This window comes from Miscanthus floridulus, chromosome 15, assembly GCF_019320115.1.
Source record: "Miscanthus floridulus cultivar M001 chromosome 15, ASM1932011v1, whole genome shotgun sequence".
Classification (NCBI taxonomy): domain Eukaryota; kingdom Viridiplantae; phylum Streptophyta; class Magnoliopsida; order Poales; family Poaceae; genus Miscanthus; species Miscanthus floridulus.
In genome coordinates, this window is record NC_089594.1 from 40,858,584 (window position 1) to 40,930,672 (window position 72,089).

Genomic DNA, 72,089 nt, shown 5'->3' on the forward strand with positions numbered 1-72,089 from the left:
TTTTCTTGATGAAGGCGCTTTGGCATTTGGATACCAAGGAGTCCAGCAGTGGCTCTAGTCTGTTTGCTAGGAGGTTGGAGAAGAGTTTGGCGGTGCTATGTATAAGAATGATTGGTCTATAATCCGTGATACGCTTGGCATCAGGCTTCTTTGGGAGGAGGATAATGTTTGCTGAATTTAGTAGTTCAAGTCCTTGGGAATTCATGTCAAAGAGGGTATTGATTGTGTGTTCCTCCTCTCATTGCTTAGGGTCTTGGTACACTTGAGTCTTAGGTGCTCTACTTTCACGTTGTTTTTGAGGGCCATGAGAATACAATACTTGGAGATGTTAGGGCTTAATAGGTAGTTTTCCATGGGCACGATCACTAGTGCTGTGAGGTAGGGTTTATGAGAGGGAGGAGTTTGGCAAAACAAGGATGTGACATAGATAATGCTCATTATTGATCCATTTTGTTGGATGGAGGTACAAATGAGTGTTTCTGGTGGCATGGTAATAGACACAGCACCAAGAAGAAAGGTGCACACATGTTGCTGGATGTGGCATGGGAAGAAAGAAGGGAGGGCAAAAGCATGCAGAATGGGTTGACAGTGCATAGGAGAGCAGACATTGTTGAAGATGATTCGTGGCAAGGCTGCACAAACGACTGGGAAGAACACACCTCGAGAAGAGGTGACGGTTAGAGTTGGGCTTGATGAGTATTTCCATGGCTACGTAGCTAAAGGAAGGTCTCAGGGAGCAAACCCTCGTGATACAATGATATGGTGACATGGAAAATACAATCAAAGGCTGAGATCCTAAAGGGATAAAAAAAATGGGAATCCTACTCCATTACAATCTCTCAAGCACAAATAGATGGTATATTATGTGAATTCATAGCAAAATAAGGAAAAAAAGGCCCTTGTGGATTTGGACAGGAACAATATCATCCCCAAATGAGCCCATCTCAACAGCACATTAAGTATTGCTCAACGGAAAACTGTAATGTCATCAAGAATGGAAATACATGTAAAACATTCCCACTTTTGGAATGGAAAATAAAATATGTGCTTACTGTTACAAAGCTAATCAAATTGTAACGATAGATATCCGGTGCCACATCACTAGAAAATTATGAACTTGCAAAATAAATAGCTCCGTTCAACCAAGCTAACAATATTTTTGGTGTTCCCTGATGAGATAATGTTGCATCAAGTATATAACAACTTAGGTATTATGAATGTAGGAAACTAAGGACAGAAATATATTTCCGAGGAGACAGAATTTCAAGTATTTGCACCTCTGTTCTCCTGAGAATAGTTGCTTGCTGCAATTTGCAGTTCAGTTTCATCTCCTTCATGTTCTGTATCTGGAACAATTTCCGGAACCTCTTCAAGAAGGCGTTTTCTTTCAGCATCTGTGCTTAGCAAATTCTTTTGGCGCAATAGTTTCACAAATGTATTAAAAGAATCAGTCAAGGAAGAAACCTTGTGGTAAGTTTCAAACATGGTCCCAAGAAAATTTAAAACTATAGTAAATCAGCAGCAAGGTGAAATATTAAGTTAAAACATTATAAGTTTTCTTATACGTGACCATCACAGTCAATCTGGAAAGGATATTCTGCATGCCATCCTTTTATATGTGCTATCTCGATCCGTCTTTCCAGTCTTGCAAGTTCAAATCCAATCCACTGGAAAATGGAAATTTGGTCAATCAGAGTGGACCAGGCAAAGACAAACATATGGAAAGCAAGATAATACTAAAGATGCAAAAAGGTATCGTTAAGGATGAACATGCCCACTATGGCATATATAGAACATCCAAAATTATGACTGCTTGCTAAATGACAGAGTTAAATTAAAGTGGACATATACACAGTTTCAAAGCAAAAGAGGAAGCTAATAAATTATATATGTTCATGCTTTAGAGCAAACTAAGCGGAATATCGACTTCTTCATGATCAAGAAAAACTGTGATTTTTTTGATGTATATGTATTTGGTCCACTATGTCCAGGATTTTTTTTGAACTTTCAAACGGGGGGTGGGGTGGGGGGGGGGGGGGGGGGGGGGGGGGCGGGGAGGACGAGGGGGATATCCCCACCAGATTTTATATTGCTGATAGCATGGGCTTAAAGCCTGAAACTTTTACAAAGTCTATGGATTGGTAGAAAAAAGGAACAAGGTGATAAGGATGTGGGCTATGCCATGGACACAGTTAAGCCCTCAAAGAGCTTACACCAATCATCAACAGAGTGCCTTTTCTTCCTCAGCATCCTATGCCGCTATTGACATGCTTCAGAGGCACAAGAGATTAGCAGCTGCCTTAAGGAGAGACTCATTGTGGAAGACATTTCCATTCCTCTGCTTCCACAACTGCCAATAGCACAGGGCAAAGAATGCTATATTGCGCTGTAGGAATGTTGGCAATCTTCTGTATCGTGTGCAGTTCTCTGGTAGTGTGCCCTATCGATTGGCGGAGACCAACAGTGTTCCAAAACATGATGGCAAATGAGCATTCCAAGATGATGTGAGTTGGGGTTTCTTCAGCAAACCCGCAGATCTCACATTTTGGATTTTCAACTATCCCTTTCTTGAATAGGTTCGTTCGGCATTGGATACTACCCTTCACTAACAACCACATGAAGAGCTGAACTCTAGTCTTGGAGGAGTTGCATTTTTCGCGAAGTGATTATAGATCAGTAGGTTGGGTTCCTTTTTGGTGGAACCTGCCCACCTAGGTTAAGTCCTCAACTTGGCATGGGTGCTCGTATTTTCCTAGATTTATTCCAGGATTTAACGGCGCTATATTTTCATTGGTAGGTGACGTCCCCGCGTCGGGGTAGGGTTTGCGTACATGTGTTCATAGGGGGTGAGTGTGCGTGCGTGTTGCGTGCATCTATGTTGCACTGTGAAATTCTCAAAAAATAAAAGGAGTTGCATTTTTTCAAATAAATTTTGAGGCTGGGTTAGAGGGTTGCCCTTTTGCTTTGAGAAGTCCATAAATTGCCGACGAGTCAAGTAGTAACCCGGGACCACAGCTGAATGGGAATTGACTTTGGTATTGCACGTCCGAGAGCGAAGTTTGTGCTATGATGGCCATAACCTGTTGTAAATAATCTCTAGCTTGGTCTGACAAACGGTTGACAAAGGCTCTCCTTAAATCCGAACTGAAGGCATGCTAAATTGTGGCCTCTTTCTGAATGCAGTGACTGAAGAGGGCCAGGAAGCAATCAGCAAGGGTCTCATCACCGGTCCAAACATCAGACCAGAACTGTTTCTTTTAAATAATAGGAGTTTCATTAATTGATTAATCAACTTCAGTGTTACAATCACTCAAAAGCAGGTCACGCAAAGCCAGCGGAAGATTATCATGCCACTCCGCCGCCACAAGATCCCGTGAGACCTGTCTAGCACTCATATGAGCTACCCTATTACAAGCTCTATTTGCATACACAAAGGTAAACTCATCAAAGATCCTACTTAAGACCGTGATATCACAGAGGATCAGGTTGACTGTGGATCATTGTTCATCCAGGGACTCCCACAGTTTCATCAGCCCCAAGCAGTCGGTCTCCAAGCGAATTTTAGCGACACCACGTTGCCTTGCCAGCAGCAAGCCTTCCTGGCATGCTAGTGCCTCCATCATCATAGCATCCGAGCTCCTCTCATGCCAAGCCACCCGTCCCGCAAGGAAGCGGCCATCATGATCACGCAAGATCACACCAACTGCTCCAGCGTTATCAGCTGCAGAGAACGCACCATCAACATTGCACTTGTGCCATCCCTCCATCGTCTTCTTCCAACGATGGTAGACTTCCTTTTGTTGGTCTTTCACAGGATGCAGTAGGTGCCATAGATCATAAGCTGTATAGCGAGCCCACTGCACCGCTCGCCGAACAGGAATGGGTGTCTCACCATGCCATCGCTTATTCCACGACATCCAAAGCGACCACATCCCACAAAGGATCAGCGCTGCATTCCTGATAGGGCAAATATATGTTTGATTGAATGAGGTCCCTTGCCCAGGTAGCTTCGTGTAGCCGCGGCAGTTTAACTCCAGTTAGCGATCGAACACTGTCCCAGAAACATTGCGCCATTGTACAGTTCAGGAGAACATGCTTGATCATCTCCTCCGGAGCTCCACAGATTTCGCAATTATTAGCAATCCGTTTGATGTGCTTCTTGTATAGCTTGTGGCGTGTCGGGACAAAACCATGGAGCTCTCTCCACCAGAAGACACGCACCTTGGAGGGACATCCAGTTTCCAAACAGCCTTCAAATTGTCAGATGAGGCATTCGGTACCCGTACACCCTCTTCCTGGCGTCAGCGTCGCTCAAGAAGCCGGTAGGCAGCGTATCACCGGCTCAGGTGAGTAAACCACTCACCAGTTTTGTTGAGCACACGCTAGTATTTTTGAGCACCCACTAGCCGTGTCGACCACGAACAAGCGTTGTCCGTCCCCACGCACTATGGCTAGAGCTAGAAGAAGAAGGGAGAACAGAGCATGCACACACAGTACAAGATACCAGCGTTGGTCGAAGCCCTGTATGGGAGATGACAAATCTGAACTCTCTTTACTGAGTTACCGTGGTAGTCTATTTATACAACTCTATCCATCTAGTCCCAGTACAATTGCCCTACTGCAACAGTGACTAGATAACATAAGGGCTGACTCTGCGCCGGCCTCTGCATGTGCCTACAGTGCTGCAGGTGAGCCGTGCGACGCCTGCACCTGCAGCGGCTACAGTATCACAGTAGGGGGCTTTTTTGGCACCGTCTTCCCTTGCTGGGTTCACACAAGGTAGCGGTAGATTATCAGTATCACGTTTTGCTCCCACGACCAGAAATCTTCATCGCGTCCATTGACATATTCGAACTCAGGATAGCATCCGCATCAAAACCACACAAGGACTCACGAATGAGTTCCTCATTCCATTGGCCACTCCCTGTCAGCAGTTGCGAAACAAAGGTAAGCTGGTCTCCTGCTGTTGGGGTGAACGGACAGCCAGCTGGATGGTTGGAAATCCACCAGCCATGTCAGATCCTAGTACTCTGTCCATCTCCAATTTGTCTGATAAGGCCATGGCACAAAGTATCTCGAACAGCCAGTATAGCGCGCCAAGTGTGGCTCGAGTGACGCTTCCTGGTTGCAGACAAGAAATCCCCATTATGATAATATATCTGCCATTTAGGACTCGAGAGCAGAGAGAGTCCGGTCTGGTGTTCAAGCGCCATCCTTGTTTACCCAACATTGCTTTATTAAACATGGGGAGATCATGGAAGCCCATGCCCCCAGACTCCTTCGAACGTGTTAAGCGATCCCACCGCATCCAATGAATACGCCTGTTATCTGCAGAGCTGCCCCACCAGCAATTAGCAATGGGGAACTTCATCTTCTTGCAAGTGTTCACTGGAAAGAGAAAACAGCTCCTGGGGTAGGTCACCACCGCCTGTGCTTTCGATTTCAGCAGGACCTCACGCCCTGCACAGCAAGCTTCATGGCCTGACCAGCAGCCCACAAGAGAGCCTTGACCTTCGTCGGCATGAACTCGAAGGCTCCTTTCAGAGACCACCCCAGCGCCATTGGGAGCCATAGATATTTCTCAGCCAGTTCTTCGGACTGAATTTGTAGAGCGCTAGCCACAACCTGCTTCACATTGTCCATGCAGTTTTTGCTGTAGAACATTGCTGATTTATCATAGTTCACGAACTGTCCCGAGCCCCGGTGATAGAGTTCCAAAATATTCCTCAGTCGGTCAGCCCCCCTTTGCGATGCTTCGGAGAAAATAATGCAATCTTCCGCAAAGAGCAAATGCGATATCAACAGAGAATGGATGCTGACGCGCACCCCCCTTGATAAATGCATTGGACCAACAGACTTCAGAAGCGAAGAAAGACCCTCTGCGCATAACAAAAATAGGTATGGGGAGATAGGACCCCCCTGTTGAATACCACTTGTTGGCCTGAAACAATCTGAAAGTATTCCATTAACTTTAACTGAAAAGGTCACTGAAGTCATGCACCTCATGACTTGAAGGACAAAATTCTCATGAAAGCCCAGCTTGAGTATGATGCACTCCACATAAGACCACTCCACTCGATCATAGGCCTTGGCCATATCCAATTTTACTACACACGCACCTGTTTTTTCCTTTCTTTCTTCTCAGATATAATGTGCGCATTCATAAGCCGTTAGCACATTGTCCGTGATGAGATGATCCAGAGCAAATGCACTTTGCTCATCCGAGACAATATCATCCAAAAACCTCTCAAACGATTTGCCAAAACCTTGGAGCATATTTTATAGATGACATTGCACAAGGATATGGGTCAGAAATTCTTCAAATCCTATGGGTTTGCTGCTTTTGGAATGAGAACAATGGTGGTATGGTTACTCCTTCCACCAAGGCTTCCCCATTTAGGAAATTCAAAACAGCCCCAGTGACACTTGAGCCCACCAAATCCCAGTGGGTTTGATAATAAAAACCTACTGTAAATCCATCTGGACCTGGCGCCTTGTTTGGGCCCATCATGAACACGGCCTTCTCAGTTTCCTCAGCTGAGAATGGTCTGTTAAGGCTCAAATTCATATCTTCTGTCACCTTGCTCGGCACAAACTGAAGCATAGCCTACGGGTCCAACTCCTCCTGAGTCGTGAACAGGTTTGATCTGGTAGAAGTTAACCGCATATTGCTCCAACTCAGCCTGCTACGTGATAGCCGAGCCATCCCCATGCCACCTTGATTCTATTGGATCATGCACGTTCCTTTGCTTTGGCTGAAACATTGCAGTATTGCAGTCACCGTCCCTAACTCAATCCAAATGAGATTGTTGTTTTTCCATGATCTCCTCCCTCGTCAAAAGTTCAGAGATTTTAGACATTAGTCATCTTTCCTTCCTCGAAGGTCCAGTACCAATGGATCGGCCTCGCACTTTCTCCAACTCCTTTCTAAGCTTGTCAAGAGTTCTTCTCGCCGAACCGAAGACATTATAGTCCCAGTCCTATAGAGATTCCTAAACTTTCACCGGTCTCGATTGTATTGTTTGCCGCTCCTTCATCATCACAAGCTGATCGGACACGCTCCATGTAAGATTCGTCCCTTCTCCACAAGTTCTCATAACAGAAGGTTTTGTTCTCCCTCCTCTGTAATTCAGCTATCTATTGGTAACATTCAGTTAATAAACACTAGTGGTCCGTAGTCTGCACGTGCCAAACAGTCCTATCAGGGAAAATATCTAGGAAGTCTTGATTAGCAAGACCCCTATCCAGCCGAACCTTAATATTATATATGCCATCCTGCCTGTTATCCCATGTCTATGATAAGCCTGAAAAGCCCAGGTCTTGAAACCCACACACCTGGACAGCTTTCTTGAAACCATCCATTTGGCATTCCGGCCAGACATTACTAACAAACTGCGCACCAGCCTCCAGCACGTCATTGAAATCCCCGGCGCAAAACCAAGGCAGATTACCACGACTATTGAGGAGTTTAAATAGATCCCAACTCCTAAATCCTAGGTCTCTGCAAGACTCATTGTAGAAACCTGTAAGATGCCATAGCTCCACGTTGGACTCTGGATCCAGAAGCACGGCATCAAAGTGAAGTTTATCACAACTCGCCAACTTCACCTTGAGTTCTCGGTTCCATTGAAGAGGTAGGCCTCCACCTCTCCCGTAGCTACCCACACCCATGCCAAAGGGTAGTCCAAGCGAGCAGAGAAGAACATCAACCTTGTCTCTAAAAATGAGGAACTCCAACAAGAAGACTGTTGATGGTAGTTAACAACCCTTATAAACCGTCAATAAAACATGTATAAGGGCATAATTGTGATCACCAACAAAAGTCTAGGGGTTTAAACTAATAAATTACACGAGTTTTGGTGAATTTATATTTTCTGCAGGGTTTATCCAGAAAACCATCAAGGGGCGGACCTACATGTCAGAATTAATCATGCTTATCCGCCGTGAAACGGGCACCAGAAGGTTCCAGAGGACTCCAAAGGACACCACACCGAAGCGGGAGCCGAGGGGCTGCCATGTGGGGCCGGTCGGCCCCACCTGGAGGCCGCCCGGCCCCTAGGGCCACATGTCAGCCTCTGCCTCGCTATGTCACTTCTCCACCGCCCCCTAGGTTGCATCTACGCCGTTCTTTGAGTCGGTTTGATCCAAGGGCTCACGATGGACGCTCCGGCCTATATATATCAGCCCCTGCCCCCTCCCTCAGCAGATCCCTGAAACCCCAATTCATATCTTCAGGATCAGAGCTAGCAATCAAGAGAATGTTAGTCCTCCATAGGATCTAGTCTTATAAATAGAATAGTGAGATAGAGAGTGAGGGAAGAGTTTGGAGGAGGTGTCAGCCTGTCGGTGCTCTCTCTACAGCTTGTATCTTGGTGAATCCAAGTTCTACTTGAGCTTGCTTTCGAGATCTCTCTGGTAATCAACTTCTGATTCAAGTAAGTAATTGTTTATATTGTTCATCAGGATCACGACTCTCTTTTAAGTGCTTTAATCTATAGATGCTCTAGGTTAAAATATTAATCATAAGTGTAAGCGTGGTGCATAGACTTGGGTTAATCGTGGAGGTACGGAAGGTGGTAGATTGCGTGTGTGACATAAGTTCTATATAGCCTGTACTATATAGCTTCGTTGATCCTTTGTAGTCCACCTCCCGTCTGTAGGCTCACGTAGGACGTGGTTGCGAAGGAAAGCATTCTTTGCTGGTGTCTTTCCCTAGTAATGTTTCTAGTTGAATAATAGAAGACATAGCTTACCCAAGTTAGAACTAGAGAACCTTAGTTATCCTCTCTACGCTCCTATTTATCCTAACATTGTTGCTACCCCTAGTTAAGTTAGACCGTAGCTACTTTCACATGTTTCCCTGTGGATACGATACTTGGAATTCCTCCGGATGAAAGCTACAGCGGTATCCGTGTGCTTACGGATTACGTTAAAATATACCAACAAAGACCAAACTCGGCCTATGAAGCATAATTTGCAAAGGACTTCTTGAACTGCCTCGGATTGACCTAAATCCTGATAGTTCACACAACATTTTCACTGCGCCTAGCGGGGGTTGCCATGTGTAGTCACTGCTAATCTTGCAACATCTTCATAGGGCAGGTCAAACGCTACTTCTTGAGTAGCTGAGCAGCAACACTACTGCCATGATCATGGTCACCGTCAAGTTTGGAGACCCGGTCCTTTACTAGGCTAGACGACACCATGGCCAGCGTATCAGTATGTCATATGTGGAGTAGCAGATGCCTTACCAGCACCCTTAGCCTTCCTCTTACGCTTTGGCGGTTGATCCGGCTTCTTCTCCTCCTAGAACAGTGGCCGGTATTCATGGCCCTGTCCCTTTGCTCTTTCCTGCCCCACTTTCGCACTAGTTTCCTTCAACGGCAAATTCACCTCCTCGTCATCCACCACAACTTTGCCAGAACCAGTATTAGATTGACTCTATTGGTTATCCCCCTTTTCCGAGGTTCGGAGGGAGAAAGCTGAGTTCCCGAATGAGCCACTTCCATAAGACTTCGCCGCCGCAATAGAGAAGCTTTTCACCTTCTTTTTCATGTCCTCTGAAGCTCTAAGCTTCACATCATACGGAAATTTTCCCAGTGCATTCCAAGCCGCTAGATTCTCATAGTCCAACTTAGAATGCCCCATAATACCACATGATTTACAGTAAAAAGGAAGTTTCTTGTACTGCAAGTCAAACCAGTCCTTTCTACCACTTCTGTCAGTCTGCAGAAGCACACCTCTATGCAGAGGTTTAATCATCTCGACAGCAACCCAGGCACATACAAAGGCTCCACTGGCTTTGCCCCCCTTGTCCACATGCATCTTGATCACATCACCAATAAGGTCCATAGCACGTTCAAAACGGTGAGCATTCATCTAGCCGAACCCACTCTCCATCTTTTTAATGACGATTTCAGAAGGCCTCAGAGTTTCATCATAGGCTTATAGGATTACATCATGTTTCCCCACCATCCATGGCGATCCCTCTACGGCACGAACCATGTCTTGATGGTGGCCAAACTCCACCACAAAGAGGTTCCTGCCCTCTTTCACCTATCAACCGTATCTCTAATCTCGAGGGGTTCCCCTAGGTCAGCTTCATTGCCCCTTTGATGGTATTCACATGTAGCGCCACTGGGGATAGAACCTTCCCTACTAGCGCATATTTGGTCACCATCATTTCATCTCCTTCCTCATCGTCATTGATTGCTGCCAGCTCCTCCTCCTCTGTAGTCAGATGGAGATTCTATAGCAGCTCTGCGATGTGAGGATCCTCTTCTCCCGATGGACGAACATTGCATAGTTGGCACAGACCTTCCACTACCCGACGTTGCCAAACTAGGCCGTGACGCTGGGGCTTAACCTGGCGCACACAAAAGATGATCTTGACCTAGGAACCTAAGTGTCGCTTACCCCTAGAGTGACATTTTGTGGTCGACAACACCGAAATGGCTAACCATCGATATGCGGTGGCTGCCGCTGACGGGGAGTTGGTGGGCTGGGCGTGGACGCCGACTCAGGAGTGGACACCAGCGGCGTAGATCTAATTCTACCGACGCGTGGTCTAGATCAGAGTCATGGATGAGATCGCCTTGCGAGTAGCCTGTCAGTGAATGGTTTTAGTGATGTGACTGGGATCGATGGAATGGATGGGAAGCATTTGTGGTTGGTTTGTTCCAACCCTGACATGGACCAGAACTGTGTTGTTTTGTAGTCTCCAAGACTGACCGTGGCGATGGCCTGGTAAAGAGGTAGAACTGTTCTCAACATATCCTAGTGGTTACCACATAGATCACCAGCAAGGGTTTCCAAGCTAGCATGCTGACGAATCCAGAGTGTCTAGGCTGAGGCATTAGCACAATGTAGTTGGCGAACTAGCTTAAGGAGAAGGCAAATATTCTGAGTGCCAAAGTCTTTGATGCCCAAGCAACCTAGGTGTTTAGTAGTGCATACATTCTACCATGCCACTAGGCATTTCACTTAGGACGTTTGACTGTCGCCAGCCCAAAGGAAGGCACATCTTCTCTTGCCAATTTTCTGAATAACTGTGGGTGGCACCTACAAAGCCAACATGACAGACTGTGTTTGTTTCCACATTTGGGGCGCCTATACACAAGATGCTAGAGGAAATCCCGCCGAACACCCTGTGATTTTCACACGTTGGTCGGTCGTGCATAATTGAATAAGCGGGAAAATGAACTACGGAGGCCAAAATCTCAATTGAAGGATTCGAGCCGCGTTTGGCTTATCGCGGTCGCGATTTTGCTGGTCGCCTGACTATCAAGAACCGAGTTAATCAGGACAACTCTACCCATTGTATTGAGCAAGGAGGCCTGCCAGGTTAATAGAAATTTATGGGTTCTATCAATGTAAGTATCAAAGGCTGCTGCTAGAAGCTTGGCCGATGACAAAGGTAGTCCCAAGTAATTTTGGGGGAAGGACTCTTGTTGGCAACCAAAGATGGTGAGACAGTGTGCTAATTGTTGTTTTGGGCAAGAGGTCGTTGCTCTTGTGATAGTTAATTTGGAGGCCAATTGTTGCTGTAAATGAGTCTAGTATATCTTTGAGCTTTCTTGCGGCATTGATTTCTCCTCTCAGAACAATCAAGGTGTCATCTGCATTTTGGAGCGTGACACAGTGTGCTGCCAGATCAATAGGATGTCGAAGGTCAGAAGGTGAACTTTTGAGCAAAGCTTAGAGGGTGTCAATGACCAGGAAAAGGTACGACGACAAGGGGTCGCCCTGGCCAGGGCCGCTTTTGCAAGAAATCGAGGGCCCTGAATAGCTGATCTCGACGTCATAAGGATGGTTTGTACCCAATCTCCCCACTTGGTGGGGAACCCTCGAGCTTGTAGAATGCAGTCCAAGTCTTCCCAATTCACAGTATCAAATGCCTTTGCAAAGTTGAACTTCAGGACCAGTGCAGGAATTTGTGCTTGTGGCAAGCTTGAACTACCTCAGCCACGAACACAAAAGTTTCAGATATGGAGCGGCCACTAAGGAAACCTGTTTGATTGAGATCAATCAATCTTCCAATTTCTTTGTTGATCATCAAAGTTTTGGCCAAGATTTTGATACTACAGTTTTGCAGGCAAATTGGTCGGAACACATCAACCATGGTAGCACCTGGCTTCTTCGGAATTAACACCATGAACGATCTGTTAATATGCTCCAATTGGATGCTGCCCTGATGAAAGCCCGACAGAAGATCCATTAGCTCAGGTTTGATGGTCGCCCAAGCAGCTGGATAGAAGGATGGTCCAAAACCATCAGGAACCAGAGCGCTTTGCTGGTTCATGGTTTGTAGGACAGCCTTGGCTTCTTATTCTGAGAAGTTTGCAATGAGACACTCTTTTGGCTGCAGCTGGCGAAGACAACGTTTATGTCAAAGGTCCAAGATGAGCTTCCTGTGTGACCGATGATGGAGGCGAAGTAGTCTGTCAGAGTAGCAATTTTTCAAGCATGGTTGATGATTTGCAATCCATTTTCATCAACTTGCCTGTGATACGGTTACACTACATACGAATCGTGGCTTGCGCATGGTGAAATGCAATGTTGGTGTCATCTTCCTCAATGGCACGCAACATGCTAAGTTGCTTCCATTATGCTGCGCACTCCTTGATTGCACGGCCAAGGTAGTCCTGAGTCCTGACAAATCCTGCGAGTCTACAACTTATCGTTGGAGAGATTTCGATCTTCTTTAGAGGTGTCTAATAAATGTATGAGGAATTTGAAGTTAGGAATAATTTGCGGTGGTGCCCTGTTATGCTGAGACCAGACCTTGGTGGCCTCTTGAGTCGACTTGTGGCACACGGTGAGCCGACCCGCAGCACCCGAGCAGAAGGTGGCATGCGTCCACTCTGGGAGAACAGAAGGAAGAAAGGAGGGGTGGTTGTGAAACCAAGAATTTTTGAAGCGGAAGATTGTGGACAAGGGCACAAAAGTGGACTTGGTGAGCAAAATTGGGATGTGATCAGAGGTCGGTTTAGGATGCGGAAGTAAGGAGGTGTTCGGTACGGTGACTGTGTGGTCTAAATTGACAAAGGCTCTATCAAGTTTCGCTAGAATGGGTAGGGGTTGTTGAATAGACCAAGTAAAATTGCAACCAAGAAGAGGGATTTCCATGATGCCAAGCTAAAGAATTGCATCATTGAAGGCGTTAATGTGAGAATAGGTGATGTTATTTGAATTTTTCTCATCAGGTGAGCTGATGAGGTTGAAGTCAAGGTGTTCAGATAGGACGAAATTCGTGTTTCTGTGATCAGGGGGCATAAACATTTGTGACTATAGTATTGAAGTCTGAAACAGTGGAGTTGAAAGAGGTGGTCAAAGAGTGTTGAAGGGGCAAGGTTGCATTCAGCGCCTAGAGGGCCAGGAGGCATCCTAGGCTATGATAGTTCGCCCTCTAGAACCATTAGCAGCATTGTAGACAAAGGTGCTTAATAGGTTTTCGGGTAGGAAGGTTTTGGCTTTGAAGATGCTTATTTCATTTTGATTCCTGTAGACAAACCATGGAGGGCGAGGCTATCTATAACGCGTCATGAACGATTTTGCATTTGTCGGAGTCGCTTAGACCGTGCTTATTCCATGACAGTGTTGAAGTGTATGTCTCTTACCAATGGCTTAAGCTTTTGGGTTCATCTGATTAGTGTAGTCCAGTCTAACATGGCATCAAAGCCAGAGGTCTCGAGTTCGAGTGTTGATAGAGGATACATTTCTTCCTCTGTCCCTTTATTTCCACATTTACACTTTTGTCTCTCGCTGCACGTGGCCTCACATTTGTGTCTTCATCTTTGGTTGCACGTGTGTGGGGGTGTTGAAGTGTATAAGTGGATTGCGTACCTCTTCCCAATGGCTTAAGCTTTTGGGTTCATCTGGTTAGTGCAGTCCATTACTCCATTGTAACAGACAGGACAGTAGTGAGAGAACAATTGATTGGCCTACTCATTTGAAAATGCACTGAAAAATCCTAAGGCACGAAATCAGGCATAAACCGAAAATGAAGCTAAGTGCTGAATAACAAGGATAGCTCGAGCACAGCAAGTTTGCTAAGAACTTAAACAAATACTAGATAGCATGGGAGCTTGGAACTCCTCCGAACAGACTACATTGAAGATCCAGGGCATCATTCAGCCACGTCAGTCGCCACACCAATTGCCCGACACTGGAGCAGTTGATCCCCACCGCCGACACAAGCTTCCGCAAGTCCGCGACTCCGGTCAGGAGCTTGTTGCTGGAGAGAATGTTACGTACTGTCATGTACTTCTTAAGCCCAGCGGAGCAGCCGGAGATGGAGTTGAGCAGGGCCTTGTGGCGGACTGCCATACTAGTCATGTCCATGAAGGATCCGTTAGCCTTGGCGGCAAGGCAGATGCTCCTGCGCTTTTGCACCAGAACGGCGAGGATGTGTCCACGGCTAGCGAGCACGTGGGCCACCAGAGGGGTGGAGGGGGCCGGAGGCATCGTTGGTGGTGGTGGCAAAGCTGTAATCCAAGGAGGGGGCGGTCGCTCAACGTCTCGGCTGAGGATGGCAACGAGGGGGTTTCAGCAAGGGCTGGGCCCAGCAGCATCAGCCTGGTGGGGACGACCGCTAGCCCAAGCACTTGGCTGAGCAGGTGTTCTTGGACATGGCCAACGCTGTCGTAGTGTCAATCGGTGCCTGCTAGTGAAGCTCAAAGTCTGACTCCATCGAGCTTGAAGAAGGGATCATGAACCTAGGATTGAAGGCATCGGAAGGTGCGAGATGGTCAGTTGGAGTTGGGGGAGGCAGAGAAGGGCGAGGGACCGGCGCATCCTCGCGGCGCAACTTGAAGGGGACAACATGTACCACGCGATGAGACACAGGGACCAGAACAGACGGTGGGGAGAGGCGTCCCTGTGAGAAGAGGCTAGCAAGTGGCATGGGGCAGGAGTCCTTTCGGTGACCAAATGTGTGGCAATTGTGGCAGCGCACAAGGTCATGACAGTCCCATTGGGAAAAATAATTTTTTGCCATCCTTGCCAGAGGCACTCGTCTAGTTGCCAACCTTAGTTTGGCAATTACAAATTTTCCATGTGAACAGTTCAAAGTGTCTCATTTTTACCACTTCTAGCGACGTGGCATGCTAGCTCACCATGCCAACGTGGAGAAGGTGTGTGAAATGACCTCTTGCCCCTATCTCCTCTCCCTCTCCCCCTCTCTGCTAGGTGGTCCCCACCTGCCTCTCTATCTCTGAGCTGCTGATAGGTGGACCCCACCTGTCGGGTCCATCCCCAACCTCCAGCCAGTCCCTAGATGCTCCTCTGCGATCGGAGTAGCATCATGTCATGAGCGCTGACCTGGGCTAGAGGCCATGCCCGAGCGGTGGCCTCTCCTGCCGCGATCGCAGACCTGTCATTCCCACCTTCCATCCATGGTGGCAGCGCACACGAGCGGATGTCCTCGAGGCGGTCCACCACAGCGTGGTCCGCGTGAAACTCGAGCATGAACTCGAGCGTGTGGCCACGTGCACACGTCGCATCCACGTTGTAGGGCATTCTTCATGAAGTCGAGATTGTAGAGAGGATAAAAAAGGAGGGTTATCCATATTAGTGTTGGCACCGTCAAAGGGAGCGACGAGGTTTGGGATGATGATAGTGTGGAAGTTGAAAAGAATCTTCTGTTGGAGAAGTTCTCCCAGCGTGGGAGGCAGCTGCCAAGCTCGGATATGGCGGGCAGCCTGGCCGGCAGCCCCAAGACGAGGTCGAGCAGTCCTAGCAGGCGGTTCGAACGACGCAGACAGGTGTTTGGTGGCTAGAGAGCTGGTGGTTGGTGGAGGGCAGCCCGGCAAGGCGACGTCGCCAGGGGCGCCTGGAGAGCACCGGAGAGCGAGAGGCTCCATCTTTCATAGGACAGATTCTTATTATGTCCACAGGAAATTGTAGGATAGCCAATTACTTAATAAGATTTTCTCATTTATATGTATGCATGTATTAAGCCAGTAGCATCCGCTGACTTCTGTGTGTACTTACATGATATACTATGTCTGTATGTAGAGTTGCCACCTTCTCCTTGAACATAGCCTATCAAAAATAGGGAACTCAGAGCATTAAAAGAGGAACTTAGCATATGCACATTAAAAGATCAAGTAAAACAAGAGGGAAAACTGTTTCTGTTTAATTCCTCCAATTCGAAATATATAAGTCTATCTAGCTTTGTCCTAAGTCAAACTGTTTTAACTTTGACCATCAATACTTAAAACACTATATTGATTAACAACACAGGATTGACTTTGCTAGATACATTGTGAATATATTATCAATAATTAATTCTATTTATTAATATCCAATGGAAAGAACAATAAAGAAATGGAAACTTCAATCTAGCTACAAAATTAGAGTATAAGGACCATAGATCCTGGGGAAGAGTGATTTCTTTAATTGACACAATGATACAGTCAGAAAGTTTATTAATTGGCCTTGTGGATACGATAGCATCTCTGAGCACAATAAATGGGTACTAGAACATTCAATCTATTGAAAGAAAATATCACTTATTTAACGACATGGTACATAAGTCTGCTAACCTTAGTATATCACATGGCAATGCACTGTATTAAGGAGAACAATGGTTCTAGAATGGAGTCTTACAATAGTAGGCCTTTTCAGAAGTCCTTTCTCAACCAAAGGAACAAGATCATTCCATTCCTGCTGTTACCAAGTGAAAAAGCACACTTATTTCACATCTTTAAAAAATGAAGCAATATAGTGAATTGATGAACCAAAAATGAACAAACTATTATTTGGTAATGATAGCTTACTCTAGTATCTAATGCAGTGGTAGCACTAACTCAATTTTCCATCAGTAAGAAATAGTCAACTATATAACACACTAGTACTAGTGCAGCTATATTACAAAAAACATATACCTGTGAAAGGTCATCATCCGAAAGCGTGGAGATCTTGACATCATCCCACATACCAGTAACACATAAGAGAATATTTGTACTTGTGTCGTCCTTTATCTTGTATTCTTGCGAAGATTTCCTAATGCCTGAATGACATTTTCTAACAACAAGTTAGAAAGATGTTTCATTTCTCAAGCATAGAGTGCAGGACTCAGTAGCTAGGTCTCATGTACAAAGTATGAATCGTACTATACCACTTTCAACATTGTGTCCATGGTCAACACAAATTAAAGAACTAGACCATCAGGGGTAAGAATGAATCCTTGCAAATTGCAATTGACCATTTACCTGTCACTAGCCCAAGCTGGTATTGTTTTTTGGTTGTTGCATAGATGTGACCCTTGAGGCTGTTCCTGATTCTAACAAAACAGCCAACAACTTTCTGTTCAAATGTGTCCAGGTGATTCAAAAGATCAGTAACTAAAGATCTTCTGAGATAAATAAGCTTTAGGTTGTTCTCATTAAGAGAGGCAAAACGGCTCTTGTCACTTTCTGAAACCCTCTTTGCAATATTCAGCTTCAGACAATTCTTAGGTTTCCTTGTCATGATTGGCGCACCATCACCATCATCTTGAGAACAATCAAAACTTTCATCCTCTGATACAGCATTTGCTGCTAGATGGACTGCTAGAAGACTAGGGATACTTTTGCATCTCACTTTTCTTCTTCTGAACAATGGTTGCAACTTATCATCACACAAGAAAGATTTTTTTCTTATTATCCTTGAATAGATTATTCTGTTTAATGTGTTCCATGTGTAAAATGATAAGGATCTTGTACTCACGGTATTGTGTGTTCTACACGGTACACATGATAGCTCTAGATATTTTCTGTTGTAGATCTCCTAGCTTGTAGCTCAAGTTAGTTGATAGGATAGATATGATCTCCAATCTGTTGTAACTGCATTCACCTTGATGTACATGCCACGATGGGGGTGATTCCCATCTTATATAACATGTAACCGAGACCCCTAATAGGGCAACTCGTTCCCTAATCTTTACATGGTACCAGAGCTATCAAAAGTCCACACGGGGAAATCTCATGGCGTTCCAACTTGCCTCATCATCGTCCGGTGCGTCGTCGGTCCCCTCCTTCGGCTTCTCCGTGACAGAGAAGCTAGATCGGAAAAACTTCCCGATGTGGAAGTTGCAAGTCTCATCAGCGCTCAAGGGAGCGCAGCTCTTCTCCTTCATCGGCCCCAACTCCAACCCACCGTCACCGTTCCTGGAGGCCAAGTCGGATGACAAGAAGGGCGACATGGAACCTAATCCTGACTATGAGTCATGGGTGGCTAAGGACCAGATGGTCCTGAGTTTTCTCCTGACATCTCTGTCAAAGGAGATCTCGGCGCAAGTTCCCACTATGGTGGTAACCGCCAAGCAAGCATGGGATGCAATCGAAGCAATGTTTGCATCTCAATCCCGTGCACGCATCATCAGCACGCGGATGGCCTTGGCCAATGCGTCCAAAGGGACGTCATCAATCAGTGAGTTCTTTGTCAAGATGAAAGGCTATGCGGATGAAATGGCTGCTGCTGGTCACAAGCTCGAAGATGAAGAACTGATCTCCTACATTCTCTCGGGTCTAGACCGTGAGTATGATGCGGTTGTCTCAGTAGTGGCAGCACGCGTCGAACCAATCTCGGTTGGGGAACTTTTTACCCAACTTACAAGCTTCGAGTCCAGAATGGAGATGAAGAATGGCGGTGGTGGCTATCAGTCATCAGCTAACATGGTGGCCAAGGGAGGTCGCGGCAACGGCAACAACTTCCGCGGTGGAAATCGCGGGGGTGGAGGAAGCCATGGTGGCTTCAATCGTGGAGGCACAGGGGGTCGCAACGGTGGCCACTCCTCCAACTTCCAAGCTGGCCTCATTTGCCAGGTATGTGGCAAGGAGGGCCATGGCGCGGCCAAGTGCTACAAGTGCTATGATGAAAGGTACCGGGGACCTCCACAGAAGTCGGCATCATCGGCAACCACTTCCTATGGCGTTGACACCAACTGGTACATGGATAGTGGAGCCACCGACAACATCACATCTGAGCTAGAGAAGCTCATGACCAGGGAGCGCTACAATGGTGGTGATCAAGTGCAAGCCGCCAACGGGAACGGTATGGAAATTACTCACATCAGTCATCGTACTTTGCATTCCCCATCTAGCTCCATTCATTTACGCAATATCCTTCATGTACCAAAGTCCCAAAAGAATCTAGTTTCAGTTCATCTTCTTACATGTGACAATAATATCTTCGTTGAATTTCATCCTACTCATTTTTTAATCAAGGAACAGGCGACGAAGAAAATTCTTCATCAAGGCAGATGTGAACGAGGCATGTACCCTTTGCTCCCTTTCCATAGCTAGTCATCATCAAAGAATAAAGAAGCCTATAGCGTCACCAAGTCGTCCGAGTCTGTGTGGCACAATAGGCTAGGTCATGCTTCTACACCAGTAGTTAGGCAGGTGCTTAGCCGCCACAATATTTCTTTTTCAAAAGAGTCAAATAAACATGTGTGTAATGGCTGTCAGCTTGGCAAAAGCCATCAGTTATCGTATCCAAAATCGACTAGCAAGTCAGCTAGCCCTCTCGATCTTGTTTTTTCAGACGTTTGGGGTCCTGCGCCAACTTCAGTTGGCCACCACAATTATTATGTGAGTTTCATTGATGATCATAGTAAGTTTGTTTGGTTATATCTCTTGCGTCATAAATAGGAGGTTTTCCAATGTTTCCAAGATTTCCAACACCTTGTTGAGCGTAGATTTAATCGAAAGATCAAGGCTATTCAAACCGATTGGGGTGGGGAGTATCAAGCTCTCAACTCATTCTTCAAACGTGTTGGCATCACTCATCTTGCTTCGTGCCCGCACGCACACCAGCAAAACGGAGTTGCCAAGAGAAAACATAGGCATATAGTTGATGTTGGACTCTCTGTTTGTGGCAGAACCGCCTAATTTAATGTCTCACAGGAGTGCTTGTCTTTCATTAGACACTAAGCACTCAGGGGAGAACACTAGATTACTCGGTTCCGTCGGACACACCCCAGGGGAGAACTCAAAAATCCACATTTTCGCCACCAGGATCACAAATGAGAGAATAAACCTTACATCATTCGTAACCATTTCTTACATCGCTTTTAATACAACAGCAGAGTATAATATTTATTAATATAACAGCAGAATGAAATCATATTATCAGAGTTATAAACAATTTAATTTAACAGCGGAATAGAAACATGTGAACAGAGTTACAGCGGAAATAAACATCTATTAACGACATGATAAATTATTGATCTATAGCAACTATGACAACAGATGGTAAAACTTTCATTTATAAAAGTATTTGGTGAGAGTCATAAATAACAACTATGGTCGCAGCGTAAAGGAAATCCTCTCTGAGCCCACTAGGAGGACTCCACACACAAAGGTCAGCTCAAGCGTCCACCCGTTACCTGCAACAGGGGGAAATAAAACCCTGAGTACTCAATTGTACTCAGCAAGACTTACCCGACAGGAGAAAAGAAAAGACTCCAAGGATATGTAAGGCTATCTGGTTTGTGGGTTGCATTTGCAGAAAGTATTACTAAGCGTGCGTCCTTATATTCGGTTCTTTATTAATGGCGGCATTGGTTCATTAACTAACCATTCTATGTAAGCACCTGTGCTACTTTCAAGCAGGTGGTAAGCAATCAGATTTCCTTTGTCCATCTTCCATCCTTCATCTTTCAGTTCTTACTACGATGCTAAACCGTAGACAAGCCGTACCGGATAGCCCAGCGATTCGCGAATCAATGCCCCCTAGCTGGGTACCCCGAAAACACATGCCCCGCTTGTACCCCGGGCACAAGCAGGACCAACCCATCACTCTCCTGTCCCGGGTGTCCAGGTCCCCGTCCAAATTGGGACTCCAAGCTCCCGCCCCTGAGTCCCGGACTCAGTGTGGTGCAAGGACCTCCTCCACCAAAAACAAACCCTAACAGTCGATCCAGAAAGAGCCGGATCCACGACAAGAGAGCAACAAGCCTTCCAAGCGCCCATACACAAGTATGTGCTCGGGATAAAAAGTCTATGACCTGCCTAGAGTCATATGCAACGATCGGTTCTTAACCGACCAGACAGGGAAAAACGGTGTAACCAAGCTATGACCCGCCTCCGCGGCGACACAACTTCTTACACCCACCAATACCCAAACCATATCCCTGCCCGGTCACCATTTTTCCTTTCCACCATTTTATATATTCCAGGTGATAATCATATAGTAACATATTTCCTATATCTCGCGAGTGACAGGCAATCACTCGACTTCTACCGGAGTCCTGTAGCATAGCAATCTACACGAAGTAAGACTCATAGGATAAAGATATATATGCAAGTGGGTTTCATTCAACTCCTTAAAACTTAATGCACAAATATAATTTAAACTACAGAAAGTAGGGGTTATACACCGGGGCTTGCCTGGGTAAAATATAATTAGAAGTTAGCTTTCCATCATGGCGACATGATCTCCAAAAGCATCATTTCTTCAGCAACTCCCGGTGACTCCGTGATCCATCGACGTCCCTATCATGATATGCAATGTAATGAAATGCAAGGGTATGATCAGCTGACTGCAATCGTGACTCGTATAAATATGCTCTACGTCTCTCAAGTGACCGAGCTAGTTCTAACGACGTCCGTACTTAGGCTACATATCTATGTTGTCGCACAAGGCGTTATTTCCCAATAATTATTTTGGTTATATAAACCAAAGTGTTTCTTTATTCGCAATAGGACATTATTATCTAATTAGCAGCTAGTTATTCCGGAGCTACAAAATTTATCATGAGTACCTAATATTGCCAAGAGCCTACTGTACGAATTTCAGATCCAACACTATTACCAATGTATCATGGAAATTCTTATAAGTTTATACTTTGCAATATCAAACGCCTTAAATTAATTATATAGATTTCAAGAATATTATCCAACTATATGAACAAATTAGACTAGCAGGTAGATCATGAATTTAGGAGACTGACAAAATTGGTTTCATAATTTTTGGATCACTACACAGATTTATATTGATTTTACAATTTTGCCTTATAAGCGAATTTAGAAATTGCTTAAGAAAAATAAAGAGGCCAGCAATCACCTACTCGGCCCAGCGGAACAGTCGGCGGCCCAGCGAGGCGCGGCCACAGCGCGGGCGGCCCAAGCGCGCGGCGCGGCCCACAGGGGCGTGCGGCCCAGCGCCCAGCATGACAATCCAGCCGCACAGCGCTCGCGGCCCAGTGCAGGCGGTGGCCCAACTGTGGCGAACAGCCCAGGCACAAGGACAGGGCGCGCGGCGAGCAGGCCAGCCCTCGCGGGCCAGACGGCGGCGTTAAATCGATTCGGATCCTTTCTCTGCCTAGAAACAGAGCACTAGGGGAGGGCATGGCGGCCGGCGGCTACAGCGGTCCGGCAGAAGGGCGACCGGAGTAACGGCTTGCGGAGGAGGCATGAGAAGGTGCGCGGACTGGCGGGGCTCTAGGGTATGGCGATTGCAGGCGCCCGGGAGGAGCAGCGCCCAGGCTCAGGTCTAGCACGGCAAAGGGCGCGGGTGCGCGATGCTGGCGAGACTGGACTCCCAGACCGACGAACATGGCTCGCGGGGCAGCGCAGCAGAACCGCCGGGTCACACACGTAGGCACGCGAGGGAAACAACGGTGTGGAGCTACGGTGGCTCCGGCGCGGGACTCGGGCTCGGTGACTACAGACGCTGCAGCTGTGGTCCATTGCGGAACCGTGGGCGGTGCTCCAGTTTCGGGTAGCTACGGCAGCAGCGCATGACCATGGGGCACGATAGCGCGGCCTAGGTGCACGCTGTGGGCAGCGGACCGGCGTGGGCCAGAGCGGGCGCGGCTATGGTGGCTGGCTAGCCTTGGTGAGAGCTCGGGCAAGGCAAGCAGAGGAGGGGGGCGCCGGTGCTGTGGTGGCGAGGAGCAGTAGGGCACGTGGCAGTTGCGGTGGTGGTGGGCTCGTGCTCGCGATGGACGGCAGGAGCGAACCGGCTCGGTGTGGTGGGAGCAGCGTAGGTCGCCCGGAGCAGCTTGGTTCACCGGGGCGCGCGGGGTGGAAGAGCCAGTGGAAAGGACGAGCAGGAACTGAGCTCCTCGGCTGCAGGAAAAGAAAGGGAGAGGGAGAAACAACGCTGCCGACACGGAGGTGACCCGGTTAGACTTTGTCCTGGCGCGACGTGGTCTAAAATTGATGCGACGTGGTGTGGTGCCCGTGTCTTCTACGGCAGCGCTGTTGAGTGCTGACTTGCGTGCACGCGCAGTGGGGGACACTTGGACTCCTCAACACGCCACGCCACGACACGGGACACATGCACATGGAATCTGACGGAACCCACTTCACGCACAGGTGCATCTCTACTGTCTTGTCCACGCTATTTCCTTCTGTTCATACGGAAGAGTGACGCATTCAGCATCACAGATGGGTTTAAGATATATATATATAACGGTTTACTAATTTACACAAATTGTAACGTCTAGGCACTGGAAAAATTTCCGCAAACTCGCATTTAAATTGATTCAAAAGCTATATGTATATATATATATATATATCGTTCTATTTATGAATGGGTTTTATTTTATTTATAAACGTTGTTTTTCATGCTTAATCTAATAGAACAAACTGTTTGCTATCAATTGGCTCGAATTGCCGTTCGACATTCCTAATTATTTCTACGTCCGGCGTGATTCAACTTGAGCGTTTACTTGAGTCCGCGAACTAAGTCACATAGGATTCGCGTATCGCGTCAAATACGTTTTAAATTAAAACCCGAGAAACTCGTTTCAAAAATTTGACTTAGGCCTAAATCGCGGTGCTAAGTAAGATCGTAACACCAGGGTGTTACAACCAAACCCCCTTAAAAAGAATCTCGTCTTGAGATTCGAAGCAAGAACCAGAAGGAGAAAACGCGATTACATTCCGTAGATCGGGGATTACACGAAAGATTACACGACTTCAAATACTACACCACACGAAGATCTAGGGATACATGATTAAGAGCAACTTGGCACAACTGAGACTTAATCCAGAAGTCGAGATAGACAAGGACAATAGAGAAACAACAAGATAATGATTATCCAAAACATGGCGTAGCACCAACAGATCCAAAAACAGTCGACTGAGAAGTAAAACATCGTGAACCCGAAGATTGACTACCCAAAATGGGAACTTGAACTTCTTCGACGAATCGGCTCCTTTCTTCTTCTCAGATCACACCATCACCTCAATCTGACGAACCTAGCTTCAAAATGATGACTGGATCTCATAGCTATGCGTCGGAACGCGAGGGGAATGGGGATGAAGAAGAAGAGCAAGGACCAAGGGTATCTTATAGAGGCCAACAGAGATGGGAAGCAACACACCGGAGGCGGATGCGGCGGGGATGGGATACACAGATGGTGCATGCTGTGGAGATAAGGTCAGAAACATGGCGTGCTTCCTGCGCGAGCGGCAGAGGGGGAAATAAAGGAGAGTGGAGGGGGTCCGCTCGACGAGGCAGGCGTGCGGGCGGTCGTGTCACCAAAAGAAGAAGGAAAAGAGGGGGGAGGGGGGGTCTGGTACGAGGGACGAGGCGTGAGAGTCAAGAGCCGACCGGATGGTAGGAAAAGGAGAAGCGCACAGTGCATAAAGACGACAAGCACTGCACGATGCCGCGGCCACGTGAAAACGGGACGATAATGGACCCGACACCGACGGCGTTCGCAGGGCACGCAGCGAAATGACCCAACATGCATAGCGCGGTCAGCTAAGCACAGGGCTTGGGACAAGACGTCCACTCAGGCTTTTCTATTACTCCTGGCTATCCACTGCTAACCTTCCTTTACTACTCTTCTTTTTCTTTCCTTTACTCGACCACATCCGTCTTTTCTGTAAACCTAGATCATGTCATACTTTCTTTCTCCAAACCATCTCTTGTTTACCTTGAGAGAACACTTCTGCATCACCCCGTTGTGGATTTCCTGTTTGAACACCTGAACAATTCCAAGGAGAAAATTTTTAAAACAAATGGTACGGCGGTGTAACTCGACAAGGTACTTGGTCAACAACCTCGATACCAGCGCGTGCCGAGCAGCATCACCATGTGACAGCTGTTCCACAGGGAGCCCTCGGTTTTGTCATGGCACCATAAGCTATTAACCAGGCAACTACTACCAACTTACACGCCATGAAGGCAGTGGGGTCATAGACCACAGAGTAAGGGGGTATCGCAAGGGAAAAATTCAACAACAAAGGTTTCCCTCCACAACAAGGGACAAGGAATTCAAATTCAACGACGGATTTGTTTTAAAAAAAGATTCAAGTGTTCTATTGGGACATCCACAATTAGCCGATACAGTGTCCTATATTATCCAATCATGACTGATCTGCTGGTATCTGAATGGCAACTTCTCTTGTAACCCACTTGATATCACCCATGAAACTCTTAAGCACACCTAACGAACTTAAGGTAGATGAACGCAATAAACACAGCGAATAAATAAAATGCATGTTCCAACAGTCTTATACGGGTACAACGTACAGGCATTTAGGATCACATTCATGGCATAGCATTCACCTATGGTCGAACGATCTCAACCACTACGGACGACCACAACGGCAAGAGTACAATACCGGAGGATAGTGACGAAAAACACTACTACTACGGGTACAACATCCCAAGGAAACTAATCTACATCCTCACGGGGCAACGGCTGAGCGAGAGGAATCAAGGGTTCTTCTTCTAACACTTCCGAGGGTGGAGGTGCTGGCGGTGCTGCAACATCGGTTCTTCTTCTCTCGGGCGGGTGGATATGGATCCCTTCCAAGATCGGGGCATCCTGCCTTTCAGCAGCCAGCGTCCTCCGCTCGGCCCTGGTGACAAGATAGGCCACCCGAAGCTAATGAACACGCTGATCTTCGTCCTCCTTTAGAACTTCCTCCATGGCAACCTCTCGTCTCTCAGCAGCTGCAGCGTCGGCATGCGCTTCGGCAAGCTGCACCTGGAGCATCCGGTTGAAGATCTCGGCTTCCTCGGCACGCCCTCATCTCCAAGGCTTGACGGTCGTACTGCTCATCCAGAGCGAGCAGGTACGTGGTCAAGTGTACCACGGTGGGACTGTCTTCATGCGTATCCCGCCCTTGCAAAGCCTCCATGCGAGCCCTCCATGCCCGCCGATTCTTGTCCAAAGGAGGAAAGAATCGCATGGGAGTGCGAGCAATGGGTTCCTCATAGATCTAATAGAGGTACCACAAGGTTTTGCGAGCCACAACCTGGTAGGTGTCGATGAAGCGAAACCCGGTTGCGATCACAATCCAGGCTTCAGTGAGGTCGGGGAACTCCTCACTCTTTCTGATGTAGACGGTAACCTCACACCGCTCAGTGCCATGCTCCTCATACTCACAGCCCTCATACTCAGGGTGATCATTGACTCCGAGCTTTTGCAGGGTGGCATGCAGGATTTTGGGAAAACCCTCAACGTTCAGGCAGTAGGTACTAACCCAGGCTCCTACCATCTCTGGCGGTGGTTGCGAAGAAGACTGAGTGAAAAGCTGGCTCAAAGGAAAAGCTAAGCGAGCTAAAGTGCGCCGAGTGGTGGTACCAACGGCTAAGCTAGGCTCTACTTATAAAGGCGGAGCGTTCAGTGGTCCTAGCGCGCTTCACCAGGGTTTCCATGTGAGATCACTACGACGGATCGACCAAATTCTGCGTGTTGGCGGCGAGCGACGTGCGATGCCATTACTGACTAGTACGACTACAGGGCAAGGGCCCGACAAGAGCGTAGAAAGGGGTATGGGGAGACGTGGGTCATGATCGGCGTGAACCACGGGCGAACACAGAGCACGAGGCCATAGTGCGGACCTAACTCTAGAACAGGAACGAGTCATTCGTGCACAATACGACGCGCGTGACACCTATGGATGGCGTATCTACCAGCAATACGAGCGCTACAATGCACAAACGGAATATGCATGAATGCACGTCCTATACGTCCTTTCACTATTGCCAACATATAGGGCAACCGTTCTCAGATTTTTGGCACATCGTTCTCTCCCTGTAACTAGTCGATACTATCGAACTATACTCGAGTCAGTGTACCTGCAGAAAACTTGATCAAGCCTATCTAAGTCAGCAGAGTGCTATCTATCCTGGATACATAACCATAGTAATAGGGCTACTTATATAACTTCGCATATAAACGCCCTAACTTTTTGCAACAATGGGTTGTCCAATTTTAGTTTAGAAAAGGTTTTCGAAGCTTTATTTCCTCATTTATGCTCTGATACCACCTGTGACAGAACCGCCTAATTTAATGCCTCACAGGAGTGCTTGTCTTCCATTAGACACTAAGCACTCAGGGAAGAACACTAGATTACTCGGTTCCGTTGGACACACCCTAGGGGAGAACCTGAAAATCCACATTTTTGCCACCAGGATCACAAATGAGAGAATAAAGCTTACATCATTCGTAACCATTTCTTACATCGCTTTTAATACAACATCAGAGTATAATATTTATTAATATAACAGCGGAATGAAATCATATTATCAAAGTTATAAACAATTTAATTTAATAGCGGAATAGAAACATGTGAACAGAGTTACAGCGGAAATAAACATCTATTAATGACATGATGAATTATTGATATATAGCAACTATGACAATAGATGGTAAAACTTTTCATTTATAAAAGTATTTGGTGAGAGTCATAAATAACAACTATGGTCGCAGCGTAAAGGAAATCCTCTCTGAGCCCACCAGGAGGACTCCACACACAAAGGTCAGCTCAAGCGTCCACCCGTTACCTGCAACAGGAGGAAATAAAACCCTGAGTACTCAATTGTACTCAGCAAGACTTACCCGTCAGGAGAAAAGAAAAGACTCCAAGGATATGCAAGGCTATCTGGTTTGTGGGTTGCATTTGCAGAAAGTATTACTAAGCGTGTGTCCTTATATTTGGTTCTTTATTAATGGCCGCATTGGTTCATTAACTAACCATTCTATGTAAGCACCTATGCTACTTTCAAGCAGGTGGTAAGCAATCAGATTTCCTTTGTCCATCTTCCATCCTTCATCTTTCAGTTCTTACTACGATGCTAAACTGTAGACAAGCCATACCGGATAGCCCAGCGATTCACGAATCAATGCCCCCCAGCTGGGTACCCTGAAAACACACGCCCCACTTGTACCCCGGGCACAAGCAGGACCAACCCATCACTCTCCTGTCCTGGGTGTCCAGGTCCCCATCCAAACTGGGACTCCAAGCCCCCGCTCCTGAGTCCCAGACTCAGTGCGGTGCAAGGACCTCCTCCACCAAAAACAAACCCTAATAGTCGATCCGGAAAGAGTCGGATCCGCGACAAGAGAGCAACAAGCCTTCCAAGCGCCCATACACAAGTATGTGCTCGGGATAAAAAGTCTATGACCTGCCTAGAGTCATATGCAACGATCGGTCCTTAACCGACCAGACAGGGGAAAACAGTGTAACCAAGCTATGACCCGCCTCCGCGGCGACACAACTTCTTACACCCACCAATACCCAAACCATATCCCTGCCCGGTCACCATTTTTCCTTTCCACCATTTTATATATTCTAGGTGATAATCATATAGTAACATATTTCCTATATCTCGCGAGTGACCGGCAATCACTCAACTTCTACCGGAGTCCTATAGCATAGCAATCTACACGATCCTATCATACTAGTAAGACTCATAGGATAAAGATATATATGCAAGTGGGTTTCATTCAACTCCTTAAAACTTAATGCACAAATATAATTTAAACTACAGAAAGTAGGGGTTATGCACCGGGGCTTGCCTGGGTAAAATATAATTAGAAGTTAGCTTTCCATCATGACGACATGATCTCCAAAAGCATCATTTCTTCAGCAACTCCCGGTGACTCCGTGATCCATCGACGTCCCTATCATGATATGCAATGTAATGAAATGCAAGGGTATGATCAGCTGACTGCAATCGTGACTCGTATAAATATGCTCTACGTCTCTCAAGTGAACGAGCTAGTTCTAACGACGTCCGTACTTAGGCTACATATCCATATTGTCGCACAAGGCGTTATTTCCCAATAATTATTTTGGTTATATAAACCAAAGTGTTTCTTTATTCGCAATAGGTCATTATTATCTAATTAGCAGCTAGTTATTCCGGAGCTACAAAATTTACCACACGTACTTAATATTGCCAAGAGCCTACTGTACGAATTTCAGATCCAACACTATTACCAATGTATCATGGAAATTCTTATAAGTTTATACTTTGCAATATCAAACGCCTTAAATTAATTATATAGATTTCAAGAATATTATCCAACTATATGAACAAATTAGACTAGCAGGTAGATCATGAATTTAGGAGACTGACAAAATTGGTTTCATAATTTTTGGATCACTACACAGATTTATATTGATTTTACAATTTTGCCTTATAAGCGAATTTAGAAATTGCTTAAGAAAAATAAAGAGGCCAGCAATCACCTACTCGGCCCAGCGGAACAGTCGGCGGCCCAGCGAGGCGCGGCCACAGCGCGGGCGGCCCAAGCGCGCGGCGCGGCCCACAGGGGCGTGCGGCCCAGCGCCCAGCATGACAATCCAGCCGCACAGCGCTCGCGGCCCAGTGCAGGCGGTGGCCCAACTGTGGCGAACAGCCCAGGCACAAGGACAGGGCGCGCGGCGAGTAGGCCAGCCCTCGCGGGCCAGACGGCGGCGTTAAATCGATTCGGATCCTTTCTCTGCCTAGAAACAGAGCACTAGGGGAGGGCATGGCGGCCGGCGGCTACAGCGGTCCGGCAGAAGGGCGACCGGAGTAACGGCTTGCGGAGGAGGCATGAGAAGGTGCGCGGACTGGCGGGGCTCTAGGGTATGGCGATTGCAGGCGCCCAGGAGGAGCAGCGCCCAGGCTCAGGTCTAGCACGGCAAAGGGCGCGGGTGCGCGATGCTGGCGAGACTGGACTCCCAGACCGACGAACATGGCTCGCGGGGCAGCGCAGCAGAACCGCCGGGTCACACACGTAGGCACGCGAGGGAAACAACGGTGTGGAGCTACGGTGGCTCCGGCGCGGGACTCGGGCTCGGCGACTACAGACGCTGCAGCTGTGGTCCAGTGCGGAACCGTGGGCGGTGCTCCAGTTTCGGGTAGCTACGGCAGCAGCGCATGACCATGGGGCACGATAGCGCGGCCTAGGTGCACGCTGTGGGCAGCGGACCGGCGTGGGCCAGAGCGGGCGCGGCTATGGTGGCTGGCTAGCCTTGGTGAGAGCTCGGGCAAGGGAAGCAGAGGAGGGGGGCGCCGGTGCTGTGGTGGCGAGGAGCAGTAGGGCACGTGGCAGTTGCGGTGGTGGTGGGCTCGTGCTCACGATGGACGGCAGGAGCGAACCGGCTTGGTGTGGTGGGAGCAGCGTAGGTCGCCCGGAGCAGCTTGGTTCACCGGGGCGCGCGGGGTGGAAGAGCCAGTGGAAAGGACGAGCAGGAACTGAGCTCCTCGGCTGCAGGAAAAGAAAGGGAGAGGGAGAAACAACGCTGCCGACACGGAGGTGACCCGGTTAGACTTTGTCCTGGCGCGACGTGGTCTAAAATTGATGCGACGTGGTGTGGTGCCCGTGTCTTCTACGGCAGCGCTGTTGAGTGCTGACTTGCGTGCACGCGCAGTGGGGGACACTTGGACTCCTCAACACGCCACGCCACGACACGGGACACATGCACATGGAATCTGACGGAACCCACTTCACGCACAGGTGCATCTCTACTGTCTTGTCCACGCTATTTCCTTCTGTTCATACGGAAGAGTGACGCATTCAGCATCACAGATGGGTTTAAGATATATATATATATATAACGGTTTACTAATTTACACAAATTGTAACGTCTAGGCACTGGAAAAATTTCCGCAAACTCGCATTTAAATTGATTCAAAAGCTATATGTATATATATGTGTATATCGTTCTATTTATGAATGGGTTTTATTTTATTTATAAACGTTGTTTTTCATGCTTAATCTAATAGAACAAACTGTTTGCTATCGATTGGCTCGAATTGCCGTTCGACATTCCTAATTATTTCTACGCCCGGCGTGATTCAACTTGAGCGTTTACTTGAGTCCGCGAACTAAGTCACATAGGATTCGCGTATCGCGTCAAATACGTTTTAAATTAAAACCCGAGAAACTCGTTTCAAAAATTTGACTTAGGCCTAAATCGCGGTGCTAAGTAAGATCGTAACACTAGGGTGTTACACTCTTCTAGCCCATTCATCCATGCCTCTGAAGTTTTGAGACGAGGCATTCCTTACGGTAGTCTTCCTAATCAATCGGTTGCCCTCCAAAGTCATAGACAATGACACAACTTTTGTTCGCCTGTTTGCTCAACAACCTAATTATAGTTTCCTTCGTACATTCGGTTGTGCTTGCTGGCCGAATTTGCGTCCCTATAATGAGAAGAAACTCCAATTTAGGTCCAAACCATGTGTCTTTCTTGGCTATAGTGATAAACATAAGGGGTATAAATGTCTAGATCCGTTGCAAGGACGAGTATATATCTTACGGGATGTTGTTTTTGATGAAACCGTGTTTCCTTTTGCCTCTATGCATCCAAATGCGGGTGCTCGGTTGCGAGCCGAGCTTGATCTATTACCCGATATACTTCTAAATCCATCTCTCGGGAACGTATCAGTACATGACTTGGTGTCGAGTCCTACCATGCCATCTAACCATTCATCAAGTGCAGGATCAAATTCGGTGGGAAACGGGCAAAATTTTGGTGAAAGCGGCGCTGCAAACGGGGATCGATGCTGCTTCTCCTGCGAACGCCGCTGCATCAGCCTTGGATCAGGTGCCCCGACAGTTGCAGGAGTCGGGTGCTCGTGTGGGCAGGGCACTGTCTCCGGCCCTCGGTGGATCTTCTACATCGACTAACGCTGAATCACTCTCCAGTGTGCCGAGTGTGGTTGCACATGGTGATCCAAGCGGGGGTGCCCTGTCTACTGCTCCACCCGAGGTGGATCCTCTGAATGGATCCCTTGTGGCTCCGGCTATATCCGCTGTGGCTCCTTTTTCTACGCCCAGTCCTATGGAGCCTCAGCGTGTACATGGCACACGGCTTCAAGCTAGGGTGACCAAGCCCAAGATTTACACCGACGGCACTGTCAGATGGTGCATGACCTCTACCACTGATACAAGTGAGCTAGCCATGGTTCGTGAAGCATTGCAAGACAAGAATTGGATTTCAGCTATGGATGCTGAGTATCATGCCCTTCAACAAAACAATACATGGCATCTAGTTCCACCGTCTCAAGGCAAAAATGTCATCGATTGCAAATGGGTTTACAAAATCAAGAAAAGGGCAGATGGGTCTATTGACCGATACAAGGCGCATTTGGTTGCCAAAGGCTTCAAGCAATGCTATGGTATTGACTACAAGGACACGTTTAGTCCTATAGTCAAGGCAGCGACCATAAGGTTGGTCTTATCTATTGCAGTTTCAAGAGGTTGGTCTCTTCACCAACTAGATGTTCAAAATGCTTTTCTTCATGGGGTTTTGGAGGAAGAAGTTTACATGAGACAGCCACTAGGGTATGTTGATAAGAAGCATCCTAATTATGTTTGTAAGCTAGACAAAGCCCTCTACGGGTTGAAGCAGGCACCTCGGGCGTGGCATGCCCGGCTCTTAGGAAAATTGCAGACGTTGGGTTTTACTCCGTCTAAATCCGACACCTCTCTTTTCTACTACAACAAAGGATGTCACAGCTTGTTTGTTCTGGTGTATGTGGATGACATCATCATGGCCAGCTCCTCCCAAGATGCAACCAATGCATTACTATGAGATTTGCAACAAGAATTTTCCCTAAAGGATTTGGGTGATCTGCATTACTTCTTGGGTATTGAAGTTAAAAGGAGGCAAGGAGGACTTCTTGCCTCTAGTGTTCTTGATCGGTCTGGCATGAACAAGTGTAAACCTGTAGACACACCTTTGTCAAGCACAGAGAAGCTGAGTGTCTTAGATGGTGTCAAGCTTGGGATGGAAGATTCTACTCGGTATAGAAGCTTGGTTGGTGCCTTACAATATTTAACATTGACTAGGCTTGATATCAGCTTTGCTGTGAATAAGGTATGTTAATTCCTGCATGGACCAACCTCGGTCCATTGGAGCGCTGTTAAATGGATCCTGAGGTATGTAAAGGGAACAATTCGTCTTGGGTTGAAGATTGGGCCATCTAAATCTATGCTTGTTAGTGCATTCTTAGATGCAGATTGGGCAGGATGTGTTGATGACAGGAGATCAATAGGAGGCTTTGCGGTGTTTCTAGGGGATAATCTCATCTCTTGGACAGCCAGGAAGCAACCAATGGTGTCAAGATCAAGCACTGAAGCTGAGTACAAGGCATTAGCAAATGCCACTACAGAGACGGTGTGGATCCAGAAGCTATTGGCTGGATTGCAAGTTCCTCATCCTTCTATGGCTCGGCTTTGGTGTGATAACTTGGGTGCTAAATATCTCTCCGCAAATCCCATATTCCATGCAAGAACCAAGCATATTGAGATTGATTTTCACTTTGTTCAGGAGAGAGTAGCACAAAAATTGTTAGACATAAGGTTTATCAATTCTAGTGATCAAGTTGTAGATGGATTCACCAAATCACTTCCTGTGGTTAAGCTTCGGCAATTTAGAACACTAGTAGAGAACAAACCTTTGATCCTTGGCCAAAATGGGCTCTAGTCCTAGAATTTTTTGCGCCTGGGACTAGAGATACCTTTAGTCCCGGTTGGTGGCTCCAACCGGGACTAAAGGTCCCTTCCCAACGGCTACTGCGCCAGACAGAGGTGGCAGGGACCATTAGTCCCGGTTGGAGCCACCAACTGGGACTAAAGGTATACTTTTACTCCTGGTTGGTGGGGCTCCAACCGGGAGTAAAGGTCTACTCCCGGGCCGTGGCTACGCCCGGGGTTGGAAAGTTACCTTTAGTCCCGATTGGAGCCACCAACTGGGACTAAAGGTCCCTCCTTTATATCCCGGCCGTCTCCTTTCTCCCCGAGCCCGAGCTTAGCACATTTTGAAGCTCACTGCAGTAGTGTTCTTGCTTCCTCCCTCCCTCCATTGTTCCTCCATCCATTCTTTGATTCCTCCGTCGATTTCTTCGATTTCTCCGTCGATTCTTCAGTTGTAAAGGTTACCAATCTCATACTCTCATTTTTCACCATTATCTTATCTCATTTTGTTCACTATATATATATATGGTTCTTTATTGTGGTTTTTTTCATTTGTAAGCAATTTGAGCTCAAAATCACTTCAAGCTTGCATATTTACATGAAAGAAGGTTAAAGTAGCTAGTTGAACTTGCGGACCGTGTTCATCTCGGCGACCATGTTCTCTGCCGAGCGGTAACGGATGTCAAGGAGGAGCTTTGATTCTATGAGGGAAAGCGGCAATGGTCGTGGAAGACCGTGTTCCCTTCCTCGTAGAATCGGAGCTCTTCTGTGGCAAGTACGGTGCCGTCCGGTGGAGAAATGCTCGCCGAGATGATCACGTAAGCAAGTTCAACTAGTACGGATGGTTATTTATTCACATGTCCCGATATCGTCGTAGTAGTCTATCAATCACCGTACTTTTTATTTTAACTTTTTATGAAATGAAAAACTTAGAAAATAGTTATAAAATTATAGAAAATCCGTACTAGTTGAACTTGCGGACCGTGTTCAGCTCGGCGAGCATGTTCTTTGTCGAGCGGTAACGGACATCAAGGAGGAGCTTTGATTCTACGAGGGAGAGCAACAACGGTCGTGGAAGACCGTGTTCCCTTCCTCGTAGAATCGGAGCTCTTCCTTGACCAAGTACGGTGCCGTCCGGTGGAGAAATGCTCGTCGAGATGATCACGTAAGCAAGTTCAACTAGTACGGATGGTTATTTATTCACATGTCCCAATATCATCGTAGTAGTCTGTCAATCACCGTACTTTTTATTTTAACTTTTTATGAAATGAAAAACTTAGAAAATAGTTAGAAAATTATAGAAAATCCGTACTAGTTGAACTTGCGGACCGTGTTCAGCTCGGCGAGCATGTTCTCTGTCGAGCGGTAACGGACATCAAGGAGGAGCTTTGATTCTATAAGGGAGAGCGATAACGGTCGTGGAAGACCATGTTCCCTTCCTCGTAGAATCGGAGCTCTTCCTTGACCAAGTACAGTGCCGTCCGGTGGAGAAATGCTCATCGAGATGATCACGTAAGCAAGTTCAACTAGTACGGATGGTTATTTATTCACATGTCCCGATATCGTCACAGTAGTCTGTCAATCACCGTACTTTTTATTTTAACTTTTTATGAAATGAAAAACTTAGAAAGTAGTTAGAAAATTATAGAAAATCCATACTAGTTGAACTAGCGGACTGTGTTCATTTCGGCGAGCATGTTCTCTGCCGAACGGTAACGGACGTCATGGAGGAGCTTTGATTCTATGAGGGAGAGCGACAACGGTCGTGGAAGACCATGTTCCCTTCCTCGTAGAATCGGAGCTCTTCCTTGACCAAGTACGGTGCCGTCCGGTGGAGAAATGCTCGCCGAGATGATCACGTAAGCAAGTTCAACTAGTACGGATGGTTATTTATTCACATGTCCCGATATTGTTGTAGTAGTCTGTCAATCACCGTACTTTTTATTTTAACTTTTTATGAAATGAAAAACTTAGAAAATAGTTAGAAAATTATAGAAAATCCGTACTAGTTGAACTAGCGGACCATGTTTATTTCGGCGAGCATGTTCTCTGCCAAGCGGTAATGGACGTCAAGGAGGAGCTTTGATTCTACGAGGGAGAGCAGCAACGGTCGTGGAAGACCGTGTTCCCTTCCTCGTAGAATTGGAGCTCTTCCGTGGCCAAGTACGGTGCCATCCGGTGGAGAAATGCTCGCCGAGATGATCACGTAAGCAAGGTCAACTAGTACGGATGGTTATTTATTCACACGTCCCGATATCGTCGCAGTAGTCTGTCAATCACCGTACCCAAACGTAGTATATATATAAATATAAACGATAATCGATTGTTATGTGTGTACACTCCCATTCTTCTGTTAATTTGCAGAAATATCATATGAATTACTTACCTGCCGCAGTAAAAGACGAGAACACAATGACCATTAAAAATATCATTGTTTAGAGATATAGATAATTTTATAGTTTCTTATTTTTATTTGTTTATAAAATGAGAAATTTATAGTGTATTAAAAAAATGAGTTTAGAGAGTAGATGGCAACTGCTTCCGGGTCCTCGGCCTCTCATGGGTTTCCAAAGCGACTTAGGCTGGGCCTCCCTCTCATTCCATGCGGCAAGTGTCGTGATGAGACGAAGATTGTGATGGAGTACCGAGTGAAGGAGGGTCCCAACAAGGATCATATCTTCTACAAGTGTCCGGATCGCAATGTGAGTTATTTTATCATATTTAATGATTATGGTTAGTTTATACCTATTTTCATGATGGTTGTGATTAAAGTTCTAATTTTTTGTTTTAATTTCAGTGGGGTGACAGTGGATGATGTTTAGGCTTCTACTGGGAGGAAGAGTATGTTGAACTCGTGCAAAAATATCTTGCACAACAGGCAGATACGGCGGCTAATGAGGCAGTGATCCAGCCGAAGAAGCCCAAAGATGTTGCACAATCGGGGGATCTGTCTGTTTTAGTTGAGATTGGTCGCGAAATCCTTGTGCTCCTAAAATATATTTTAGCTTTAGTTCTTTTAGTGGTAGTTGGGATTGTCTACATTATAGCGATGCTTTCATAAATTTGTACCTTTTGTGGTGGCATGCATGTTGTATAAATAATTAATTATGATCTAGGTTTTAATGTGGTATTTATGTCATGTAATGCAGATGAGCCGGCATTGGATGTACAATGCTGATCGCCGCTCCCAAGAGTTCATTGACGGCGTGCATTCTTTGTTACGTGTGGCCGAGGCAAACAAACGCGACGGTTTTATGTGCTACCCATGTGCCATATGTAAGAATACGGTGGAATATCCTTGCTCAAAGACTCTTCATTCACACTTGTTCAAGTCGGGTTTCATGTCAAACTATATTTGTTGGACGAAGCATAGAGAAGACCAATGCTCCTCATATCAGTTTTGTCTCCGATCGTGACAAGACATTAATTTGGAAAGATGTCTTGGTACATTTCACGCTCCAAACAGATGGTTATGATGATATAATAGATGGTGATGAATTGAAGGAGCGAGTTAGGGATTGGGCAATGAAGAAGATGGCCACCCAGTTTCAGACTTGGAAGAAACACCTATATACGACGTATGTCAAGAAGAACATAGCACCAGATTTTACTATCCCAGGCCCGATCTCAAAGCAGAGGCCCTATTGGGATAAGTTTGTACAATACAAGACTTCGGAAGAGGTGTGAGTCGGGTGATAAAGAATCAACGTAATGCCCAACATAAGACATACCACCATAACTTGGGATCAGGTGGCTACCTGACTGCCATTAAGAAGTGGAACAAAATGGAAGCAGACCTTCTTGCCAAGGGTGTCACACTAGAATCACTCGAGTGGGGAGAACGTGCAAAGAATTGGTTTTTCGCTCATGGGGGAACACTGGACCAGGAGACAGGGAAGTGCGTTTATGGCGCAAGACTGCAAGAAGCAGTAGAAAGATTGTTTTATGCTCAGAGAGCTACTGCTGGTGGTGCATTCAGGCCCAACAGAGAGAAGGATGAGCTGACATACGCCATCGGGACTATTGAACATGGTGGCCGAACTAGAGGCAAAGAAAGTGTCTCGTGGGAGCATGGATTCCCTCAGGACAGACCTTCCTACAGAAGCCACCAGAGAAAGAAGGAAGAAGAGACACAGCGGCTCTAGAGGTTGGAGGAAGCGGTGCGTGAAGCACAGGAGCGGGAAAAAAACCTTGAAGCGAGAATGCAGGAGGAAATCAGAAGGCAAGTGCAAATAGCAGTGAGTGCAAGCAAGCAGGCATCAGAGCCAGGAATCAACATTAGCCAATCTGTTCAGTTGAAAAGCAGTTGCGCTTCCACGGAGATACCAAATCAAGGGGACACAGGACTGCGCTTCCCTGTGGATGATGTCACTGAACCTTGTACATCGTGTGAGCTACACATTCCGAAGGGGAATTCCACAATCAAGGTGGCTATCGGTCTTGTTAATCCTATCGACCGAACCAAGACACCAAGGATTCATGGGAATATAATCCAAGAAGGATATGCTACCATCTTGGTAGATAAAGCTGAAAAAGGTTTTAGTGATTTGCCTCTTGACATTCCTGGAGGTGATGGCGAGAAGACTCTAGGAGAAGCGGAGAAGACATTCATTCTATGGTGCAAGCGCTACATCATCATTCCCGGGATGTCAGCTCCACCTCCTCCTGAACTACCTCACCATAGGTACGTGCGGATGAAAACACTACATCATTAATTTGTATTGGCTTAAGTAATTAACAATCTGCTCATAATAATATGTCATTCCTTTTTTTTAGCAGATCCTCCACCAACCTAAATCCAATTGTTCAATCGCCAGATCATCATAGTGCTCTGTACGATGACATTGTGTTGGAAGGCGAGGCTGCATCCACACCATCTCCAAGGAGGTCTCCAACGCTGCAGCCACCACCTCCAAGGAGGTCTCCAACGCCGCTGCCAACACCTCCAAGGAGGTCTCCAACGCCTCCCCCGCCCCCACCTACCAAGAAGCCTAGCAAGAGGCCAGCCCCGCAAACGAAGAACCAGTCCCCGCCGGCAAAGAAAGCCACCGTGAAACCAAGGGCTATTCCCAAAATAATATCTGAAGAGAAGGAAGAAGGAACTGATGCATATAAAAAAGATATGTCTAGATTCTATGACAAACTTAAAAAGAATCAAGAAGCAAGGAGAAACCCAAAGAAACCGTACTTCTTCGTAGCTCCAGATATTCTAAGAAAAATGGTGGCTTCTTACCAGCAACAACAGCGGGAATCACGTAAGCCGTCCAAATCAACGTTATCGGACTATGACCGCACTCTCACCAAGTCAATTGAGGCGGCACAGAAAAAGAAGCGGGCAGGGAAAGGAGTTGCCCAACTCGGACAACAAGCACACCAATCAGTCCCCCCGCTAGTTGTTGGTAATGAATATGGTTCGAATTTAGGATTAATGCATCAGGCAAACATACCTCCGGATGTCGATTTAGATCACCTTGGTGAATTTATTGATGAGACTGGTCTCGACCTTTATCAGATGTTTGGTGATGGAAACATTGAGAGTGCGGCGGAGGTTGATATTTGGAAGAAAAAATTTGTAATAGGCCAGAGTCTATACAACCCTCAAGCCTTATCTGATCTGGGGACGCAAATGTACCTGCTAAACAAGTGGTACATGCAGGCGTCTACCGGTGGAGACTTCTGCGTTGGTGTCAGAATTAGAGACGAACATTGGTTCCGTGACGATGATGTTATGTATGTTGACTTTGCAGAATTTCATCAACTATGCCACCTAACCTCTCTGGACAAAGTTATCATTAACTGCTATTGCCTGTAAGTAATAATTCTTTCGATCTATTATTAAACTCATCATATGTGTGTATATGCATATAAATTATCCTAACAAGTACTATATATATGCAGATTTACAATGACAGAGCTCAGAAAGGAAGGCTGCAATGAAATTGGTTTTGTTGATCCCCATATAGTATTCAAAGACCCAGTTACTCCAACGACTAATTGGAAGTCTGAGTTAGAGAGTAACCTCATGAACTTCTTAGTGAACCAACGCCACAAGAAGGATATACTCTTTCCCTACAACTTCAAGTGAGTGTTAATAATGTCGATCATCCTTAATGGCTCATATGTTGATTCTAGTTAATTAATGAGTGTTATGCGTTATATCCTATAAATACATGCAGCAATCACTGGATATTGATGGACATCGATCTGGTGAAAAGTCACTTGATAATCTATGACTCGATGAGAAAACCACAACAAGACTACCAAGATATGATAGATATTATCTAGAGGTAATTTTGGTATCTCTAGCAACTATATATACACACAAACATGATGATTAACTATATCTGATGACGTGGCAAATTTTTTATTGGGCAGTGTTTGGAAAACCTTTATTGAGAAGCAACACATGGGAAAATACAAAGCGCCACTGAATATAATCCCTTTGAAAGTAAGTCCCCTAAATCGCATCATCTTTATTAATTAAACATATAGCTTTCACCGGATCACCAGATTGGATGACAAATCTTTTTCTCGTAAAGTGGTGTCTGAGGCAGAAATAGGAGAACAACTAATGTGGTTACTATGTTTGCAATTTTATCAAGGTGGTCTCCCAAAGAACTTCTACAGAGAGGCTAAAAGTAGGTTAAAAATACACTATATATTCATTTAATTATTATTATTGATTGTGTTACTATGTCTTTATATATATATGTACATATATTAATTTATTTTCCTTTAATTCAAACCTGTCGATGGTTGGAGGAAAAGGTCATACGGCAAGACCAAATCAAAGCAATTCAAGAGTCTATAGCCGGATTTTTTAATGAGCAGGTCATCGATTCCAAGGGCGAGTTCTACTTCGACCCAACACTGCCATGAAAGCCAAGCTAGAGGATGAGAGAAAACTTGTTATATCACAACAACTGTAATGCAATCTTTTTGTAATATATGCACATGAAATAATATAATGTAAAATACACATATGCATGCATGCATGTAAATATATATATATGATGCATGCATGCATATATATATATATATCTATGCTTGAATTGTGTGATTTAATACGTTCATTGTGCTTGAACCGAAATATACTATACGCGCGTATAAATGTATAATTAGCAGCGTACAATACGACTTCGAAAACCTATTTTGAAAAGAAAACAAAAAAATGAAAAGAAAAGAAAAAAGAAAAAAAACCTTTAGTCCCGGTTCGTATTACCAACCGAGACTAAAGGTGCCGGCCATCATGGCATGTCAGGAGGTACCTTTAGTCCCGGTTGGTGTTACCCACCGAGACTAAAGTTCCTCCTTTAGTCCCGGTTCCTGACCCGGGACTAAAGGACCCCCCTTTAGTCCTGGATGCTTGCTCCCGGGTGGGGAACCGGGACTAGAGGGGGTTCCCCACCGGGAGTAAAGCTCTGTTCTCTACCAGTGGAAACAATCTCAACCTCACAAGTGTTAGTGGCTGAGATTGCGGAGGGATGTAAAATGATAAGGATCTTGTACTCACGGTATTGTGTGTTCTACACGGTACACGTGATAGCTCTAGATATTTTCTGTTGTAGATCTCCTAGCTTGTAGCTCAAGTTAGTTGATAGGATAGATATGATCTCCAATCTGTTGTAACTGCATTCACCTTGATGTACATGCCACGATGGGGGTGATTCCCATCTTATATAACATGTAACCGAGACCCCTAATAGGGCAACTCGTTCCCTGATCTTTACACCATGATCACTCGAACAATTTCAAATTTATCGAGAGATTTTGATGTGTCCTTTCCAAAACTTTTCAAGAGATGCATTACCTCTTCAGAACACCAGCCAATATATGTTTTCTTGTTCGACCATTTCTTTTTCGGTTGGGTGTTCACCTTATTCTGTTTTCCTTTAGCGTCAATGGCAGCATTTTCAGCAATCATATTTGCATCTAACATGTGATCTTCATCTGGAAATTTCTCAGTATTCTCTCTGATACCTTGCCTTTGGTTAAGAACAGCACGGGCTTCCTCCAGGTTTGCCAATGTCAAATGTTCTCTGACTTTAACATCTTCCCAGTAGTTTTTAAACAAATTTTTTTTTGATCTCATCAGTGTTGCTTTCATCACTCCGTGCCTTGAGATGAATATGAATTTGTCAGAAAACATAAAACAAAAATACATGCATAGTGAAGATCTAAAATCGAAAATTAAGTCTCTATTATGTTTAAACTACTTTGGTACTCTTCCTTAAAAAGGAAAAACATATTATATGGGGAAATTACTCACAAAAAGATGTATACAGCAGAAAGCTTTTTTTTCTAGAAATGACTAATAACGGAACTCAGTAACAATATAGTCATGCTAAAATTAGTTGGGTATATCCATGCACTTACCTCATGAGGGTTAGAATCAGCATTCTCCTCAGTCAAGATAGCTTGGTTCAAGCACCAAATGCATAGTCCTTTTCACTGTATTCCCAATTCGATGAATTCAACTTTGTAAAGGCAATCATGGCAGACCGATATACGACAGCATAAGCAATGAAAATCTGAGTTACTCTCCTTGCAGTTGACACATAAGTGCCATTCTGTAGACATTCAAAATTTGGCCCAAGTATTATTAGCATTAGTGGAAGCATAGTATAATAATGGCTAAAAAAATATGCAGTTTATATATGTAGGCACATAGTGGAAGCATTGTGGAGCAAATGTGAGGAAGCCACTAATGGTCAGTGTATGTCAAGTGCAGAAATGCTTATTATTGGCGACCTGTTAATTACTGTCTAGCATATGTGGTCGTTTGACGAAAGTGGTTGCAAAATCAATGGATTTCTGAAGTTATAATTGGCGGAGACATTGAAGTACTCTTATATTTGCCATGCTGCATGATGCTGGAACACTAGCTAGGTAAAATGCAGGACAATTAAAAATTTATCCAAGAGCTCGTTCTCTAAGGAAATAAGAAATCCAGCACATCGCATTTTATGGTGGTTTGTCAATAATTAGGATACGTGGCCGTACGCAGATGTCTGGATGAGAAAGTCAACACAATGCAACTAAGGAGCATGATACATATGAGTATCGATTCCGGTCTGGCACTCCAGCGCATGACAAATACGTTACACTTGGATAAACTTCTGGTTAAAACTTAAAGCTTTGATTATAAAATAATAGTAGTTAGGAAAATAAAAATCTATATGAGCACAATTGTATTTGATTCAAAACATTATAAAACTTGAATTTTTGTTGGATTCTATAATCAACTTTAGTATAAAATTGTGGTCAAGAATAGGTTTGGAAGACCATGTCATCATTGTCCAAATGCGTACTAACCATGACATGAGGGATTACGATTTGCCATCGACCACATGTCCACACGGGTATTGGGTACCAAAGGAGGAAGAGGAGAGAAGGAGGGCACCGGCAAGCGACACCAGAGATCGTGGCCGCGCCCACGACTCGGCAACAACCGAAGAAGGGGGCTGCAGCCAAGGGAACTTCCAAGATTAGATTAAAAGGAAATCTTGTATGAGGGGATCGGAGGAGTTAAGCAAGATGACAGATACTAACGCCCCTGCTCCTCTGCTTCCCAGAACCCTCCATGAAATCACCACGGCTCCTTCATGCCGGCGATATTGGAAGTGTCGGTCCTCTACCTCCCATTCTTATGCTGTCAAATCACTATTGCACCGGACGAGTGCCATTTTTGGATATTGGTATCGGCCAAGAGACCTTCTCCATAGACTGCTATATATGCTATTCCCCTCGATAGTTACGAAGTCGACCTCAGGGTGGCCATCTTGCAAATGCTAGGGCTGATCCTATGGGACTTCGATGGGTTTTGTTGGGCATTCTGGAGGGGTCAACACCGAGTTTTCAGGCAAGTTTTGGGCCCCCCGCGTGCAGAAAGACCAACTGTGGCTGCCGAGCATTACAAGCATCAACATCAGGCCTCATGGACAGTCTCCTGGCAGCATACGAGGACGTTTTCTAGGAGCCACGAGGCCTTCCTCCGATGCGGCGCTGTGATCAAAGAATCCATTCTCTTCCAGGAACAGCACCAGTGGCTGTGCGACCCAACCGCTATCCACAACTCCATAAGGATGAGTTAGAAAGGCAGTGTGCCACCATGCTTGAAAATGGCATCATCTAGCCAAGCACGTACCTCAACCTTCTCTACCCCGGTGCTTCTTGTCAAGAAACCTGACAATTCTTGGCGCTGCTGTATTGACTACCGTGCCTTGAATGAGAAGACGGTGAAAGATAAATTTCCAATACCAGTACTTGATGAGTTGCTGGGCGAGCTCCGTGGAGCCAAATTCTTCACCAAGCTCGACCTTTGCTCCGGCTACCACCAAGTTCAAGTCCAACCCAACGACATGGAGAAAACAACGTTAGACACACCATGGCCACTTCGAGTTATTGGTCATGCCCTTCGGCCCCACCAATGCACCAACAACATTCCAAAGCTTAATGAACAACGTCCTCCACCACTTCTTATGCTGGGTCGTCATTTTGACATCCTGATTTATAGTAGCTATTGGTCTGTGCATTTACAACATGTCAAGGCGATGCCCGATGTTCTGCATGCCAACAAGGTCTTTGTCAATCGATCCAAGTGTCATTAAGTGTACCGTTTTTGGCCTACATTGGCCACATCATTTCCGAAGGAGGGGTGGCCATGTATGGTGACAAGGTGGAGGCTGTGGTGGCATTGCCTGAGCCTCGCTCAGCTCGGGCACTCCGTGGGTTCCTTGGACTCATGGGGTACTACCGCAAGTTCATCAACGACTTTGGTGTCATTGTGACGCCCGTCACAAAGCTGTTGAAGAAGGAGGGCTTCCTGTGGGAGTCTGAAGCGGTCTGCCAACGTGTTTCAGCAGGCTATCTGTCTTCAACTTCACTGTGGAGTACCGACTAGGCCGGTAGAAAATAGTAGCAAATGCCCTCACGCTGAGACTCCGAGATTGGCGGCATGTGTTTGAGCTGTCTGAACCTTCCTTCAAGTTCTACGATGACATCAAGCAGGAGGTACAGAACGCAGCGGCCATGATCCAAACCCATCAGAGGATCGTGTCTGGTGACTTGGGGCCTCCTCACAACTGGATTCGGGTTCTTTGCCGAGTGCCTGAGGCACTCGGCAAAGGCCAAATTGCACTCGGCAAAGCCTTTGCCGAGTGCGGCACTCGGCAAAGAACACACGGCAAAAAATTGATCGGCAAAGCCCTCTTTGCCGAGTGTCTTTTATCGGGCACTCGGCAAAGGCTTTGCCGAGTGCCCCGGTGACACTCGGCAAAGAAAAGCGACCGTCACGGCGCCGGTTTCGTTGACGGTCACTTTGCCGAGTGCCAACCCTGCAGGCACTCGGCAAAGAATTTTTAATTTTTTTTTAAAAAAAAAATTCTTTGCCGAGTGCCAACCCTTCAGGCACTCGGCAAAGATTTTTTATTTTTTTAAAAAAAATTCTTTGCCGAGTGCCAACCTTTCTGGCACTCGGCAAAGATTTTTTATTTTTTTTTTAATTTCTTTGCCGAGTGCCAAGCCACTCGGCAAAGATTTTTTATTTTTATTTTTAATTTCTTTGCCGAGTGCCAAGCCTTGAGGCACTCGGCAAAGATTTAATTTTTTTTTAAAAAAAATCTTTGCCGAGTGTCTTAGATCTGGCACTCGGCAAAGAATTTTTTTAAAACAAATACTTTGCCGAGTGCCCCTAGCACGGCACTCGGCAAAGATTTAATTTTTTTTTATAATTTCTTTGCCGAGTGCTCCTGTGGATGCACTCGCCAAAGAGAAATTTTTTTAAAAAAATTTAAAACCATCTTTGCCGAGTGCCTTATGCTTGGCACTCGGCAAAGACACCCTTTGCCGAGTGCCATGTCCCGGCACTCGGCAAAGTTTTTTTGTTTTTTTTTGTTTTTAGCTTTCAATTTTTTTTTGTGCAGCCCTTTTAAAGCACCAGGAACTCCTAGTTACAATTTGGAGGTTTTTTTTGGCTTTTTGATATATTTAGTTACTTTATTTCATTTACTTGAATTTTTTTGAAAAATAGAAATTTGAACTGCACGTGGTACGAATAATGGAGTTTAATGATTCAAAAATTGATAGTCATGTTAGTGAGTGTTGTGAGAGGCCGTATCGAGGAACGGACCCGAAATTTCGGACATCTTGTTCACGAAATATGTCCGCGAAATTGCGTGTGAAGTGTTTTTAAATTCTATAAAAAGCAAACGAAGTCCGAAAATAATGAAACTTGTTGAGATGTCATGATATCATATGTGGAGGCTATGATAAAAATTTCAGAAGATTTCGTGCACGTTGTCAAGTACAATACTTACAAACTAGGACATCTCTACATGTGATATCAGATCTCACATGTAGAGATGTCCTAGTTTGTAAGCATCGTACTTGACAACGTGCATGAAATCTTCTAAAATTTTTATCATAGCCTTCACATATGATATCACGATATCTCAATAAGTTTCATTATTTTCGGACTTCGTTTGCTTTTTATAGAATTTAAAAACACTTCACACGCACTTTCGCGGACATGTTTCGTGAACAAGATGTCTGAAATTTCGGGTCTGTTCCTGGATACGGCCTCTCACAACACTCACTAACATGACTATCAATTTTTGAATCATTAAACTCCATTATTCGTACCACGTGCAGTTCAAATTTCTATTTTTCGAAAAAATTCAAGTAAACGAAATAAAGTAACTAAATATATCAAAAAGCCACAAAAAATCCCCAAATTGTAACTAGGAGTTCCTGGTGCTTTAAAAGGGCTGCACAAAAAAATTGGAGGCCAAAAACAAAAAAACTAAAAAAACTTTGCCGAGTGCCGGGGCATGGCACTCGGCAAAGGGTGTCTTTGCCGAGTGCCAGGCATAAGGCACTCGGCAAAGAGTGTTTTAAATTTTTTTTAAAAATATCCTCTTTGCCGAGTGCGTTCACAGGAGCACTCGGCAAAGAAATTATATAAAAAAAATTAAATCTTTGCCGAGTGCCGTGCCAGGGGCACTCGGCAAAGTATTTTTAATTTTTTTTTCTTTGCCAAGCGCCAGATCTGAGACACTCGGCAAAGAATTTTAAAAAAATTAAATCTTTGCCGAGTGCCAGATCTGGGGCACTCGGCAAAGAATTTTTTTTTAAAAAAAATCAAATCTTTGCCGAGTGCCTAACAACAGGCACTCGGCAAAGAAGGCCGTGACCGAACGCCGTTTCGCGGGCAGCCTATGCCGAGTGTAGATATTTTGCCGAGAGTCTGGCACTCGGCAAAGAAGTCCTTTGCCGAGTGTCCTTGTTTGCCGAGTGCAACACTCGGTAAAGAAGGTCTTTGTCGAGTGCCCGATTTTCTACACTCGGCAAAGAATTTTGCACTCGGCAAAGTCTCTGTTTCCAGTAGTGCCTTGGCGCATTCATGAGGGTCTAGTACGTCCTCCATGGAAACAGGGTATTCATTGACTTATCCTCTTGTTTGATGCACACTTCAATGGGAATGGCTTATTGTACACGACATGAGGGTGTCCAGAAAACACTCCAGCGCCTCCAGAACAGTTTCTATGTCGATCGGGATCGTGCTCTAGTGAAGCATTTCATCAATTCATGTACTACTGCCAGCGGAACAAGACAAAAAACATTACACCCGGATGGACTCCTATAGTCGCAGTCGATAACATCACAGGTGTGGGCAAACATATCATAAGACTTCGTCGAAGGGCTTCAAAAGTTGCACAGCAAATTGGTGATACTTACAGTCAAGGACAGATTCTCGAAGTATGCCCACTTCATTGTCCTCGGTCACCCCTACACTGCTGCATCGGTGGCGAAAGCGTTCGTTGACAGCATTGTCCGACTTCATGGGTTCCCGTCCTGGATTGTCTGAGGATACTTTTGGCGTGATTTATCCAAGATGGATGGAGTGCAGTTGCGTATGAGGACAGCATTCCACCTACAAACCGATGGGCAATCTAAGGTAGTTAATAGGACAATTGCTATGTACTTTAGGTGCATCACTAGACTGGCTACCATGGGCAGAGTACTGCTACAACATGCCCTTCCACACCCCTCTCAAGGACACTTCGTTCCGGGTAGTCTATGGTAGGGAACCGCCACAAATTGTGTTGTACACACCGGGCATTGCACAAACTCTTGAAGTGGAAACTATGCTCCAGGAATGAGATCTATTCTTGGAGGGCATCCGTGCTCAGCTGTAGCAAGTGCAACAACAGGTAAAACACTACTATGATGTATCCGGAGCTGAAGTTCAAGTTCGGGCATGGGTATGGCTGCAGCTCATAAAACAAACAAGCAAATACATTGGTGGCGCGTCATGATGGGAAGTTGAGTCTGCGCTATGCAGGACGCTTTCATATCACGGAGCGGATTGGGAAAGTGGCCTATCGCCTGACACTGCCGAAGAATGCCCTCATCCACGATATGTTCCATGTTGGGGTCCTAAAGATGTTCCATGGTGCTACTCCAAGCTCTAAACCAACACTGCTAGCCATGGAGAATAGGTGCTTGCTACCCACACCGGAACTTGTCCTTCATGCAAGTGTTCGCGGGGAGTCTAGCATGTCCTAGTACGGTTACGGTGGGCCAGAATATCAGCAACGGAAGCAACTTGGGAGCCAGTGCAGCGTTTTAGTGACTGCTACCAGCCTTCCAGCTTGAGGACACGCTATTTCAACAAGAGTGGAGAGACGTTACGACCAGTATATATTGGGTACCAAAGAAGGAAGAGGAGAGAAGGAGGGCGTCGGGCAAGCAACACCAGAGATCGTGGTCGTGCCCACGACTCAACAACAGCCGAAGAAGGGGGGCTGTAGCCAGGGGGACTTCCTAGATTAGATTAAAAGGAAATCTTGTATCAAGGGGCGAGTTAAGCAGGACGACAGATGCTGGTGTCGCCCCTGCTCCGCTACTTCCCAGGACACTCTCCTTTGAGATCACCATGGCTCCTTGCCTCCATCACACCAGCGATCTTGGAAGTGTCGGTCTTCTCCCTCCCACTCTTACCGTGTGTTTGGTTGGGCGGATCACCTGAGATGGGATGGGACAAACCTAGTTTGCCTCGTGTTTGGTTCTAGGGCGACGACGGGCGGATCCATCCCCGAGCAGAATATTTGACCAGATTCGGGGCGCCCCTCATCCCTCGAAATCGAGGGGACGGGGTCGATCCCATCAAACGCCGTCTCTTCTCCGTCTCGCCCGCCGTCTTCCTCAAGGACGTGGCCACACCTTCCTAGGAGCTGGATCGGCCATGGCTCGACGGCGGCGAGCTTTGGGCTGGGCAGCGCAGCCAGACAAGGGTTGGGCGTAGAAGAGGCGCCCCGGGCGGCGGCGTGTGGCATCCGTCCTTGGGCTCCGGGCGACACGGCGGCGTGGGCGAACAGTTCCCGAGCGCGGCGCGAGGGCAGCTGCACGGGCTGGCGGCGCGGGTGTGGCCGCGTGGGCGAGGTCTTCGTGGGCGACGCGGGGGCAGCCGCGCGAGCACCTCCAGTGGCATGGGCGAGCAGAGGCCGCTCGAAGCGTCCGAGAAGATAAGGCCGATGAGAAAAACGAAAATAAAAAAGGTGGGACGGGAGGATAACGTCGACAAAAAAAGAAATGAAAAGAGGGAGGGCTAGGAGGATAATGTAAATAAAACTAGATGACAGGTGGGTCCCACTAAATGGTAGCTATCGGCATTAAATTCACCATCTATCCCATGTCTATTTATCTCTTCAACCAAACACAAAATGAGTCATCCCGTCTCTTGTCAATCAAACAGAAAACGAAGCCGTTCCACTACCAGACTCCCTGAGTTTGCCGAGTGCCCGAAACACTCGGCAAAAGACATAAAACACTCGGCAAAGGGTTCGCCGAGTGTAACACTCGGCGAACAGCACTCGCCAAAAAAAGTGACGGCAAAGCCAACTTTGCCGAGTGTTTTTTATCGGGCACTCGGTAAAGCCTTTGCCGAGTGCCCGACACTCGGCAAAGTTGGAACCGATAAAAACCCAAAAAAATAGGAATTTTTACCAAAAAATAGAAATTTTTTTTATTGGAGGAGGCCCCACTAGTCAGCGCCTGCGCCCATCTCCACAATTTTTCGCGTCAAATAACAGCAACGCGGCCGAACGGAATCAAACCCGCGACCTCCCTCTGCCGGCAAACCTCCTCTACCACTACACCACGCTTTCATTTGAGTTTGGATTTCGTTTTAGTTCCTTATATATTATACTAAACCGAATGTAAATTGCATGTTTGAGGCCCTAAACGAATTCAAATAAAAAAAGTTGTAAACTACAAAGTTTTATAACTTTTCGAGATCTACACTTTTAGTTTAGGAAGTTTTTCCATCCAAGGTCGTTTACAAAATTTGAATTTTAAAATTTTGAAATTCAAACACAGTTTTGCATGACAAAATGTTTTCAAATAAAAAAGTTGTAAACTACAAAGTTTCATAACTTTTTGAGATCTACACTTTTAGTTTAGGAAGTTTTTTCATCCGAGGTCGTTTACAAAATTTGAATTTTAAAATTTTGAAATTCAAACACAGTTTTGCATGACAAGATGTTTTCAAATCAAAAAGTTGTCAACAACAATGTTTCATAACTTTTCGAGATCTACAAAGTTTATTTTGGTTGTTTGGTCATCTGTTCATCCGACATGGTCGTTCTAACATTGTTCACAAATCTTATATATCTCTCTTGTAGTTTCATAAACTACAAGAGAGATATGTTAGATTTGTGAACAAATTTATTTTCACTTTGTCGTATGAAGAAAAGACCAAAACAAACATTGTACATCTTGATGAGTTATACAACTTTGTAGTTGAAAACTTTTTCATTTGAATTAATTTACTGCTTCAAAATGTGCTTTGAAATTTTTTTTGCCGAGTGTAAAAAAAATAACACTCGGTAAAGAATCTCTTTGCCGAGTGTCAAAAAAAAACACTCGGCAAAGAAGCTCTTTGCCGAGTGTCAAAAAAAAACACTCGGCAAAGAGTCTCTTTACCGAGTGTTAAAAAAAAACACTCGGCAAATAACCTCTTTGCCGAGTGTTAAAAAAAACACTCGGTAAAGGCGTCTTTACCGAGTGCCCGAAAAAGAACACTCGGCAAATCACCTGACACTCGGCAACTTAGGCGTTTCCGGTAGTGTTCCGTCCTAGAAATCAGAGACGGGACCATCTCACTCCACCTTCAACCAAACGCTACCTTACAGTCTCATGTCACTAGGATCTACCACCCACTGTTACAAGTGAAAACTTCATAGTAGTTGCCCCTTATTGAAACATAAAAAGTGTAGGGGTATATATGCTCCCAATAATTTGAAAAATGTTATCTCCCTTGAAGGTGATAATTACAGTTTCAATAAGCCACGTTTCACCGAATAACCCAGTGGTCATAGTGAGCGTGCCGCACTTATGTCATGCCGAATCCCCATCCAAAAATGGTGGAATTGTGGAAAGATCAGTCAAACTCAGCTCGATGCATCCATGACATGAAAATTAAACAGGCGGGTGGTATAAAAAATCAGTATTTCTCAGTTCTCACCACAAATGTATTGCTTGCCGGGATCATCTTCGATTCCCACACAGACCGGATGGTAAAGCTTAGGGCAGTTCCTGGAAAGTATCAAGAGGGGAAGAAAAGGTGTCAGATCTGTAAAATGGGAGAGAAGAGATGGTGTTCCCATGGCAGCAAAGCTGCATGCATGGATGCATCGCCGTCGGCGAGCATATACATCAGAAACATGACGGCGGAACAAGGCACGGCAGCAGCATCAGCAAAACACAACACATCGATAGATCGCGGCAAATAAAGCACGCGGAGACGACAGACGACTGGAAGAAAAAACTACTTCACCGGCCAGAGTCAGCGCGCTTACTTGAAGTCGCAGGCTATGAGGGGGTCGCCGTCTTCCTTGCACTTGAAGCAGCATTTCTTGGGGATCTCCACCGGTTCCGTCGTCCAACTGCTCGTCCCCTCTCCTGATCTCCAGCCGCGAGAGGAGCCAGCACGGGCTGAACCCTCCGCAAAACCGGCCATCTCGAAGCCCCCGGCCGACACCCCGAGGACAGCCTACCGAGGACGTCGGAAATGGGCAGCGGCGGCGGCGGGCGGGTGTGTGGAGCTCCAGTATGGATCTGGATCTGAACGAGAGGGAGAGGAGAGCGAGTAGTGCTGCGTCAGGTGCCGGCGACGGGGGTAAGAAACGGAAGGGCACGACGCTGCTCGTCGGACGTCGGCTGATGCCCTCACGTTTCTCGCAAGCCAGTGGAATAACTGAGGGTGTCTGACGTGTGGGTCCAGGCATATGGCACGTACAACGCTTACTCAGCGTCATGGCCATCACCAGGTGCCACCTTCACCAGCTTGTTTTGCGGGACCGTTACATTATTTTTCATTTTTTATTCTATGATGATGAGCTGTGTGATTATTTTTTATTCATAAAAATGTTTAGAGCTGTGTGATTATGTTTTATTCATAGAAATGTTTAAATAAAATATATGTCTATCTCTAGTTAGTCATTCAGCCTGTTCGTTTATTGGTTTCAGCCAGGACTTATCAGTCAGTCATCAGTATTTTTCTTTCACAATAAACCAGCACCAGCCGAACTTATCAGCCTAGAAACTAACCAGCGAACTGGCTCATTAATTCATTCTATCTATATACATCTATATCTAATCTATTAAGGCTATGTTTGGATCGTATAGATAATGGGCTTTTTGATCCACGCCATTCTAATTTTTGAAGTTTGGAGATACGCCATTACAATTCATTTATTTAGAGAACTATCATTATAATTTCATCTCTCTTTCATTTATGCCATTTGGTACACCTCGAGCGTACATAGGCCCACTTTTAGATGTGTATGCGTACATGAGCGCGTATAGGTATACAGAAACTCGTGTATGGGTGGAGTAGCGCACGCCCACGGTGGCCAGCGCGTCAGACGGAGCGGCGGCGCTCACCCACGGTGGCTAGCGCGCGAGCGGAAGGGCCGCGCTCGCGAGCGGCGGCCTTCTCCCTAGCTGCTCGATGTTGACGCTGATCACCGGCTTCTCTCCGGGTGCTGCGCTGTTCGGCACCGGCGCCATCTCCAGGAGCACGCTCTCCGCGCTCCCCGTTCACACCACCGCGTCCGAGGGCTGCACCACGCGTATCGTGCACGCGTACCACGGGCCCGCCGCCGCGGCGGCGCTGGGGCGGGCGCACACTAGTAACTGTGATTTTCAGTGGATCAACTAGAGTAGATCTAGGCTGGTGAACTCATAGAACCATGAAACACATGCACATTTAGACCTAGAACACTACACCGAGAGGGAGATAGGGGAGAGAGGGGCTGGTGATGAACCTGAGCCTCCAGATGATGTCGCGGTCGTGCTGGCCATAGCGGGTTCGGTGATGGAGGCAGCACACGGGCAGCGACGGGTGAAGTAGAGGTTGCACGGACGTCGATGCAGTGCAGTCGGGCGTAGCAGTGACGACGGCGAGGATCAGCGGAGCTTCCCGTCGCTGGCTGCGCGCCCTCGTAGATCGGTCTAGGGTTTTGTCGGTGGGTTTGCGGCTCACGGCAAACCTCGTACTTTGAGCCACCGGCCCCCACCTCTCTCTATATAGCGCAGTGCGACGGGGGCCCACCAACCATGTAGGGTTGGGCGCCCCCGATCAGGGCGCGAGACCAAGGCCCAATAGGCCGTTGGGCCTATTGGTCAGGAGATCAATCTAACATTCTCCCCCTTGATCTCACTATTACTTTTATCTTTAAACTTTAAACTTCAATCCTTTAAACCTTACTCATTTCTTCACAGATGATGCATAGAGCATGTTTCATCGTCTCGGTCAATCGCCGATAGATTTGACAGCTACAATGCACGTCTCTGATCTGAAACAGTTACTTTAACTTTTGGGCCCTTTATAGTCCAGGAATCATAGGCTTTCCCTTAAACCCATGCCGGCTACATGTTCTCTGAACACGTTGGGTGGTAAGCCTTTTGTAAGCGGATCCGCGAGCATCTTTTCGGTACTTATATGCTCAAGACTTATCATTTGATCCCGGACTTTATCCTTCACAACATAATACTTTATGTCAATGTGTTTGGCAGCACCACTTGACCTATTGTTGTGAGCATACTGTACTGCTGGATTATTATCGCAGTATAACCTCAGTGGTCTATTGATGTCGTCAACCACCTTCAAACCGGGTATGAACTTCTTTAGCCAGTTCACCTGCCCCGTTGCCTCATAACATGCTACAAACTCGGCATACATTGTGGACGATGTAGTGACGGTTTGCTTTGAGCTTTTCCATGAAATAGCTCCCCCTGCGAGAGTAAACACATATCCAGACGTGGATTTTCTATTATCTCCCGCATAATCAGAATCTGAATATCCCACTATATGGAGTGAATCAGATCTTCTATACGTCATCATGAGGCCTTTCGTTCCTTGCAAATAACGCAAGACTTTCTTTACCAATTTCCAGTGTTCTATTCCAGGATTGCTCTGGAATCTGCCAAGTAACCCGGTAACAAATGCCAAGTCAGGGCGCGTACATACTTGAGCATATTGTAAGCTTCCGACAGCTGAAGCATATGGAACCACTTTCATTTGATCGATCTCATATTGGTTCCTAGGGCATTGAAAATCCCCATATCTGTCGCCCTTGACTATAGGAGCAGGTGAGGGACTACATTTGTGCATACTGAATTTCTTTAAGACTTTTTCTATGTATGCCTTTTGTGACAGTCCTAATACCCCTTTACTTCTATCTCGGTGAATCTCGATCCCTAGAACGAACGAAGCTTCACCAAGATCTTTCATATCAAACTTTGAGGACAAAAACTTCTTTATTTCCAGTAGTAGATTGACATCACTACTAGCAAGTAAGATATCATCCACATACAGGACAAGGAAGATAAACTTCCCATTCTTAAACTTTGCGTAGACACAATTGTCCTCAACATTATCTTTAAACCCAAAATTCTTTATTGTCTGATCAAACTTCAAGTACCACTGTCTTGAAGCTTGTTTTAATCCATAAATAGATTTCTTTAGGCGGCATCCCAAACGTTCTTTTCCATCCATGACAAAACCTTTCGGTTGTGCCATGTAAACATTTTCATCTAAGTCTCCGTTGAGAAATGCCGTTTTTACATCCATCTGATGTAATTCCAAATCGTAATGTGCCACTAATGCCATTATGATTCTGAAGGAATCCTTACATGAGACTGGAGAAAAGGTCTCATTGTAATCAATCCCTTCTCTTTGTGTAAAGCCTTTTGCCACAAGTCGGGCTTTATATCTTTCTATATTCCCTTGAGAGTCAAGTTTTGTTTTGTAGACCCATTTACAGCCTACTGTTTTGGCTCCTTTAGGAATTATCTCCAAATCCCAAACTTTATTCGCATTCATTGATCTCATCTCATCTTCCATGGCCTCAAGCCACTTTGATGAATGATCACTTTTCATGGCTTCTTCAAATGAGGTGGGATCATCCTCCATTTGAAATTCTTCAGTGTTGTACACCTCATAATCAGCAGGAATAGCTAATTTTCTAACTCTTTGAGACCTTCTAGGGGCCTCCTCAATTGGCACATTTTCTGTTTGAGGCTGTTGTTGCTCCCCCTCATGTGTGACAATAGGTTCTATAGGATCCTGGGGCACAGGTTCCTCATCATCATTCATTGTTGCCACAGGCGGGATAACAACAGGTGCTGGCACCACAGTGTCTTGTCCTGTTGGTGCAGCAACAGCAGGTAGTGAGAAAAATGGCTCATGAATGATCGGAGTGGGTGCAAACACCCGCTTCTCTTCAAGGTCAATTTCTCGAGCTACCATGCTCCCCCTTATCATTTCATCCTCTAGGAAGACAGCGTGTCTCGTTTCCACAAACTTTGTATGTCTGTTAGGACAGTAGAAACGAAAACCTTTTGACTTTTCTGGGTAGCCAATGAAATGGCAACTCACTGTTTTGGGATCTAGTTTCCCAATGTTTGGGTTAAAAACTTTAGCCTCAGCAGGGCTCCCCCACACACGCAAGTGGTTAAGCGAGGGTACTCTTCCTGTCCACAACTCATACGGTGTTTTGGGCACCGACTTACTTGGTACTCTATTGAGAATATGAATGGCGGTTTTTAACGCCTCCATCCACAGACTCGTAGGTAAAGTGGAGTAACTTATCATACTACGCACCATATCCATCAGGGTACGGTTACGCCTTTCAGCTACTCCATTCTGCTGAGGTTCGCCCGGTGTTGAATACTGGGCGACTATACCATTCTCCTGTAAGAACCTTGCAAAAGGTCCAGGAACTTGTCCATATGGGGTATGCCGACCGTAGTACTCTCCTCCACGGTCAGACCTGACTATCTTAATCTTTAAATCATGCTGATTTTCAACTTCTACTTTAAATATTTTAAATTTATCCAACGCTTCTGTTCTCTCTTTAATTGGATAAATGTAGCCAAACCGAGAGTAATCGTCTGTGAATGTTATGAATGAATCATAACCATCCACACTTTTCACAGGAAAAGGACCACATATGTCTGTGTGAATAATCTGTAGGATTCCTGTGCTTCAGTTTGGCATCTTTCTTAATTTTCTTTACATACTTTCCTTTTATGCAATCTCTACATTGATCTAACTCTGAGAGCTCTAATGGAGGAAGAATATCATTCTTAACTAGTCTTTCTATTCTCCCCCTCGAAATATGGCCTAAACGACAGTGCCATAATTTCGACAACGCATCTTGAGCTCTCTTTCGTTTTCTGTTTCCATTGTTCGATGAGGATATATTTTCATTCACATCACATACGGAATTCACATTTTCACGAAGTGATAACAAATAAAGCTCGTCTTGTCGGAAGGCAAGACCAATACATTTATTATTAAACAATATCTGACATTTGCCATTTCCAAAATGGCAATCATAACCATCATGGTCCAATTTTGAAACACTAATCAAATTTCTTTGCAAAGAAGGTACATAAAGAACATCTCTAAGAATAATTATGAAGCCATCAGCAAGCTCTAACGGAAGATCACCAACGGCCTCAACATCTGCTTGTTCTCCATTTGCTACTTTAATGAAACTTTCGCTTCTTTGCAAAGTTCTCATCGAACGGAATCCCTGTAATGAATTAGCAACATGAATAGTTGCACCTGAATCAATCCACCAAGTAGATTTTGAAAACTTTACATACAAGGATTCATTTACGAACGTAATAATGTTCTCACCTTTATTCTTCATAATCATCTTTAAGAAATCAGGACAATTCTTTTTATAATGTCCTGTCTTCTTACAGTGGAGACACTGGTCTTTAGCCACTGGGAATTGCTGGTTCTGAGACTGTTGCATGGGACCTTTTCCAGATGATTTGGAGGAAGAACTGTTATTATAGTTCTTTTTCTTATCTTTTAGGTAGTTGACAGAACCACCTTGTGAAACTTTTATTCTTTCCTCCTCCTGCACACACATGGCAATGAGCTTTTCTAAATCCCATTTTTCAGGCTGTATGTTGTAATTAACAACAAATGTGTCAAATTCTTTGGGCAAAGAAGCAAAAATCAAATGAATAAGGAACTCATCCTTGAGTGCCAAATCCATTGGTTTGAGCTTAGATGCCAGATTGCTCATTCTTAGTATGTGCTTCTCTTATGCCACTGCCGCCACCAGAGTACCTTTCTGTAACCAGCTGCTTGATCAGCTGGGTTGCATATGTCTTTGAAGAGCCAGTGAACTGACTCTTTATTCTGTCTAGGTACTCTGTGACCGTGTCACAGTCTGGAATTGAGCCCACAATTGCAGGCTCAATCGTGTTCTTTATCACTGCCAGACACTTCTTGTTGGCAGTGATCCATTTCCTATGCTCAAGGTCATAGGACATCTTTACGGGAGCAAAATCCCGCTCTCTGTTCTGCCATGCAGTATCAGTCTCATCTGTCTCCCTCACCGGTGCCTCAGGTTCTTTAGGGCACGGTGTGGTGACAACCCAGTCCACCTCAGCGAGGATAAAGGCCAGGTCTATCTTTTTCTTCCACTCAATATAGTTATCACCTTTTAGAGTGGGGATTTCTTTGATACAACTCATCAAGTTGTATCCTCCTGAAAACACAATTCAAATAGTGTGAGAACAGAAATAACAACAATAATTGCATGCCTTAGTTTAACGTTGGTCAAAATTAAAACATACAATTATTGTCTACACTAATTCTACATCACCGTTGGGCAGAAATAGAATTAATGTATAACAAAAACATTATAATATTGTCATTAATCAACGTTGGTCAGAATAACAACAATATTATAATCAATTTAAAACATATCCATTTTCAAAATTAAATTCTCCCGTTGGTTCGAATTTAATAACGAAAATTACAACTTTAAATACGCAGCGGAAACTTTAGCATTTAATAATCTTTTTCCTATTTTCCAGAAGCAAATTTACTATTTACTGAACAAAAAATATCGTTGGATAAATTTTGTACAGAAAATTATCATAAAAATCAATTCAAATTAGTCAAACTATTTTCTGGAAAATAAGGAAAACAAAAAAAACTGTGACTTTACTGTTCATTTGACCATTTCAGCCCAGCCAGCAAACGCGCGGCCCACGGCCTGCCCTACGCGCGCGCGCACGCCAGCCACTCGGCCCAGCTGCCGCGGCCCATCCGCGCGCTCCAGCGCACCCGGCGCCCAGCCGCGCGGCGCTCGCTCCCCCGCGCCCAGGCCGCAACCTGGGCCTGGGCCGGGATTTCGGCCTGGCGCCTCTTCCCGCCTGGGCTGCGGCGCTGGCCCAGTCGCGCGTGGCCGTCCATCTTCATCCGACGGCTGCCCGGCCGTTTCGCCCGAACAAAACCCCTCAGCCGGCGCTTCTCCCTGAACCCTAGGTTCATTCTCTTCCTCTCCTTCTCTCTCACCCCGCAGCGCAGCCCGGAGAAACCCGCAGCAGCGGCCGTCCACAGTGGCCGAGGGAGAAGAAGGGCGGCACCGTCCAGCGCCCTCTCGCCGGCGTGCGTGCTCGCCCGAGGCTGAGCACGTCGCCGTCGAGGGGCCGCAGGGTGGTGCCCTGTTGCCGTGACCGCTTGGCGAGGTGCCGTGCGGATCTCGGCCCCGTCCCGCGCGCCGTTCGGGAGCGGCGCCGCGGTTTCCTATCCGCGCGGTGGCGATGCTGCCGGCGGTGGGTAGAAGCCCAGGTAGGCTTCCTTTTTAGGGTTAGGGTTCCTTTTTAGGGTTAGGGTTCCTTTTTGGGGTTAGGGTTTGGTTTTCCGATTTGAAATCGGTTCCTTTTCTTTTCCCCCGCGCGCCGGCGTGCTCGACGGCGAGGTGACCGAGCCACCCTCTTCCCCTTTCTTTGATTCATTTGTTCGGATTTTTGCCCGATTTGACGATTAGGGTTAGGGTTAGGGTGGAGACGGCACTGTTTTCTTTTCCCCGAATCACCTTCGGGTTTTAGGGTTCGTTCTTTGCATGAAAAACCGAGCCCTTCTTCTTTTCTCGGATCCGACGGATCGAGTTAGGGTTCAACCGAAATTCGGGTGACCCCTTTTTCTGCTTAGATCCACACTGGATCTAATCAACTTTTCTTTTTCTAATCGGTACCCGTTCTAGATCTACGTGCTAGTATGGCTCTGGTACCATTGTGATTTTCAGTGGATCAACTAGAGTAGATCTAGGCCGGTGAACTCATAGAACCATGAAACACATGCACATTTAGACCTAGAACACTACACCGAGAGGGAGATAGGGGAGAGAGGGGCTGGTGATGAACCTGAGCCTCCAGATGATGTCGCGGTCGTGCTGGCCATCGCGGGTTCGGTGATGGAGGCAGCACACGGGCAGCGACGGGTGAAGTAGAGGTTGCACGGACGTCGATGCAGTGCAGTCGGGCGTAGCAGTGACGACGGCGAGGATCAGCGGAGCTTCCCGTCGCTGGCTGCGCGCCCTCGTAGATCGGTCTAGGGTTTTGTCGGTGGGTTTGCGGCTCACGGCGAACCTCGTACTTTGAGCCGCCGGCCCCCACCTCTCTCTATATAGCGCAGTGCGACGGGGGCCCACCAACCATGTAGGGTTGGGCGCCCCCGATCAGGGCGCGAGACCAAGGCCCAATAGGCCGTTGGGCCTATTGGTCAGGAGATCAATCTAACAGTAACACGACGCGGAACGGCCTGTCGCGGACCACGCCCACGGCCAGCAAGAACACGCCCGCGTCCCCACCGTCCTCGTTGATCGCGGCTAGCAGACGCCGGTGCTGCGCCGGGTCCGAGTGCTGCACGCGGAGCTGCAGGGCAGAGCTGTACCTGATCCCGTCCACGGGCCACGAGTGCGCGGCGCTCAGGTGGTCGCGGAGCGTCTCTGGGGAGCCGGCCGGCGAAGCCGCAGTCGGGCTCCGAGCATAGGCAGGGCACGCGCGCTGGTGCTCGGCCGCGTCGTGCCGTCGTAGTAGGTAACGTAGCTGCGGCACCCGTTCGCGTCGTGCGAGCACAGCACCTTGGCGGCTTGACCGAGTTCACGATGTCTTCCATCGCGCTGCTGATGCGCGCGTAGCCGCCGTCGTGGTCGCACACGTAGCACCGGCCGGCGCCGCTGCCGGTGAGCTGGAGATGGCACACGCCGCAAGCCAGGTGCCCGAACGTGCAGACGGGGAAGTGGAGCGTCGCCTTGGCGATCCGGACCGTGGTCTCCACTGCCGCGGCGGCGCCATTCACAGCTACCACCACTGCGCCTTCGCCCGTTGGTTCCTGCGGCTCCTCCTCCGGGATCTGGACTTCTGGGTTCGCGTGGCCCATGGGTGACTCCATCTCCTGGTAGGGCCGTCCTCGATCGCCTTGCTCTTCTGTCGGGTCGTCGACATCGGCTAGAAAGCGAACTCCTTCTCCTTGGCAGGGCCGTCCTTGATCGCCTCGACCAGCACGTGGATCCCGCCAGCCTCCTCCGCGGCGCTCGCGAGCGACGGCGTCAAGGTCGGCCAGGCCGACGTCGACCAGAGCGGAGCAGGATTCCACCTCTTGGGGAGGTTCCCCACTTCCCCAGCAGCTACCACCACTTCATGGAGCTGAACAGCGCACTAGGCATAGCACAGGCCGCTGCGGGCGAGCGCGGCAGATCCGCTCGCGCGCTGCCCACCGCGGGCGAGCGCTGCTCCACCCAAACACGAGTTCCTGTACACCTATACGCGTTTCTGTAGGCATAGGGGTTTGAAAGTGGACCTATAGGCTGGAGGTGTACAAAATGGCGTGGATCATGAAGAGATTAAATTATAATGGCAGTTTTTCTAAATAGACGAATTGTAATGACGTATCTTTAAACTTCAAAAATTGCAATGGCATGTATAAAAAAACCTTTTACTATCTACTAATAGTTATTTCTTTTGGATCCAAACAGGTACAACTAATAAAATAGCTAATTGATAGTTAGATCTCTAGATAATAACTGTCTCACTTGTTGGATGAAATCAAATAATGGCAGCTATTTGTTATCGTGTCATTTTTTATTAGCTATGCATTCAAACACCATCCAGCTAATAGGTAGGTAATAGTTAGCTAGTTAATATTAGATATGAGCTATTAGTTAGCTAACTATTAGCAAATAATGAATCCAAACAAGGCCTAAACCATTTATCTATAACTACATTGTTATATCAATCATGCGTAATTTATTTAATTGTTGATTTATTTATGCAAGAATCAGAGATTGGGTCAGGCATTGTTCTGATCTTATGTTTGATTTCTCTGCAGTGAGAATTTGTTCTAAATAACTAATGTTAGCTCACTACTACAGTAATGATTTGTAGGGGTGGCTCGGTCAGGCGGCCCTACAAAACCGTTGCTACAACATGATTTTGTAGGAGCGGTTCTCAAGCCGCGCCTATAAATCTGATTTGTATAGACGGCTACCAGCTGCCCTTACAAATTCTACAAATCAGATTTGTAGTGGTGGTTTGTAAGCCAGCCGCCCCTATAATTGTTTTCTCTGGGGGCGGTTGAGTCTAGAACCGTTCCTACAGTCCGCTTTCCCACAAAAAAATTTAAATTTTGGAAATTCAAATGTGACCAGAACATCTACATATATAATTCAAAACATTGTATCCACAAGCCCAGAATGTGACCAGAACATTATATCCGTTATATAATGCATATAATTTATCATTACATACACATCATAAGTCCAATTCGTTCCACAACATAACATTACAAGCTAAGACCAATGTCACATTTCATACACATTATTATCAACGGCCTAAGCTTAGCCTTTCCCACTCACGAAGATATTGGTGTTCAGGATGCCTTCCGAAGTCGGACGCTAGGTCATGGTAAGTGCCTCTGGCGTTTATAATCTAGTCCATTATGAAGCTGCAAAGGTCGCCACAAACAGATCTGATACCTATTTATTTCTAGAAATATTTTTGGTACATGCCAATGAAGAGTAGCTATAACCTTTTTTTAATAATGGAAAGCTTCTGGCTTCACACATTCTACAACGAAGATACATTAGGCCACGGTTTTTTATACCGGCAGAGATAACAATCTTCACTGCCGGTTAGTAACACCAACCGATAGTTGTTGATTCAAGCAACACTGCTGGTTCATCACACCAACTGGCAGTGTTGATTTCAGTAACACTGTCAGTTTAGCAACTAAGCCCGCAATGATATACGTCTGATCTCTGCTGGTTCACCACACAAATTAACATAGCTGGCTCTAGACCTAAGCCAGCAGTGTTGTACATACAATCACTGTCGGCTTGTGTGGTGAACTGGCGGTCGTATACTTTCCAATATTGTTATTTACTAATTTATTTCATTATTTTTGTGTGGTACGATTCGTTTCCTTTGATTACTACACTCACATACATCACAAATCCATCAAGATTTATATTACAAATGTTACGGTTACAAAGAAAATGTATATATTACAATAGTCTATCAAGCATGTCTTTATCATATTGTTTTTTGTACTTCTTGGACCATGCAATGGAGAATGATCCGTCTGCATTCGACACCTCATCCATGATGAAGGTTGCTAGCACCTATTGGAATCCTCTGATCTCGAAGTCTACCAACTTTTGGTGGCCAAGTTTCTTGCGTTGTCATTCAAGCAAGATGATATCGAAATGCACAAGTAAGACAAAACATTAGATTGTTTTGTTGAATTAACCGATATACATGAAATCGGAGGCATGCACACCATTTTATTGTTTCCTTCCTCTGTGCTCCTGCTGAGGTACTGGTGCATTGCCCACATCACATAGAAACCGCATTTGTTGTTTGCCATCGGCTGTTCTAGGGTTTCCATTGGCATATGATCAACCTCCCATTGGATCATCATGTCCCCCTCCAGATTTTCCTTGACACTATGTCACATTATAAAGTGTGAAAGGCGGTGACATTAGAATGTGCTATGTGATTAGAAAATAATATGTTACTAGGTTCACTTGCTTATTTGGCACTGTGAGTAGGTGCTTGATTTGAGAAAGTGACCTTTTTCTTTGAGTCCCATACCTCAGTACATGATTCTAGAAGTTTGATATCACAAAGTCCTACTTAATGAGTAATCTTCAAAAAAAGGATAAGAAGAACAAAAATAAGGGCCAAGAACACATACTTGTAGTTGTAGGCTAGGAGTATGTTTGATTTTTTATGTTTGAAGAACTCAGAGAAGATTTTTGTCAAACGTTTTATCAGATTTGCCATGTCATAGCCGTCATCGCCTCTGCATGTTTTCTTGTTTACTTGACAAGGGTCCAAGAAGCCTATATGATGTGTTTTTTCTTTAAGCAAAATTTTGCTTCACACCTTCATAAAGCATGAGATATGTTCAAATGTTGAAGATGTAGTTGAGATAATATCGTGCAAGTAGGGCACTTACAAAGTCCACAACATCACTATTTGGGTATCGAGGTCGTGCCTCTGGAAGAGCTGAAATAGGGCCTCATATTCGACATAGTGCTTCGTTTCATCTTTTTTATGAAAAAACAATCCGGGGAGGATATAAAAATAACCTCAAACCATTGATATCCGCTTTAACCATATCAAATATGTACTAATCATGTAGTTGACGCATATTTGTTGGCAAATCTTTAATCCCCCTTGTTGGCCACCAAAGGTTTTCCTTTTCGATACTTGTATGTCAGTTTTGCCTTCGCAAATTCTTTTTGGTCGTAATAGATCTTCTTAGCTTCCTCCATGCTTAGGTTTGCATCTGTGGCCACGTTCTGTAGCAAATAAGCTTACCGCACACATTTTTAGTAATATGCATTGGATCAAGACAATGACATACACTCAACAGTGGCCACTAAGGTAGTTTCCCCAAAACTAATTTTTTTCTTCCACATAGCATCTGCTGGCGTTGGTACTTCCCCTTCCCCCTTCCCAAGGACAACACTTAGTATGCATACTTCTTCAAGTATCTCAGTCCAATCTCGGTATTCTAGAGGTCCATATTTCTCAATAGTCCCATCAAATGATTTTTTTTCTATTCCTTCGGTATGGGTGATCCTTAGGTGGGAACCTATGGTATCCCATATAAGCCATCTTCCGATAGTTTAGTAGACATACCGCATTAGTCTAGTCCAAGCACTCGACACATCCATTATATCCTTTTGTTTATTCTCCAGAAAAGCAACCTCGCTCCTAGCAGGTTGGTGATTGTAGCGACAATTGTATTGATCGTGATATGTTCCTTTTTATACTCATCCCAAACATCCTTCACACCCTCTTCCCACATCTCTAGTAGTTCATCGACCAATGGTTCTAGAAACACATCAATGTCATTGCTAGGTTGTTTTGGCCCCTGGATCAGTAGTGACATTTGGATGTACAACCGCTTCATATGAAGCCAAGGTGGAAGTTTGTATATACAAAGCATCACTGGCTAGGTGCTATGATTGGTTCTAACCATGCCGAAAGGATTCATCCCATCTGTGCTCAAACCAAACCAAGGTACCTTACCTCTCCACCAATGTTCCTATAGCACATAGTATTGACCGTCCACCAATCTGACCCATTGGTGGGGTGTCTCAGCATTGTACCTTTCTTATGCCCCTCTCCATGTCAACGCAACATCTTGACTGACTTTGCATTTGCTAATAACCTATGCACACAAAAAGCTATAGGGAAATACCAAACGACCTTTACGGACCCTCCTCTAGTCTTGCTACCCTCATTTGACGTCCCTTGCTTATACCATGGAGCTTTACACTTGGGGAATGCATCCAAGTTTTTATATTCTTCTCCATGGTACAATATATAATCATCGGAACATGCATGAATTTTTTCAACCTCGAGGCCGATTGGGCACATCATTTGCTTGGCCAGGTATGTCTTTTCTAGCAACTCATTAGGGTCTTGGAGCAATTTCCTCACTACACCTCATAAGTCATCGAAGACTTTATCGCTAAATCAGTGCCTAAATTTCAACTCTAATAGCATGAGGTTAGCTTCCAATTTGCTCAATGGACAACCCGAATACAATGGTGTTTTGCCATCCTTCTCATTGTCTCTAGCTTTTTCATCTGTCCAGCACTAAGGAATCCGCTCTCTACATCACGTAGTAGTTGAGAAATGTCATCGTCATGCTCGAGGTCGTCAGCAAATATATTCCTAAACACATCATCATTGGTATCCATAGGTTGCATGTTGACACCTATTTCCTCATTATTAACAACCTTGGGGTTTCTTGTGGAATAGTCTCTCCAACCTCCCCATGCTTACACCATATCGTGTAGTGTCTCACAGACCCCCAGTAATCAATTGATATCGTATCTGCTCCATGTTAACAAAATTCTTGAGATTATCACAAATTTGCATGGGCAGAATTCAGGTCATCCATCCCCAGCATTGGCTATGGTGACATTGATGGAGGTGCTAATGCCCATCAAGTAGCATAGGTCCGTAGAATCCAAACAGTACATCCACCCTCAAGCCATCTCTGTCCATCAAGATTGGTAGGCCACCTCACTTTGATGGAACAAGATACACCGATTGGTCTTACAAGATAAAGATGCATCTCATTACCGCAAGACTTTGGGAAATTGTGGATGTTGGTGTGATGATTCCTACAGATGAAGATAGAGAGATAACTCCAGAAGAAGTGCACAACCTCCATCAAAATGCACAAGCCGTAGCATTGCTTGTGTCAAGCCTAGCTCCGGATGAGTTTAGAAAAGTGAATGGAATGGAAAGTGCAAAACAAATTTGGGATACTTTGAAAGTGTCATTTGAAGGAGATAAAAGTGTGAGAAAAGGCAACATTGAGTTACTTCATGGTGAATTGGAAAGATTTGTATTCTTGCAAATTGAAACAACACAATCCATGTTTGATAGGCTCATGGCATTGGTCAACCGCATAAGAGCTCTTGTAAGCACCGAATGGGATGACAACAAGGTTGCTAGAAAGATGTTGAGAACCTATAGAGGCAAGAACAACATGCTAGTGTCCGTGATCATGGAAAGACCTAGTTATGATGAGATGACACCTCAAGAAGTTCTTTCAAAACTCAAGCATCATGAGTGTCTAGCTGAAGATGCAATCAATGCTCACAATCAAAATCCTAATGCAATGGGATTCAACAAGAGTGCAGCCCATAAAGCAACTCAACAACATGAAGGTCAAGGTTTAAGTCAAGAAAAGAAGAAGAAAGTCAAGGATGATTCCTCAAGTGGAGAAGAAGATTCCAGAGGTTGTATTTGTGCTTAGAAATCTTAGAAAGTTTATGGAGAAGAAAAGCAACCGCAAGACCTATGGTGATGGAAAGAGAAGGTTCAAAAAGAGATTTTGCTATGGATGTGGTCAAACCGGTCACTTCATAGCCAATTGTCCTAATAAGAAAAAGAAGCACAAGCACGACAAGGATGAAGACAAGAAGAACAAAGGCAAGAAGAGAGGTGAAGCACATCTTGGGGAAGAATGGGAGTCAAGTGATAGTGACTCAAGTGATGATGAGAAGAAGAAGAAGGGAGCTACAAACATCGCCATCCACCACTCTTCTTCATCGACCATGATCTTCCCCGACTCAACTTCATCACCAAAACTCTTCCCCTGAAAGCATCTAGGCCCCTAGTTGGGTTTCGGTGATTAATGACAATACGTGATTACTGTGACTAACGTGTGTTTTGCAGAAACAATTGAGTTAGGTCACGGTAATGGAGATCGATTGGGCAATCATGGTTGTCATGCCTCTACGATGGAAATCGTTTCGGTTTTCAAAGGATGGACGACAAGGTTAAGGATGGACTAGTTCTAAGTGTCGATTGGAGTTGGAGAGACACTTAGAGTAGTTTAGGACTTTGTTTTTTCCTTTGGCCGTACTATTAAGGGAGGTATGAACGGGTAGCTTGACCTAGATGAGTCTAGTGAGTTAGGTGTGGTGCACACTTGTTAAAACTAGCACTAGGTAGCTCCAAACAGCCCTATGATCCAATGGAGCAAACTTCATTCACATATGTTCGAGAGTTGGAAGTGAATGGAGGGTCAAATACTGACCGGACGCTGGCTCTGGTGTGACCGGACGTTGGCTCAGGGTCTGGTCAGTTCATTTGACCAAGGCGATTGCGTCTGGTTTTGACCGGATGCTGTGAGGTCATGGTACCGTACGCTGAGGGTTAGCGTCCGGTCGACTCTAGTAAGGTTCCAGAGAGGGGAAAATCACGACCGGACACTGTCCAGCAACCGATCACACTATAAACACTGGAGTTCGGGGTATACTGATCGGAGCGTCCGGTCAACATGACCGGAGCATCCGATCACCCAGTAGAGGCACATAATGGTTCGTTTTTGAGCTGGTGTTATAAATACCACCTCCACTCGTGTGTGTGGGGTACTTTTGCTCATTCCAACAGCTGGGAAACACCTTAGAGAATGCCAAAAAGAGCAAGATCCTAGTGAGGTGATTGAGATTTGAGAATCCAAAGAGAGACCTCATTAGTGAAGATCGAGAGTAGCAAAGTGTGCATCCACCTTCTCATTAGGCTTGTTGTGGTCGAGTGAGAGTTCGTGCTTGTTACTCTTGGTAATCGCCATCACCTAGATGGCTTGGTGGTGATTGAGAGTTCGGTGATCACCCAGCGGAGCTTGTGGGTGACCCAACTCAAGTTGTGAGCGGTTGTGGGTGATTCACCGTGATGGAGTGTCGAAGAATCAACCCATAGAGAGCACTTGATCCTTGCACAGATCAAGGGGGAGCTACACCCTTGCGCGGGTGCTCCAACGAGGACTAGTCGGGAGTGGTGACTCTTCGATACCTTGGCAAAACATCGCCGTGTTCTTTCCTCTCTATTTACTTTGAGCATTTACTTTGTGCAATTCAATTCATGTCTTTACATTCTTAGAATTGCCATGCTAGAGTAGGATTGAAACTTAGGTTGCAAGTCTTTTGTGCGGTAGAACAATTAGGAACACTTTCTAGGCACAAGGGGTTAATTGGGCTAACCATAGGATTTAATTATTGTGAAGAAATTTAGAATTAGCCCAATTCACCCCCTCTTGGGCATCTTGATCCTTTCAATTGGTATCAGAGCCTTGTGCTCACATTTTTAGGCTTAATCGCCTAGAGTAGGATGTCTCACGGGGATGGACCTCCTCCTATCTTTGAGGGAGATGACTTTTCTTATTGGAAATTCACATGGAGGCGTATCTTGAGGCTCTAGATGTTGGTATACTTAGAGCTGCCTCACAAGGCTTCCCAAAACCTTGGGATGCTACTAACCTACAAGGCGATGAGGTAAATCACGAGAAGTGGAATGCAAAGGCTCGAAACACACATCTTTAGAGGCCTTTGCAAAGATGTGTTCAATCAGGTGAGGAACCACAAAGACGCCCATGCACTATGGTCGGACGTTTGTGCGCTCCATGAGGGAACTAAGAGTGAGCATGAGGAATGCTATCATCTTGTCATGAAAAAGCTCAACTCTTTTGAAATGCTTCCTAAAGAATGTGCTAATGAAATGTATTCACGTTTGAATATTCTTGTAGAGGAAGTCAATGGGCTTGGACTCACTCAAATGCAACCATCCGATGTTGTAAGAAAGATCTTGAGTGTCCTCCCATTGACAAATATTGGCATATTGTGATCGTGCTACATCAAGGTGATCTTTCCACCGCTACACCGACACACATCTTGGGAAAGATCAATGCTCATGAGATGTATAATGCACATCACACCTCAAGATGGCTCATCCTCTACAAAGAAGAAAGAAAAGATTTAGCAGTCAAGGCTAGCCAAGAGAAGGGCAAAGCAAGACTTGAGTATGAGAGCTCAAGTGAAGATGAAGTTGATGATGAAAGTCTTGCTCTCATGGTGAAGAAGACCGCCAAGATGCTAAAGAAGCTCAACAAGAGTGGCATCAGTTTGATGGCAAGAAGAAGAAGTTCTTCACAAGCTCTAGAAGGAAGCCTATCTCCGAGATGGATTGCTACAATTATGGAGAACTTGGTCATCTAGCTCATCAATGCACAAAGCCCAAGAAAGACAAGTTCAAGAACAAGAACAAGGGCAAGAAAGATAACTCAAGCAATGAAGATGAAGATGAGAAGAAAAAGAACAAGCCATACAAGAAGAGAGATGGCAAGAAGAAGGACTTCCACAAGAAGAAGAAGAGTGGAAAGGCTTACATCGTCGGTGATTGGCTCACGGACATTGATTCATCTAGTGGATCATTCGATGATGAAAGTGACAATGAGAAGTGGCCACCACTGCTATTGACTCATCATCTTCACCGCCACCACCACCGCCATCATCCTCTACACACCTATGCCTTATGGCCAAGGGTGAACGCAAGGTATCACATGATGATGATAGTAGTGGTGATGATCATGCTCATAATGATGATAGTGATAGTGATAGCGATGATGAATATGAGTCACCTACTTATGATCTTGCTAAATTACTAAAGAAATACACTAAGATCATTATAAGACTAGAGCTAAAAATGAAAAGCTTGAGATTAAGAATGATTCTCTTTTAGCTAAATGTGAGATAGCCAAAAAGGCTAGTGTTGAGCTTAGAGAAGCAAATGATGCTATGTCATCCAAACTCAAGGAGCTCAAATCTTCTAAGAAAGAGCTTAAAGATAAACATGATAAACTTGAGTGGGTGCACAAAGAGCTCATCACTAGCCATAACAAGCTAAAAGATGAATACACTACTCTTAAGGTTAATCAAGATACCCTTGTTATTGCTGAAGAATTCTTATCCAATGAGCCACATGATGCTACTAATGATGTTGTTAAGATTGATATAGCTACATCATGTGATGACTTGATTATTGAGAGCATTGAGCAAAGTTCTAGTAGCAAGGGCAAGCAAGTGGTTGAAGCCAATGACTACAATGAGTTTGTCAAGCTCAGGATGATAATGCAAAGCTCAAGAAGATCTTAAGAACTCAAAACCACCAAGCCTATTGTGCTAGAAACTATTGTTCATGATGATGGTTTTGATCCTTGAGAATGAGAAGCTCAAAGATGAGAACAAGAAGCTCAAGGAAGAAAAAGAACAATGATGCTCTCAAGGAAGAAAACAAGAAGCTAAAGTTGGAGAAAGAGCATCTTAAGATTGGATTGAGCAAGTTCACTAGAGGACAAATATCTTCAAAGTGAGCTTCTAATGAACACTGTCATGAAGATGGATAGAAGTGGCATTGGGTACATGGCAAACAAAGAGAAGAAGGCTCAAGCTCAACAACAACAATCAAAGCCAAAGCCGAAGCCAAAGAGATGCTTTGAGTGTGGACAAGAAGGCCACTTAGCTCATGAGTGCCAAACTCCACCACCACAACCCTTGCCCAAGCATGCTAGACCATTTGCCTTCAATGCTCACTACATGCTTAGAAATGATTCTAGTGGAAAGATGAAAGTGATGTTTCTTAGGACCTCCAAATAAGAATAGGCCTAAAAAAATTTGGGTTGCAAAGTCACTTGTTGAGAAGGTGAAGGGCCCTCAACAAGTTTGGGTTCCTAAAGCTTGATCTCTTGTGTGTAGGTGAACTATAAGAGCCGGTGGAAGTCATTGGGTTATTGATAGTGGTTGCACACAACATATGATTGGTGATCCTCGTATGTTCACCTCACTAGATGAAGAAGTAGATGGACAAGAAAGAATCACATTGGAGATAATTCAAGGGCAAGGTCAAAGGATTGGGCAAAGTGGCAATATCAAATGATCATCCATCTCCAATATGCTATATTTGCTTCATTGAGTTTCAACTTGCTATCCGTTGGACAATTGTGTGATATTGGCTTCCAATGCTTGTTTACCGAGAAGGAGGTTGTTGTGTCCAAGAAGGATGATGATCATGTGATATTCAAAGGGTTTAGATACAACAACCTATATCTAGTTGACTTCACCTCCGAAGATGCAAACTTGAAGACATGCCTATTCACCAAAACAACACTTGGGTGGCTATGGCATAGAAGACTTGCTCATGTTGGATGAGCTCACTCAAGAAGCTTATGAAGAATGATTTGGTGAGAGGGTTGAAGGATGTGAAGTTTGAGAAGGACAAGCTTTGTAGTGCATGTCAAGCCGGCAAGCAAGTTGCAAATACCCATCCAACAAAAGCTTTCATGTCAACCACAAGAGTGCTAGAACTCCTTCACATGGATTTATTTGGACCAACAACATGCAAGAGTTTGGGAGGAAATCTTTATTGTCTTGTGATTGTTGATGATTATTCAAGGTATACATGGGTATTCTTCCTTCATGACAAATCTGAAGTTGCATCTTGTTTCAAGAAGTTTGCCAAGAGAGCACAAAATGAATTTGAAGTAAAGCTCAAGAAGATAAGAAGTGACAATGGGAAAGAATTTGACAACACAAATATAGAAGCTTATTGTGATGAAGTTGGAATCAAACATGAAGTCTCCGCAACATATACTCCTCAACAAAATGGTGTAGTTGAGAGGAAGAACCGGACATTGATCACTCTTGCAAGAACAATGCTTGATGAGTACAACACCCCCGAAGCTCTATGGGTGGAAGCAATCAACACCGCATGCTATGCATCCAACCGCCTATTACTTCAAAAGTTTCTTGGCAAGACACCTTATGAGTTGCTCAATGGGAAGAAGCCGGACGTCTCCTTCTTTAGGGTGTTTGGTTGCAAATGCTACATCTACAAGAAGCGGCAACACCTAGGGAAGTTTCAAAGATGTTGTGATATTGGTTTTCTTGTTGGTTACTCACCAAAGTCCAAAGCATATAGAGTATTTAATCATGCCACCGGCTTTTTTGAAGAAACATATGATGTGGAATTTGATGAATCTAACAGCTCCCAAGGGGCACATGAGAATCTTGATGATGTAGGTGATGAATCATTGAGGGAGGCTATGAAGAACATTCCGGTTGGAGACATCAAGCCTAAAGATGATGAAGATGATATACAAGTGATTGATCCACCTTCTTCATCAAGTGTGCCACAAGATGATGAAAAAGATGGGAGAGTAGAAAATGAAGATACT

General features: G+C 45.6%; 1 non-coding gene and 2 pseudogenes across 1 annotated transcript; 1 reads left to right on the top strand and 2 right to left on the bottom strand.

Moving 5' to 3' along the window:
- Positions 1-1,263: 1,263 nt before the first annotated feature.
- LOC136507398 (uncharacterized protein At5g08430-like) lies at positions 1,264-51,756 on the bottom strand (annotated as a pseudogene).
- Positions 18,471-18,609, top strand: LOC136509728 (small nucleolar RNA Z247). The gene has a single exon (XR_010772472.1). It is a non-coding gene; the product is annotated as a small nucleolar RNA Z247 (small nucleolar RNA).
- Positions 51,757-52,615: 859 nt separating the features above from the next.
- LOC136507399 (uncharacterized) lies at positions 52,616-60,490 on the bottom strand (annotated as a pseudogene).
- Between the last annotated feature and the right edge of the window lie 11,599 nt (positions 60,491-72,089).